Source organism: Schistocerca gregaria, chromosome 6, assembly GCF_023897955.1.
Source record: "Schistocerca gregaria isolate iqSchGreg1 chromosome 6, iqSchGreg1.2, whole genome shotgun sequence".
Lineage (NCBI taxonomy): Eukaryota > Metazoa > Arthropoda > Insecta > Orthoptera > Acrididae > Schistocerca > Schistocerca gregaria.
Window position 1 is genome coordinate 500,315,272 of NC_064925.1, and position 72,089 is coordinate 500,387,360.

Consider the following 72,089-nt stretch of genomic DNA (forward strand, 5'->3'; position numbering starts at 1 on the left):
CTGGAAATTGAAATAAGAACACCGTGAATTCATTGTCCCAGGAAGGGGAAATTTTATTGACACATTCCTGGGGTCAGATACATCACATGATCACATTGACAGAACCACAGGCACATAGACACAGGCAACAGAGCATGCACAATGTCGGCACTAGTACAGCGTATATCCACCTTTCGCAGCAATGCAGGCTGCTATTCTCCCATAGAGACGATCGTAGAGATTCTGGATGTAGTCCTGTGGAACGGCTTGCCATGCCATTTCCACCTGGCGCCTCAGTTGGACCAGCGTTCGTGCTGGACGTGCAGACCGCGTGAGACGACGCTTCATCCAGTCCCAAACATGCTCAATGGGGGACAGATCCGGAGATCTTGCTGGCCAGGGTAGTTGACTTACATCTTCTAGAGCACGTTGGGTGGCACGGGATACATGCGGACGTGCATTGTCCTGTTGGAACAGCAAGTTCCCTTGCCGGTCAAGGAATGGTAGAACGATGGGTTCGATGACGGTTTGGATGTACCGTGCACTATTCAGTGTCCCCTCGACGATCACCAGAGGTGTACGGCCAGTGTAGGAGATCGCTCCCCACATCATGATGCCGGGTGTTGGCCCTGTGTGCCTCGGTCGTATGCAGTACTGATTGTGGCGCTCACCTGCACGGCGCCAAACACGCATACGACCATCATTGGCACCAAGGCAGAAGCGACTCTCATCGCTGAAGACGACACGTCTCCATTCGTCCCTCCATTCACGCCTGTCGCGACACCACTGGAGGCGGGCTGCACGATGTTGGGGCGTGAGCGGAAGACGGCCTAACGGTGTGCGGGACCGTAGCCCAGCTTCATGGAGACGGTTGCGAATGGTCCTCGCCGATACCCCAGGAGCAACAGTGTCCCTAATTTGCTGGGAAGTGGCGGTGCGGTCCCTACGGCACTGCGTAGGATCCTACGGTCTAGGCGTGCATCCGTGCGTCGCTGCGGTCCGGTCCCAGGTCGACTGGCACGTGCACCTTCCTCCGACCACTGGCGACAACATCGATGTACTGTGGAGACCTCACGCCCCACGTGTTGAGCAATTCGGCGGTACGTCCACCCGGCCTCCCGCATGCCCACTATATGCCCTCGCTCAAAGTCCGTCAACTGCACATACGGTTCACGTCCACGCTGTCGCGGCATGCTACCAGTGTTAAAGACTGCGATGGAGCTCCGTACGCCACGGGAAACTGGCTGACACTGACGGCGGCGGTGCACAAATGCTGCGCAGCTAGCGCCATTCGACGGCCAACACCGCGGTTCCTGGTGTGTCCGCTGCGCCGTGCGTGTGATCATTGCTTGTACAGCCCTCTTGCAGTGTCCGGAGCAAGTATGGTGGGTCTGACACACCGGTGTCAATGTGTTCTTTTTTCCATTTCCAGGAGTGTAGCTCCAATTGTGAGATGATTTTAAAAGCCAAACTTAACTTGCAATATAATTTTGCTAAAAAAACTCATTGTTTCCAGAATGAGATTTTCACTCTGCAGCGGAATGTGCGCCGATATGAAACTTTCTGGCAGATTAAAACTGGGTGCAGGACCGAGACTCAAGCTCGGGACCGTTGCCTATCTCGGGCAAGTGCTCTACCAACATTTTTTTCTTTATTAAAACAATCGTATAATCACTTAAGCACAAAAACAAAATAATGAAGTGCTGGAACTGTTTCAACACGAATTGTATCCTACAATAGACTGAAGAACACATTTCAAAATAGTGCCATTTGTAAGCTTACAAAACAGAACAAAAATATTAAACTGACAATAGCATCTTCAGTCCAGACAGAGACATAGAACCAAAACGCAAACATGTTAAAGAGAATCACTATATATATGTTTCATTGACTGTCTTAACTAGAATTGCAGTTCTGTCAACTGAGTCACAACCGTCCAAACTCTTCACAGAAAGTCATTTGGAGCATACAAACGGATAACAAAGACATGCAGAGCCAACATAAATTAAAGAAAACGTCAAAAGAAGTTAATAACACCACTGAGAAGTCTGGAGGAGTTCTAGGAACAGGTGTAACCCCTTTTTCGTTGTGTATTTTCTTCGCTACATAGTCTTGCATGTGATCTGTGTCCTTACCGGCGTCGAGAATTACCCTATGCCTTGTTTTTCAAAAATTAAGTCTAACATGTTACCAAACATCGTCCTGAAATTTGGGTAACGTTTCATCTTCCAACGTGCCGTTCTCATATAAGCCTCGAAACTGATGAGATTATCTTCACTGTTGTGAATAATGATATATGTCACAAACTGTCCTAACAGCCGCATCACGGTGTTGTTCTTGGTAGAGGGAAAATGTTTTGCGTCCGGCCAGAGCAGGATGTCGGTGCAGTGGCTGGCTGGGCTGCTGCGGGTAATCAGGCCCAGCCTCTGCTGCACCCATTTACAGTTAGTGAGGTGACCGCCACAAGTGAAGCTATGGCGTAAGGTGTCGACCAGGCCACAGCGGACGCATTTGTCACTGTCACATTAGCCGATTCTATGCAACCTTTCATTAGTGGGAATAACATCGTTTACCACTTTATACCATGTGGACGCCACCTTAGCAGTGTGGACGGTTAAACTTCCGTTGTCCCAAACTGCCTTCCAATGAAAACTCGGGTATTTAAGTTCAATGGGATTCAGGACTATTGGAGATGTCCATCTTTTTAATAACAGGTGCGTCGTCGGTAAATCCTGCGGGAAGTAATGTCCAACAATACAGCTTACTTCAAGAAAAAACTGCTTGACATATCGTAGTTTGTAATTCATTTTACCTACATCAGTGGGTGGGTGCATATCGGTGGGTTGTGGGCTCGGAAGAGCCAACTGGTTACGCTGAGAGGTTCCTTGCCCAAAAAGTTTAATATATACAGTACACTTTCGATTAATGTCAGGCATGTTGAGCCCATCGGCCTGTCTGGGAGACGTCAACGTGGTGTATTTCACTTTGAACAGATGCCCTTGCCAGATAAAATTTATTAGAGTTTCGTCACGTGTTTGGCCTGCATCTTGGGGAATGGAAATATTTGGGCCGTATAGTACGTTTTACTGAATATATAAGTGCTGAGGAGTTGTATGCGTTGGAGAATGTCAATGGAGATGGCACCTTGCATTTTATTGGTGAACTGTTTCCATTTTTTTGCATTCATTTTTAGCGGGCATTTGTCGATAATCATCCCCAGAGTGGTGTGAGCTTCGACACGCTTCGCCCAAGGAACAATAACTGCGTCGAATCCTCGAATGTTGAGAAAGGTGCATTTATCGGCGCTGATTTTAACACCGGAAGCACGATAGTACTCGTCTACCGGGCCAACTGAGCTACCCAAGAACGACTCACGCACCTTCCTCACAGCTTTACTTCCGCCAGTACCTCGTATCCTACCTTCCAAACTTCACAGACGCTTTTCTGCGAACCATGCAGGAGTAGCCATCCTGAAAGAATGGATATTGCGGAGACATGGCGTAGTCACAGCCTAGAGGAAGTTTCCAGAATGAGATTTTCACTCTGCAGCGGAGTGTGCGCTGATAAGATTCTTCCTGGCAGATTAAACTGTGTGCTGGACCGAGACTCGATCTCGAGACCTTTCCCTTTCACGGGCAAGTGCTCTACCAACTGAGCTACCCAAGCACGACTCACGCCCCGTCCTCACAGCTTTAATTCCGCCAGTGCCTCGTCTCCTATTGTAGTAGACGAGGTACTGGTGGTAGTAAAGCTGTGAGGATGAGGCATGAGTCATGCTTGGGTAGCTCAGTTGGTAGAGCACTTGCCCACGAAAGGCAAAGGTCCCGAGTTCGAGTCTCGTTCCTGCACACAGTTTTCATCTGTCAGTAAGTTTGAAGCTCAGTTTTAGTAATTCACCATAATCTGTACCGCCTACCTGTCCAGGTTATACATTTTTTTAACAAGTTGGATTTTCTTAAATGTTCTCGTTTATCATCAAAAAGAATTTCGTGTGCATTTCAAGTATTATGATCAGCATTGCACTTCGCTGAGCCTGTCCATAGCATATTTTTGTTTTTCATGAGAGACCAGACTATATCGCGTTACTCCGTCGTTGTTCTAAAGGTAAGACAATTTAATCTATTTGTTACATGCACAGGGACCAAAGTTATCAGTTTCTAACAGGGCCAGAGGATTCAGCACCTAAGGGGCTGAAGGTATTTTGCAGTGATTCTATTGCACAATCAATTCGTTTAAAGTTTTGCTAACAAAAACACAGAGTAAGCACACCGCTTGTACTTACAACACGCAACACGACAATTCGAGTTCAGTACTCATTCCACAGGTCAGACATTCAACGTAATCGTGAAGTTTAAAGGTTTACTTTGTTAGAGAGTGTTACAATTGTTACGTCTTAGCCGGCCGGAGTGCAGACATTCAACGTAATCGTGAAGTTTAAAGGTTTACTTTGTTAGAGAGTGTTACAATTGTTACGTCTTAGCCGGCCGGAGTGGCCGTGCGGTTCTAGGCGCTACAGTCTGGAGCCGAGCGACCGCTACGGTCGCAGGTTCGAATCCTGCCTCGGGCATAGATGTGTGTGATGTCCTTAGGTTAGCTAGGTTTAATTAGTTCTAAGTTCTAGGCGACTGATGACCTCAGAAGTTAAGTCGCATAGTGCTCAGAGCCATTTGTTACGTCTTATCCGAACCTTACTCTGCACCATCTTGTAACCTGCTGTTAGATCACAATTCTACGTCGGACCAGGACTCTAAAGTGATCACCGGTTCGAGTCTCAGTCAGGTACATAGTTTTAATCGACTAGGAAGTTTGAAATTAGCGAACACTCCGCTGCACAGTGAAAATTCACTGTCCGACCTGTCACCCTCCTTCTGTTCACAAAAATTCCTGCATAATGCAGGCAGCATAAAACTGTGCACTGTTTGGGTGGAGTACACAGCCTTTCGTGGACCTTTTCTCCTCATGTCCTCCCTCAAACGGTGTAAAATATCGCGACGGAAGTCTTAATCACAAACACAACCTTGTTCAGCAGTGACGACCTTTGAAAGAAATTTTGGATCATTTTGTACCAGCTGTGTTTAGAGTCCACGCGATGTTGCTTGTTGAAGTAATCGTGACACCAATTTTGACGCAAACTTTCTTTTGTTCAGTTCTTCTGACGACATATTCACGCATACCATAAGTTATCACCACGGTAATGTTTATAAGACTCACCACATCTGTATTAAGACACATTTATTTGGACGCCCTGTTTCGTCGAATGGATATCGTCAGGTGCTACTGCCAACGGTCTTTGTAACAAATTTTCACACAGTTGGCAGTGTCATCTGGCGATGTTTGTTGACGAAACCCGTCGTGACATAATAAAAGCTCCTTAATATAGGTGTGGTGACGTACTATTGCTGCTAGATGTGGGCTGATTACAATAAGAAGTATGTCTTGTGCAGGGCGAGGAGTAAAGTCGTGGACACTGGTAACTGACAGATCAATGCAAGAGTGAATTATGCTGGTGCGTGTTGAAAAGTAATGCCACCCAATTTTTTATTCCGTTGTCAATATCACCCGAGCTATCACACGTTATGCATATTACTTGTCCGATTTCTCCGTCTCGCTAATGCGAATTGCAACCATTTGCCGCTAGAGGGCTCCGAACTGTAGAGTGTAACATGGCGGCTTGCAACGTAACTCCGTATGTGCGTGGGAAACTGCATGCTTTAATCGAGTTTCTGTGCCTACAAGTGCAATCCATAGAAGAGCAACATTGTGCCAGGTGATGAAATCTGTATTCACCAGTTTGAAACTGAAAAAAGCGCAACAATGGTGTTCCACCACAATCACCGACGCCTTCAGCAGAGAAGGGTATGCTTACAGTGTTCTGAGACGTTCAGGGTGTGGTGCATTTGGATTTCACGCCTAAAGGCACCAGCATAAACTCTGCAAGCGAGACCCTCAGAAAACTGAAAGCACAAATTCTTTCCGTTGTGCAAAGTAAGCACTAACTGCTCTTGTATATGTTTGTGAAATATGATCAGATTTTTTGGGGGGAAAACTTTACGTAGAAAGGGGTGTACCGATTCTATTTTCAGAGGTTGGCACTTTGATGTTGATGAGCATTCGTGACTCCATCTGACGACGTAGCACCCTTCTGTACAAAACCCGAAGTATTAAGACCCAACACAATGAAATCGAACATAATATGACCAGTCTCAAGCAGTCTCGTAACTTCTACACAACCCTTTACCTTCGAACCTGTAGAGCAAACTCAGAACAGCAAAAGGATTCTGCTGACTGCAGTTCTTAGAAGATTATTCTGATTGCAGTTGTGCCTCGCCTTGGCTAACATTCCTGCAGAAGGCAGAAAGTGGACGAGATTTCATATTTGAAGCGCAGAGTGCATAGTGCCACCTAAACAACAATATTTGTAATTATTTACACTTAAACCACAATCATTATTACAAGAAATACTACAATAATCAGCATGTGCTCCACGTGGCATGTGGGCGCACCACACAAGAAAGAATTGAATAAAGAAGAACTGTAGATATCTTAGAGAATCTTGAAATCACGTAAATAAATTAGAGCGTGATGTGTTCAACACGCCTACTTTTTGGACGTATTAATTTAAAAAATTGATCCCGTGGCATGTTGATCGAAAGCTAAGTACTTCACTGAATAACGAGCGTTACATTTGAACAAAAGTATACGCGCAGTAAGGAGCTGAGAATGGAAGCAAATATTGCCCCAAACTACCAAGTGCAAGCCGAAACCTCATCTACATCTACATACATACTCCGCAATCCTCCATAGGGTGCGTGGCGGAGGGTACCTCGTACCACAACTAGCATCTTCTCTCCCTGTTCCACTCCCAAACAGAACGAGGAAAAAATGACTGCCTATATGCCTCTGTACGAGTCCTAAACTCTCTTATCTTGTCTTTGTGGTCTTTCCGCGAAATGTAAGGTGGCAGCAGTAAAATTGTTCTGCAGTCAGCCTCAAATGTTGGTTCTCTAAATTTCCTCAGTAGCGATTCCCTAAAAGAACGCCTCCTTTTCTGTAGAGACTCCCACCCGAGTTCCCGAAGCATTTCCGTAACACTCGTATGATGATCAAACCCACCAGTAACAAATCTAGCAGCCTGCCTCTGAATAGCTTCTATGTCCTCCCTCAATCCGACCTGATAGGGATCCCAAACGCTCGAGCAGTACTCCAGAATAGGTCGTATTAGTGTTTTATAAGCGGTCTAAAAAACCGAAGACGACTATCCGCCTTCCCCACAACTGCCATTACATGATTGACCCACTTCATAACGCTCTGCTATGTGACGCTCAAATATTTAATCGACGTGACTGTGCAAGCTCTACACTACTAATGGAGTATTCAAACATTACAGGATTCTTTTTCCTATTCATCTCCATTAATTTTCATTTATCTATATATCACAGTGCTTTACCATAAAAAAGCATTACATAAGTCGTCCATAGCAGTAGAGTGGAAGCACTAACCACAGCTCCTCGCGGAAAACTAACCGGAAACGCAGGGAGGAACAGACTAGACGGTTTTATGTCGTCGAAACGAGGAACAACACCGAGGCTACGCGGTGATATTGGCTTTGCTTTTCGCTCACACGTCTCGTTGCCAATGTACTTCTTGTCAGACTTGCTTCTCAACTAGTCAGAGGCTGCTACACCGTCAGTAATCGATGATTGGTGCAGAAAATCTTTACAATATGCTTGCAATTCAGAATACGTGGAAGAAAGAATAATTTAGAATGTTGATATTGTGACCCACGCCTTTCAGTAGTTAATTTCCATATTCTTTAAAATCGTCGTTTGGCTCACCGATTAACTTCAATTACTGCCTCCGTCTTCAGGAGAGAATTGCATTCTGGAACTCAGTTCTGATGCACAACATGTTGAAACCAAAGCAATAATTAAAACAATAAGGTAATACATGAAAAAGAATTTTAATAAATAGAAAATCATCCAAGAAAAAACCATCACTGATATAGAGGTCTCTCTAACCAATGACCCCGAAACAAGCACTGTTTTTTGCATTACGAATATTTCTCGATGAGGCCACTTCCCAATACAATAAAAGAGAATGAGAATAGCGAATAAAAATTTCATCTTTTGCTTTAACTCTTCAAGTGAAACTGGTAAATATACAGGTTGATTCCGTGATGGTGTTACAAAATCTCAGACATGGTGGAGAAGGGCAAAAGTGACAGGGAACGCGGTCAGAAAACTACCGTATTGAAAGCCGTAACCGAAAACCGTTCTGACGGTGGAATACATGTACTGGTACTGTTGTTGTTACGAATGTAGAGTGGGCATCTTTTGGAGGTGTTAGTATGACCATAACAAGACAAAAAAGTTACGCTGAACATGGGTTCTAAAATATGTAGCTTAAGAGCTATTGACACTTATTCAATAGAAGAGCTGTGTTTCACAGAAGCGAAGATGAACAAATGTTCAGAGTTCTTGATAGGTCGACGTTTTCTTCTTGTTTGTGTCCATACTACCCAACTCTAAAAGCTGCCTACCCTAAGATCGCAGCAACAACAGTACCGGTCCGTGTTTCCATTGTTGTTGTTGTTGTTGTTGTTGTTGTGGTCTTCAGTCCTGAGACTGGTTTGATGCAGCTCTCCATGCTACTCTCTTCTGTGCAAGCTTCTTCATCTCCCAGTACCTACTGCAGCCTACATCCTTCTGAATCTTCTTGATGTATTCATCTCTTGGTCTCCCTTTTCGATTTTTACCTTCCGCGATCCCCTCCAGTACTAAATTGGTGATCCCTCGATGTCACAGAACATGTCCTACCACTCGATCCCTTCTTCTAGTCAAGTTGTGCCACGAGCTCCTCTTCTCCCCAATTCTATTCAATACCTCCTCATTAGTTATGTGATGTACCCATCTAATCTTCAGCATTCTTCTGAAGCACCACATTTCGAAAGCTTCTATTCTCTTCTTAACTATTTATCGTCCACGTTTCACTTCCATTCATGGCTACACTCCATACAAGTACGTTCAGAAACAATTTCCTGACATTTAAATCTATACTCGATGTTAACAAGTTTTTCTTCTTCAGAGGCGGCAGAACGATTTTCGCCCAAAACTAGCGACCCGGTCGTTTCCTGATCACAGTCCCATAGCCTTTTGTGTGTTCCAATGGCTCTCAGCACTATGGGACTTAAAATCTGAGGTCATTAGTCCCCTAGAACTTAGAACTACTTAAACCTAACGAACCTAAGGACATCACACACATCCATGCCATGCCGTAGCGAGCGCGGTTCCAGACTGAAGCGCGTAGAACTGCTCGGCCACACCGGCTGTCCTTTTTTGTCTTCCTGAAAGTCTGTGACATCATCACGGAATCACCTTGCATATACCGCTGGTAAACAAAATGAACTATCATGCATTACTGATTTTCTCTTTATTCACTGGTACGAATATTCTGCATTCCAAACCTTATGGTAGAACTAAAAATAAAAAATAAAGAGAGCAGCTTTGCTCATTTTTAACCCCGAAGAGTAGTCTACATACTGATATGTTTTCCTCTGTTATGCTACCAAAAATTTTTTTTTGCCGTTTACAAGGATTAAACGATATCGTAAGACAATGTTTAAATGAAGACAAACTAATTGAGCACTTACTGTTAAAGTGGAAGTATTGTCCAAAACATTGTTCATATCTCAGGCAAATAGGTAAAGAAGAAACTGCGAATGAGATCCTTCAGTGAAACACATGACTATGACAAAAATAAAGTTTATATTGAAATGGAATGATTTACTGTTTTTATATCTAAATTAACATCAGCTCGCCTGCTGAGGCTTTGTTTTTAACCTTACCGATCCAACATTCATTTCCTCCCCCAGCTGGCGGAGTCCCGACGAGGGTGATTGCCCGCTTTTCTTCTGTTTCCAGAGACAGTTGATTACTTCTTCTCCGGCCCGTCCGTCGTTCTGCATTACCTGAATCGACCCTCCAGCGGTCAATGCCCTGTGGACTGTGCAGGGTAATGATGGCGGCCGAAAGCAGGCTTCTCCTCTCTGGCTCTGGAACTTCCTTGTGATTATTTGTTCTGACGGGAAGTTGGCCTCAGAAATGGGATTTTCCTTCACCTCCTTTTCCTTCATCTCCTACAGTCTCAAACAAAGGTTTGAATTTCTGCATTTCGTTAGCAAAGAAGCCTACCCTACAGTGCTGCGCAAAACTTACGCACGAAACTACACTCATGTTCAGAAAAACAGAGCACCTTGTAACGCCGGAAATACATATCCTCCTATTTCAATCTACTGTACTATAAAGTGTTTCCTTATTTTGTTACCTGAAATATGACATTTTTTATATATTTTTATTGTTTTACGATATATATATATATATATATATATATATATATATATATATATATATATATATATATAATATTTGGTTTGTGTTGTAAATATTATTTCTATTTTTGCGCTGGGTCTTGCCTAGGCAGAACTATGCTATCGAACGACTATATCGATAGGTCGTGTGGAGAACCAAAGCGTTTAGGATCTTTGGGAGTGTTAACTGTGCCGCGTGGAGTCTGGCTGGGGTAGGGCGGTGGAGCAGGTGTGTTGTTTGACGCTCCCGCGAGTTGCCGCGCTTTCGGGGTTTGGCGGCGTGTAATTACGCTCGACTTGCTATGATAGTTTCTGAGACGGTGTCGCGGAAGGGAAGCAAGAGCTGGCGCACATCAAGAGCCCGTTTCGCCTGGTGATCGTGTCGAGAAGAAGGTGCGCCAACATCCAACTTCTGGAACAGCGACGGCCAACAATGAGTAACTGTCGCCACCTCCCCGATCGACGACTGCAAACCTTCAATCAACCAACAAGGAAGACTAGAAGCAAATAAAGTTTTAGAACTGTATGGCAGACCTCAGCTTTTCAAACTGTTGCGTAACAAAAACACAGCAACGTAGCATGAACCTTTGTTGCTCATTGTCCCAATTGCTTTACGAAGCAGGGTCCCTTCCTTTTCTGTAATGAACCCGAGTGTCGTCGAAATTCATACGCCAGCATTAAGGAGTAATATCATTCCATTTCACTGTTTTAATTTCAAATTTTAGTTTAAGTATGCATAGCTGGCTACAATATTTAGACTACAGAAGCAGAAATTAAGAGTACAAGTTTTGTTACCATATATTAGCTTAACTGTGACTGCTGCTCAGCTTGGTACGTACTAAATTTTACTATTATTAATTCTTCAGAATCATTTAATTCAAGTTCAAAGTTAAATCTCTTATTTCTGAATTGCGTAGATTCAAGTATCTTTTTATATGATTGTTGAGGTAGCCCAAGACTAAACTCCTTATTTTATTGAATTTCGTAGTGCTTCAGAAACAAAGTTCACTATTAATTTCAGTCACTAAATTAACTTTCAATTTTCCGGTTTTATTAATTCTCTTACTAAATTAAGTCAGAGTGCAGAGAAATTTATTACTTCTGACAAACATTCAGTTTTCGCACAGCACGTGTCAACCTTCAGTTGCCACGCTTTTAGTGCTAATTATATGTGCATTAACCTTTCATTTTCGGTTATTATAGTAGTAGTCCATAGGACTGGCGACCGTAATTTTCCCCAAATCTCAAATATCTAATTAACGCCAATTAATTGTTAACGTAATGACCGCACATTTACTTTCTTTATTAATTTTCACCAATTTCATTTGCATTTTTCCTTTCATGTAGATGCAACCCTTTCCTCCCTCTTTACCGACAAATTAACTTCGGTGACGATTGCTTTCCAAATTTCCATTAGGTGCACGGGGTTTAATTTTTCACTGTCATTAACGTCGATAAGTGAGGGGAAGGTTACAACCTTGAACGAAATAGACACGACGTTCATATTCACAGGCCACGTACATGAGTATGTTCTACAGGAATGATTAGCATTTGAACCATGTCTGCCCGGGGGTTCTAGGTCAACATCGACATCGCTGCGTAACACTACCTACCGATAAAATGTGCTGTGACTCTCATTGTCCTTATAAACCGGTGGTAATGGGTCAGTGCTATTTGAACAGACGTGCAAAACGCCTCGCAGACGTATGTGCGAACTGTATCGTCACTCAGTGCCTTTGGAACAGGACGCATTATTGGGATCAGAGAATGTGATGCTTGCGGGTAACTGCTGCTCGCATGGGAAGAAGTGTTTCGCCCCCCCCCCCTTCCCCCCCTCCCCCCGCCACAGAACATTGACACCTCATCTCAATGGCATTGCAGGACAGGTCTGATCGGCTCTGGCTCAACATTGGAATGGAATAGTATAACACATCGCAAGGGTTATGTGCGCGTCGTCCACTTCACCGACTGCCTTTTATACCACTAGCCAGTCGTTCATACGCCACTCTTCCCTAACCTAACCTAGCTTGCTATTCTTGTCCTGGGAAAAGCCGCGTATAACGCTAACTGGCCGTGGAACAAGCTAATGTTACCCTCTGTGAGGATTTTAAATTTTGGCTGCGCTTGTGTCCAAAGAGTAAAGATATCCAACTCTAATTTTGAATATGGTGAAATTAACAGAAAAACTAAACAGACTTTAACCTTGGGAGCTAATGAAAGTGGTAAAATTCATATATAAATGAAAAAAAAAATACCGGTCGAAAGCCCAATTGCGAATATATGTTTAAGAAAACTGAATACTGGATGTTGATGGATGTGTGTGATGTTCTTAGGTTAGTTAGGTTTAAGTAGTTCTAAGTTCTAGGGGACTGATGACCGCAGATGTTAAGCCCCATAGTGCTCAGAGCCACTTTTTTGTTGGATGTTGAAATTACTTTCATTAATATTTTTCCTTTCAATAGCACACATGATACAAAGTGGCACAGGGCACTCAGAGCTGTGTGTAGCAGCAATTACCAATAATGCACAACCCAGTAGTCATACAAAGCAAATTTGCACCAAGATCATCGTAAAAACAAATACACTCAAGGTCATTACTTGAACCAATACTGAAATGTTACTGCATGAAATGCAGAGCTAAATTTGAACATTAGTGGCTTCTATCTTAAATGACACGTAAAAACACAAATAAAGATAAACAAAATTATATATATATATATATATATATATATATATATATATATATATATATATATATATATATAAGATTTCCTTAGCAGCAGTACTAGTTCCATTAGTTTTCTAATATGTGAAGAATATGATGGGGACGTATAAAGTAGTATAATGTCACTAGCGAAACTCTATGATTATTTCAGTAAAAAAAACTAATTCAAACAAAGCTAATCCTTCCCTTCACTTGGAGTAGTTCCTAATTCACTTTCCAAGGCAAACAAATTCAACAATGAGCTTAAGTAACTTCAAAATGGAATCATTCATGATAGTAATCAAGTCCACATTGTGTTTAAAATGAGCTTAACTTATTTGGCTTTTTTAATTACCTGTGAAGAAGGTATTTTAGACAGTAACATTTACACAATCTGGCACTGTATTCTTGCAAAACTATACTTTGCAATAAACTGAGAATACTTTAGCAAAATCCTACGTGACTTCACTTTCGTGGTTTTAGTTTCAACTTTAACTACTCTTTTCACATTTGACGAACAAAAAAAATAGCACTTTGAAACTCTTGGAAGTAATAATTGTTCATTTAAAACATGATACTTAGCTTTAGTAGCACTTAGGAGAGGACCCTGCATAGGATCGTGTTCATGATAGAAGATATGGTTGCGAACACAGATTTATAGCATTTGGATTATTACTGAACTCACACAAATTAACTGGTCCATGCCCATGTACATATCTGGATGTATGAAGTTACTGAAGCAGTGGCGAAGATTTGGTGGCAAGCTATGTGGCGGTTAACGGTACTCACGGCTCTTGAGGTTCGAATGTTCTATGAAAGTTCTTTTTGCTTAGGATTGTCAATATATTATAGCCATTATTTTTTGCCGAGAATACCAAACAACAGCCAGATCCACACCCAAGGCAAAAACCCGTTGAGAAACAGCTTCCAATTCCTCTTTGGCACCGTCGAACTGTATCGTGCTACAGCTGACTACTTACTGTGTACCGTTCTCACCAAGGAACCGCCCAGGTCGACCGCCAAAACCTCCTTTTACATTGCCCCATGCCAGTTCAGTTGCGGAAGGACTTCACTACATCTTTTACATGAACCAGCTTCCAATCAACATTGTCTTTCTTATAAACATACACATATCATAAAAATTCATTATATTAACAAATGATTTTGCTCTTTTCTAACGTACGTTACAAAAATATAAATTTCCTGTCACAGATCAATGACCTTAACTAACAAAGAATACACACTCCACAACTGCAGATACACAGTTACACAGCATAAACCTACTCCTAATCGATGTAAGTGTTACACTTTGACAGATGTATAGAAACATGCTAGGCGGAAATGCAGATACGTGAATTGTAGATACTCAGGTACATAGCATAAACCTACTTCTAATCGATATAAGTGTTACACTTTGACGAATGTACAGAAACATGCTAGGAGGAAACGGTATTGGAAGAACGTCACTGGGGACAGGAATGACATTAAATAGTGTTTTTGGACGAATCCAGGTTCTGTTTGTATGGAAATGATGGCCACATTTTGGTTCGCCACATACAGGGGTAGCGTCATCACAGTGACTGCATTCGCAGAAGACATACAACGCCCACTCAAGGCGTTGTGGTGTGGGCTTGTATTGGGTACAACCACAAATCACAGATGGTGCGTGGGTGCGTGTCCAGCATACTGTGACCAGTGTGACCTACGTGAATGTCATCCTGCGACCTGTAGCCGTACCCTTTCTGCACAACACCTCAGACGCCATTTTTCAGTAAGACAATGCACGACCACATGTTACTGCACGAACACATGCCTCCTTGGTGTGCCAGGAGGTCAGCCTTTTACCTCGGCCCGCCAGATCACCAGGCATGTCGCCAATCGAAAATGTGTGGAGTATGGCGAAACGATGGGTGCAGTGCTGCGACCCAATGCTAACCAACACAGATGAACTTTGGAACCAAGTGAATGCAGCATGGGACGCCATTCGCGCCTTATACGAGTCGGTGCCCTCACACAAGTTATCATGGCCCATGGCTGATCCTCTGCCTACTTGGCAATAGGACAAATGCTGAACCGAGGTGACTGAAATGCTGATTATTTCTACAGAATACATTAATGTACATGTCCTTTGAATATGGACGTCCTCTCTGCTGTCGTTCAAGCTGTTCTGTTTTTTCTGAACATCGGTGTAATTTTCCTATGGTGTGTCACTGCCAAGTAACATAATTCAACGAAACTTGGACCATATATGTAAAGAACTACTACAATGTAGTATAGAAGGTAACTGAAAGAAATACGCAATAACATTTTTATTCAAAGACGATAAACACACTGGAAGCCACAGCAGTTTATGGTGGTCTCCTGGACTTTACAGATGGCGGTAAAAGGTTCGTAATATGTGTGTGATCACATCGGACGGCAACGCCATCTCTGCAACGTCCTCCCATAATGGCTACAACTTGGATGAGGAGTTTTTGTAGGACTGCGTTCCATTTCTCCACTGGCACGGGTGTCAGCTGCTGAAATGTTGTTGCGATACGTCTTTGCAACGCATCCAGTACGTGGTCGATGGAGATAAAGTCGGCGGGACGGCCAGGCCAGTCCATTCGCCGACTGTCTTCTTGTTCCCAGAACTCCTCGACCTGCAGTTTTGACGCGGTCGTTCATTGTCAAGGCTGAATGCTCCTCTGACAAGGTGCATATGAGGAAGGAGTACAGTGTCGCATCAACACTCTCCATCTCCTCCCGAACAGGTCATGAATGCCCAAAGGTACAGACCGGCCGCCGTGGCATCCTCAATCCACAGGCGTCACTGGGTGGGGATATGGAGAGGCATGTGGTTAGCACACCGCTCTCGCGGCCGTATGCCAGTTTACGACCGGAGCCGCTACTTCTCTATCAAGTAGCTCCTCAGTTTGCAAGAACTGCCAAGTGCGAGACTTATCGCACAATAAGCTTAATAGCTCATGCATTGCTGACAAGAATAAAATACAGAACAATGGTAAAGAAAATTGAGAATGTATTAGATGACGATCAGTTTGGCTTTAGGAAAGGTAACGGCACCAGAGAGGCAAATCTAACGTTGCGGTTAATAATGGAAGCAAGGGTAAATGGAAAAGAGAATTTGTCGACCTGTAAAATGCATTCGACAATGTAAAATGGTGCAAGATGTTCGATATATTGAGAAAAATAGGGGTAAGCAGTAGGGGGAACGGGTAATAGACAATATATACGGTAGCCGAGAGGGAATAATAAGAATTGATAATCAAGAAGGAAGTGCTCGAGTTAAAAAGGATGTAAGACAGGGATGTAGTCTTTCGCCCCTACTGTTCAATCTGTACAGCGAAGAAGCAATGATGGAAATAAAGGAAAGGTTCAGGAGTGGAATTAAAATTCAAGATGAATGGATATCAATGACAAGATTCACTAATAACATTGATATCCTGAGTGAAAATGAAGACGAATTACATGAACCGCTGAATGGAATGAACAGTCTAATGAGTACAGAATATGGATTGAGGGTTAGTCGAAGGAAGACGAAAGTAACGAGAAGTAGCAGAAATGAGAAGAACGAGAAACTTAACACCAGGATTGATGGTGACAAAGTAGATGAAGTTAAGGAAGTCTCCTACCTAGGTAGCAAAATAACCAATGACGGACGGAGCAAGGAGGACATCAAAAGCTGACTAGCACTGGCATAAATGGGATTCCTGGTCAAGAGAAGTCTATTAGTATCAAACAGTGGCCTTAATTAGAGGAAGAAATTTCTGAGAATGTATGTTTGGAGCAGAGAATATAATGGTAGTGAGACAAAGACTTTGGGAAAACCGGAGTAGAGGAGAATCAAAACGGTGGTACAGATGAATGTTGAAAATTAGGTGGATTGATAAGGTAAGGTATGAGGAGGTTCTGTGCAGAATCAGAGAGGAAATGAGTATATGGGAAACACTGACTAGGAGAAGAGGACAAGGGACAGGATGATAGGACATCGCTTAAGACATCGGAGAATGACATCCATGGTACTAGAGAGAGCTGTAGACTTCGTAAACTGTAGAGGAAGACAGAGATTGGTATACATCCAGCAAATAACTGAGGAAGTCGATTGTAAGTGGTACTCTCAGATGAAGCGGTTGACACAGGAGAGGAACACGTGGCGGGTCGCATCAAATCAGTCAGAAGACTGCTGAACCATAAAAAAAACTAACAAGAAAACTGAATATTACCATCAGTTCAGCCCGAACATCAACGATAGCAGCAAAAGTATTCTACTGTAGTTCACTGAAAAGGCGGAAATATGTACTTAACACTTGATTCGTAGGATGCCAATACAGTAGGAATGTGGCAACACGATAAGAAATAAACAATCGGATTCATTAATAGTTTTGATACAATATTGTATTCAACATTGGTAACAGTTTGATGGGTGACATTTGAAGTCCTATCTTGTAAATAAATGAAACTACACGTTTTGTCAGTAATGAGTGTTATCGCGACGTATGGGGCAAGATCGATAGTTCTACGTACGGAAGCATGGAATGAAATCTACAGTATTGGTTAAGAGACAGAAATACAAATTCGGTAGATTGCAAAAGAAGGGAGTAACTTTTCTATCTTCAGATATGAGCAATACTGTCATTAATAAGGCTCATAGGGTTTTATCTAAGAATGAAATTGATGTCCTTGCCAAATCAGGAAACTACGCCGCTGCACCTTCTAGAACACTACCGGAAGACATTGTCACTAATGACGAAACTCGCATCGGTTCATTAACTAAATCAACTGGTGAAGAAAGACTCTTAGAACCACACAGGACATTGCTTAGGAGACCACACCTAGCAGTAATTAAACGAAATGTGGGATGAAACCTCTCCGAGATTTAAATTCTGATAAATACATTCTAATTCTTCCAGCAGATGAAGGGAATGCTATAGTGGTTACCAATAAAGAAGATTACCGCAGTAAAATTCACGTTTATTAGAACTAGGTGGATACCGAAAACTTAAGGCAGACCGTACAACTCCTCACGATAACGAATAAACAAATAAAAGCCTCTTCGTTTTCTCCCATTGGCAAGAAAGGTAACATGAGAAGGATTGGCACCAAGATTGTATGATTTACCAAAGCAGGGAATTTCATTGGATTGACTGTCTGACATGCGGGATTGCCAACGACTTAGACAGTTTCTTACAGCCATTTATAAGGAAAACTGACATATTAAAGATTCTGGTCATGTCATCGACAAATTACACTCCTGGAAATTGAAATAAGAACACCGTGAATTCATTGTCCCAGGAATGGGAAACTTTATTGACACATTCCTGGGGTCAGATACATCACATGATCACACTGACAGAACCACAGCCACATAGACACAGGCAACAGAGCATGCACAATGTCGGCACAAGTACAGTGTATATCAACCTTTCGCAGCAATGCAGGCTGCTATTCTCCCATGGAGACGATCGTAGAGATGCTAGATGTAGTCCTGTGGAACGGCTTGCCATGCCATTTCCACCTGGCGCCTCAGTTGGACCAGCGTTCGTGCTGGACGTGCAGACCGCGTGAGACGACGCTTCATCCAGTCCCAAACATGCTCGATGGGGACCAGATCCAGAGATATTGCTGGCCAGGGTAGTTCACTTACACCTTCTAGAGCACATTGGGTGGCACGGGATACATGCGGACGTGCATTGTCCTGTTGGAACAGCAAGTTCCCTTTCCGGTCTAGGAATGGTAGAACGATGGGTTCGATGACGGTTTGGATGTACCGTGCACTATTCAGTGTCCCCTTGACCATCACCAGAGGTGTACGGCCAGTGTAGGAGATCGCTCCCCACTCCATGATGCCGGGTGTTGGCCCTGTGTGCCTTGGTCGTATGCAGTCCTGATTGTGGCGCTCACCTGCACGGCGCCAAACACGTATACGACCATCATTGGCACCAAGGCAGAAGCGACTCTCATCGCTGAAGACGACACGTCTCCATTCGTCCCTCCATTCACGCCTGTCGCGACACCACTGGAGGCGGGCTGCACGATGTTGGGGCGTGAGCGGAAGACGGCCTAACGGTCTGCGGGACCGTAGCCCAGCATCATGGAGACGGTTGCGAATGGTCCTCGCCGATACCCCAGGAGCAACAGAGTTCCTAATTTGCTGGGAAGTGGCGGTGCGGTCCCCTACGGCACTGCGTAGGATCCTACGGTCTTGGCGTGCATCTGTGCGTCGCTGCGGTCCGGTCCCGGTCGACGGGCACGTGCACCTTCCACCGACCACTGGCGACAACATCGATGTACTGTGGAGACCTCACGCCCCACGTGTTGAGCTATTCGGCGGTACGTCCACCCGACCTCCAGCATGCCCACAATACGCCCTCGCTCAAAGTCCGTCAACTGCACATATGGTTCACGTCCACGCTGTCGCGTCATGCTACCAGTGTTAAAGACTGCGATGGAGCTCCGTATGCCACGGCAAACTGGCTGACACTGACGGCGGCGGTGCACAAATGCTGTGCAGCTAGCGCCATTCGACAGCCTACACCGCGGTTCCTGGTGTGTCCGCTGTGCCGTGCGTGTGATCATTGCTTATACAGCCCTCTCGCAGTGTTCGGAGCAAGTATGGTGGGTCTGACACACCGGCGTCAATGTGTTCTTTTTTCCATTTCTAGGAGTGTAAAATCCTTCAGGCCCAGTCCAAGTGATATTATGGTCAGTTTCGATTTTTTACCATTGCTTTATATAGTTTCTCTTACTGAGATGATGACATAGTTGGAAAGAATTTTCGCAGAGGGTACGGTAGATCGCTTTAAACATTACCGAGGGACAAGAAATTCTATGATCAAATCGATGATGGGGCTACGGGGAACGCACTCAACGGAATTGTAGAGTGTGCTACTAGCCCTCGATGTGGATTTTGCTTCTTCACGGAAACCAATGTACACGGCTATTATTGGAAAAAAATTTCGTACTACGTTAGGCTCAAAAGAGCAAATTACATTTTTCAAATTATGGAATTACTTTCCTGCCATTTATGACAGCTTAGCTTGATAATGGTCATTTGACCGAAACTAGTAGCGAATTGTGCAAAATAAAGGAGAGCTGAAGGCTCACCATAAATTTTAATAGTTGTAGAGAATTTTTACACTGAAAAATTTAAAGAAGCAGCCCTTCAGACGACTGAGAAGAAACCCTCGTGTTGGCTTCGTTGTATGGATGATTCTTCCATTATATGGTCCCATGATGAAAAAGAGTTCTCTGAATCTCTCAGTTTTCTAAATAATACCAATTCTATAATAAAATTCACTATGGAAAAAGAGAAAGTCGGCCACATTTTATTTTTGTGATGTACATATAATTAGAAAACCTGACGGAATTTCAGAGCATAAGGTCTTCACAAAGCCCACTCACAAGGGTAGTTTCCTTCACAAAAATTCCAATCAGCGAACAAGCAGAAAAGAGACGTAACATTTGTAGACCTGGCTAAAGGAATATGTGAACCACAGTACTCAGAAGATGAGCTCGATAATTGAAGAACGGCGTTCAGAAGAGAAGGCTACTATGACAGAGAAATAAATAGCGCTCTACATTCTAAATTATCTAGAGTATCTAATGAAAAAGAACCAGTCAAAGGGAAAGCATTCCACCCATTGATCATGCGATCTGTGATAGTTTGTAAAACGTACCACAGATCGCATGAGCAAAGTATTCAGAAAACATGATGTTGGTAAGGTAATTAAACCAGCAAATAATGTGCACGAATATTTGACCACTACAATGGCCTAGGTCCGCCGCTTGCAACAGCTGGAGTTTATTAAATTCCATGCACTTGAGGCTAAGTGTACATGGGAACCACAAAAAGAAGTCTCAAGGAACACAAGAGCAATTGCGCCTAGGAAAGATGAATAAATAATAGCAGATCATGCACTAGGGGTGGGGAATCATCAGATTCGGTTCTCTGGTACTGTGGTTTTAGCAAGACCTAATAACGCTGCTGCAGATACAATGTTGCCATGAAAATGACAGGGTGAGCTCCTGACGAAATATCGGCGATTGTCGAATACATCACCCGGCCGCATTCACGTTATTTGAAGACTGTATACGACGAGAGAAACTATGGTCTCATAAGAAGAACTGAAACTAAACAACTTGTGGGCCTCAGTGTTAAGTAAAACAAACAGCGTGAAATCCTTCCCTCTAGAATCTCCACAGCATACGTCGGCCCTCTTAGGCTGATGTCTGATGACACCACCAGCTGACCATTGATGGAATTCATATAAACAGTTCAGCTTGCTAAACTTGTTTGTAACAGCTTTCTGAGTCGTTGAAACCTCTGATGGGGCCTCCAACAGTGGTAGACGCAACGTTAGGCATAGAATTATGTCTTGGACCACGGTCATATACTCACAAACCAAGTATCAGCAATATCGGTAACTAAATTTGCTGCGTCTAGGAAGTCTATGACATGGTCACTACGAATGAATGTATTTATGCATACACTCGTATTTAACTTTTTTATTGCTCCGCAATCAACAACTGTTAAGCAGGAACTAGAGGAACTGTGCTCTGTAGTTTATTGCAGGAAATGTCACCAGGAACGGTTGAACTGCAGGAACACAGCGAGTGTCAATGGGATGTCGACTTTTGTGCCTGTTGGCGGAAGGATCTGCACCCGTGCCAGGAGTAGGCGGAAGCTAAGTACTTCATTGCGCTCTCTCTGGGAGCTGGCGGAATGCCAGTGAATGAATTCGACACGCTGATGTACGCGTCGGCAGAAGCAGAAGGTAGTTTCGATTAGCGAGAGCCATCTGGAGGCAGAGAAGATGCCAGGCAAGTGGCAAGTGGCTGTACTTTTATCGTTCTGGTCTCCATGGCATTTTGTTACGATGTTGTATGGTCTGCCTAAGTTACATAAGCAAGGGATCCTCTACGCCCTATTGTTAGTAATTTGGGTGCGCACACAAATTGGCGAAGTATTTAACATATGTTCTCAGTCCATATTCTGGCAAGTCTGAATACCATATCTCCAATTCGGTGGATTTTATTCGGCGATTGAAATCTTTGAGGCTGGCTCCTTCAGATTTATTAGTGAGTTTTGATGTGCATCACTGTTTACAAGAGTCCCTCTGGAAGAGTCCCTTTGTTTTATTAGTGAAAAACTTGATGAAGAGTTGATGAAGCATTGTCGGCATGTGCAGCCATCCACGTATTTTTCATTAACGGCAACGTTTTTGAACAGAATGACGGAGCGGCTATGGGCAGTCCTTTATAAGCCATAGTCGCCTATGGAGGACTTCGAGGATTTGGCACTGAGGACTTCGGCTTTGCAACCAACGTGCTTCTGGAGGTATGTGTATGATACCTTTTTCGTCTGGCCACATGGACGTGATGATTTCAATAGATTTTTGGACTACTTCAGTTGTCTTCATCCCGGCATTAAATTTACCATGCAAGTTGAAAGTGATGGGATGCTCCCATTCTTGGACGTTACGGTTTACAAAAATGCAGATGGTACTCTGGGACATAGTGTTCACCGAAAGTCGACGCACACGAATCGATACTCCATGCTGTCATCCACTATACTAATGCAGTTTCGTCCTGGTACGCAGAGCATGTGCCATTTCCGAGGCGGACAGTTTAACCCAAGAACTTGCGCATTTGATGGCAGTTTTTAAGAAAATGGATACTCTGAGAAGCAGACCAGTCAGGCTCTGGAGTTTGGACAATGACCGGAGGTCCACGAAGAGGAGAATAGATCGGGGGTATTTATTCCTTATGCTAGTGGCATATCGTTTAACATTGGAAGAATTTTAAGGAGTTTTAACGTAAAGAGTGTGTTCCGTCCACCTTCCAAGATTGGGGCACCACTCGGGTCTATGATATGAAAGATGATTTGGGAGTTAGGAAACCTGGTATATACCAAATTCCGTGTCAATGTGGGAAGGCTTACACCGGTCGTTCGATTCGCATAGTTCATGACAGGTGCATTGAACATCGCCTTCATACGAGACTACAACAGCCGGAAATATCGACGGTAGTAGAACATTGCTTAAACGAGCAACATGGTAGGAAATTTGACGAAACTGTGATAGTTGCCAACACTTCCGGTTTTTGGGACAGAGTATATTAAGAGACAATTGAAATTAGGTTGGCGGATAATTTGATTAGTAGAGACAGTGGGTTTCCTCTTAGCAGGACGTGGAACCCTGTACTATCCCGCACCAAAACAGAACGTTCTTCGTTGTGGCCAGTCCGAGTGTTCGAAAGTCGTCCTTAAGTGCGATATATCGTTGCCGCCGGTGTTCTACTAAGGATGGCGCCACCTGCCCGGTCCTGGAGGGTAGCGATCTTGATGGCCGGTTAATGCGCCGTCTACGATTCAGGGGCGTATATAGAACGTCAATTTGCGGCCTTGACGTCAGTTCTCAGCGGGACTCAGCAGCAGAAGGAGCATTCTCCTGAAGACGGCGAATACTTGGATCGCCGAAATATTGAATCGAGTTGATTTTATTGTAGTGTCCGGCAGCAGACCTCAAGAGACTTTCAAGCACACCTCGGAATTTACAGTGTTTAGCAAAAGAGTACGTCATTGCCTGGAGGTGACGATGTGAAGCACCATGTCAGCGTCCTTGAATAAGGGCTGTCACAGTCAGTAACCGAAACGGTTACATTAATGTAACAACCGCCTGTGTTCGAAATCAACGTGCAATTACAACTCTCGGACGGCAGTTGGCAGCACTAGCAGAGAATGGCATGTAAAGCGTGTAGGTGGAGGATGGGGGAAGAGGAACGCGCGGAAAAGCAGTGCAGTCTTTGTCGTAATGGAGCGATTTACCTGACGTCCAAAAAGGCATGATCATTGGCCTTCGGGCCAAGGTTGGAAGCATTTTCGGAACGGCTACGTTTATAAACTATTTGCGCCTCGCCGTGGCTGAAGTATGGCGTGCTTGGCCAAATGGCAGTACCTAAAATCGGCCCCGAAGGAACTGTGGTACACCGCGGTCAATAGTTGGCGGGGGTGGACGACGGCTGTGGAGAGGTGTACGGGTGAACAGCCATGCGGCTTTTGAGCAACTGACCACCCAAGGTCAACCAAGGACCTACCAAAAGGTCTCTTCAGTGACAGATTCGGGAGTGCTGTTGCATATGAGCCTCCATAGCAGGTGCCTGGTTCATGCACCAATGCTGACTGCTGTTCATCATCAACGAAGGCTGGAATTTTCACTCCAGTGTCGCAACTGCACGTCCACTGAATGGCGACAGGTGGCTTCTTCAGATAAATCGCATTTTATGCTCCATCAGACCGTGAAACGTCTGAAAGCAATCGTCGGAAGCATCTAGGAAGTCGGAAATTCCCTGGGTGTTCTCGTGATTCTGGAAGCCACAATGGATGAACACAAGTGTGCATCTATCCTCGAGGACCTTGTCCGTCACTACATGTAGTTTGGATTTCCTCTGCACGGTGGCGTCTATCGTCAGGACAAGGCAACGTGTCAAACAACTCGCAGTGTACGTGCGTGGTTTGAAGAGCACCAGCATGAGTTTGTCGTACTCCCCTGGCCACCAAACTCTCCGGATTAAAATCTAGAATTTGTCGGACCATCTCGATCTGAGCCGACCGCTGTGGCCGAGCAGTTCTAGGCACTTCAGTCTGGAATCTCAGAAGTTAAGTCCCATAATGATCAGAGCCATTTGATCCATTTGAACCATGGTTCAAATGGTATCAATTAGCTCTGAGAACTATGGGACATAACATCTGAGGTCATCAGTTCCCTAGAACTAAGATCTACTTAAACCTAACTAACCTAAAGACATCACATGCGTCCGTGCCCGAGGAAGGATTCGAACCTGCGACTGTGGCGGACACGCGGTTCCAGACTGTAGTGCCTGGAACCGCTCGGCTACCCTGGCCGACTCCATTTGAACCATCTCTATCTGTCTGTTTGTATCATGGATCCTCGAGCAAGAAACCTAGCACATCTGGCCACGGCACTACAATCGGCGTGGTTCCACATCACCGTCTGTATCTTCTGCAATCTCATTGACTCTTTTGTTGAACGTCTTGCATCGGCCCACGATGCAAGAGCTGGTCATTCAAGCGTTTGGCAGGTGTTCATGTTAATGTGTAATTAACAGTTGCCTTGGAGCAGTGTTTACTCGTTCCACATAATTACTATCGGACATAACAACCATTCTTCGTAATATTTCGATGTAGTACTATAGATTTTAGCATCGTATTCGAGAGGTGTGACCAGTAAGATGGTTGACTATCGATTGTTGCCCTGTTCTTAATTCAGAAGCACCCCACGCACCGTTCACATTTTCCATGTGGGTGGTGTTGTCCTCTCAGCACAAAAGGACTTTGTCTTTTCCTGTACTATCGGTACAGTTATATCGACCCTATACATGAACCAGCAATCGTATAGTATTTGCAGAGAATACATTACCAAGTATAGAAAAGGTTTACTGCTAAGATGCATCGGCTCCTCATAAAACTTCCATAAACGACTAATTGGAAAGACTGATCTGTGAGGGAGGGAGACCGTCAATCGCCTTTTATTGCACACAAAGTTTTGTTCATGTAAACAATTTATTCAAATAAAATTATAATGAAAAATTTTGCCAAATTAGTGGTCACCAGGCACACCTTAGCCCTTGAGACAGTAATTCTGATACAGACACAATCAGCAAAAGCTGCAAACTAGGATTAAATAAGAATTCCCTTAACTGCTTGTCGTTATACTGATTACTGGTTGCACATCAGACCGCAGCAGACGACTTACGCTAATGCAATATTTTTGGAATTGTCTGCCTGCTTAGCTGGGTGGTAACGTGTTCGCCTTCCGTGCAAGCGGGCTCCGGTTCGATTCCCGGCCGTGTTGGAGATTTCCTCCGCTCGCGGACTGGTTGTTTTGCTTTCCTAATAATCACGTCATTCTCATCACCGGTCCACCGGTCGACTGAAATAAGACTTGCACTTGGCGCCCGAAATTCGCCGGATGGCGCCTCCCGGCAAATGATGCCATATGTCTCTCATTTCCATTTCAGTCGTGGATTATTGTAGTATGATTAACAGTAAAATGATAGGGATCCATCGCTACAGATCAAGCTGCAGAAGCCACTTTACGTTAATGATTATTTCGTGGCATTGTGCAGGTAACGCGATTTGAATAAAATGTTTTCATTGTTAAGTATCTCGAGGATTAGACGGAAGGCAAACCGAACAGTGACATATTTGACTTACTGACAGTAAATGAGCTCACGTAGCTCCCGTGACCCACCGCACTGCGTGCATGGAGACGAGGCGCTCGCCGGAGCTTAAGTCAAGTCTTGGTGGTGACTTAGTATACCTATGTACTGCATTTTTAAAATGTGACTACGACTGTTCAGGCTGTTTTAGTTGTATTTATAGACCATGCCCTCGTAGAGATATTATAAGAATTAGGTTTATCTTCTGAAGAAGGCTCAATTACTTGGGCTGAAACCTAGGTAAAGGTTGGCTTCATTTCATATTAGATTAACACGGTTGCTGACTGGGCTGCAATGTTGAAAGTACGTAAATGAAACTCTTGGGAAATGCATTCGTAACTGAAGAAATAGAATAACCAATTTATTGATGCAAGTCTTTCATCCGGAAACACAATGTAGCTATCGCCTGAAAAGGACAGGAAATAATTACATATACAGAAGTTCCTTTTAAGTTTGTGGATCTTGGACCAGTAAATGATACTTATATTATATCTGAGCTCCAGGCGCCAACCAGGTACAAACACGAACGACGAATACAACAGACGGGGTGGACGGTGGCTAGTTGGCCCTCTCCACCACCAGTTGTCAGCCCGATCGATAGCGCGAGGTAAACAAGTCTCAGACTGGCTGTCTCACATATACTCCCTCAAGCAATACTAACTTCAAAAGAGGACTATGTCATTGGGTGTTCCTGGAGCATAAATGGAGCGCTAGTCTACTGAATAAGAAAGACACGCAATGGTCCGAAAGCATAGGTCAAACCCACAACCCAGGCTTGAGATACAACAAATCTTAAAAAAATTGTGATTCAGTAAGTCGCGCGTCCCAATACGATAACGAACGCGATACAACTCCTTAAAAAATAATCCTATCCTAATAAATCCAAGACAGAGCACGTAGAACAATATTAGATGAAACAACGTCAGATTTACCAAAATACGTTAAGCAAATTGTCACTGCCTCCAAGCAGTAACCAAATCACACTCAAACCGCAGGTAATTTAATCAAGCAATTCAAATCCCACTAGCGTAAGATCACCTCGAGGAAAGGCATAAAATGGTAATTGGCCTTAACATTATTACACGTCCTTGTTGGATCCAAACATTCAAGACTCCCCAAAGAGATATGGCCGGATGACAATACATTGGTGCTTCGGTCTTTTTAAAGATACACAGTGCTTTCTGAAACAGACTAAACACTAAGATTAAGAAATAATACACAGTAAGCCCCAAGGTATTATGGTAAACCAGAATATCGATGCAGTCAGACGCCAGCACGAATTACTACAGTCATCATGGCACAACAAGTTGCGCAGCGGCGAACCACAAGATAAATTGTGCACAGAGTTTCGTGATTGATAATCAGAAATCTTGAAAGTTATCTAAATAAATAAAAATATGACTGAAAGTTATCTTAACAAATTATGTAATATTGACTGAAGTACTCTGTTTCTGATTGAAAGCCTGAGCTGTCACCATAAATGAACTGTCGTAATAAAACTTCTACTATCGTGAAGTGAAAGACAAGCTGCTCTGCGAAAGTAATTAATTGTCCTAATGAAAAGGGAAGTCTTTCATACTGTGGAAGTCAGCAATATGACTCCAAGAATTTTGAACAGTATAAACTGCCTGAGTAATTAAGTTGGACGTGAAACCTAGAGTAATTGGTTTTGCAATATTTGAACACTAAAACTGTCTCTGAATAATATAAGTTGCCCCTGACTGAATAAATAAAAATAACATAATATTTTTTTTCCTTACCTCTACTCTGCACAAATATGGAAAACGCGCTGCAGTACTGCTGTGTTTTGCGTGCCGCTATGCTACAGCTGCAAATTACTGTATCTACACAGAGACACTCGAGAGGTGCAGTGAGGTCTCTGTTAATTGCACATAGTACAGTTTTCGAACATACTTGGTTGAATGATCCATTAGAAAGAATTATAAGAGAAATGTTGGTAATAAAATCAAATATGCGCAAAAATGACAACAATATTTTTTTGTGCATTGAGAAAAAAAGCTCAAAGCAGATTTTAAATTTAATGAACTTCTCAACACCCAAACAATGCACTTTCCTATCTCTCAAATCCAACAACTTTCAGTACAACAACTAAGTTTAGTTCGACGGGGCAGCGATAGTGAAAGAAAAATAACATAATTATTGTATTTACTTGACATTCCATTATATTTCTTCCTTTACAAATCAGTTCCGTAATCATGTTGATTGAACAAAATGATAAATGGGGACATTAAATTTGAATCATAATATTGTTATAGTTTCCTCACTAACACTGCTTAAAATTACTAGCTTAGTTCTACCACAGTTGAACTTCATCTCTCCTTCCAGCAAAGCTAAACATGTCTATTCCACTGCGTCCTCGCGTAGCTCGAAGATACTCACTTAACTCTTTCGATACAGCTTACAACATAGCTGCTCGATCACAATCGACTCAGATACAAAAAAAAATCATATACCAAAATTATACATGACACCTATCAATCTGTCTCAGGTTCTTCACACTTGCAACACGGAGAGCAGAAAATACGTCTCCAATGAACGACGTAAATACAATGATATCGCTTTATTATGTCAGTTGAGGTCCGTGTGCAACAGCATCGGACAGGTAGGTTATGAGTCAGGACTGCCCAACAACACATATTCGGCCATCGACGACCAAACTTCTTCAAAAATGGTTCAAATGGCTCTGAGCGCTATGGGACTTAACTTCTGAGGTCATCAGTCCCCTAGAACTTTAAACTACTTAAACCTAACTAACCTAAGAACATAAAACACACATCCATGCCCGAGGCAGGTGCGAACCTGCGAATGTAGCGGTCGCTCTTAAAGACTGTAGCGCCTCGAACCGCTCGGCCACAACGGCCGGCCCAAACTTCTTCGCTACGCAGTTCATCGCAAAACGCGCCAATTACTCAGTATTCGCCGTCCAGGTAGCCTCTCGTATCCACTGTTACCCCCTGGCCTTCACTCTGCACGTTCGCCCGGTCCATCACTTCTCTCCGTGCGGGCCACCTCGCGACCGTAACAAGAGCGCCGAAGGGATACGATCTCTGGAGGAAAATCCACAGAACGAAAGTCGGCACGGCTCATTTATATGTTGCGGAAAATCATAAATAAATATACACGAATTTATTGTAAACTATGAATCACTTTATGTGTCTGTGCACACATTGATTACGCGTCTTAATCACCATGCACCCTATCCCACTAATGAGGACGTTGGGTGAAAAATGTAACAAATCTTCATTTGTAATATCTCGCTCCACAACTGCACGGTATTTCGCTGCCAGTTCGCTACAAATACACTACTGGCCATTAAAATTGCTACACCAAGAAGAAATGCAGATGATAAACGGCTTTCATTGGATAGATATACTAGAACTGACTTGTGATTGCGATAACACGCAATTTGGGTGCAGAGATCCTGAGAAATCAGTAGCCAGAACAAACACCTCTGGCCGTAATAACAGCCTTGATACGCCTGGGCTTTGAGTCAAACAAAGCTTGAATAGCGTGTATAGGTACAGCTGCCCATGCAGCTTCAACATGATACCACAGTTCATCTGGAGTATTGTGACGACCAGTTGCTCGGCCACCATTAACCAGACGTTTTCAGTTGGTGAGAGATCTGGAGAATGTGCTGGCCAGGGCATCAGTCTAATATTTTCTGTATCCAGAAAGGCCCGTGCAGGACCTGCAACATGCGGTCGTCCATTGTCCTACTGAAATGTAGGGTGATACTCCACTATGGCGATGACGAATACACGTTTCCAATGTGCGTTCACCACGATGTCGCCAAACACGGATGCGACCATCGTGATGCTGTAGAACGAACCTGGATTCATCCGAAAAAATGACGTGTTGCCGTTCGTGCACCCAGGTTCGTCGTTGAGTACACCATCGTAGGGGCTCCTGTCGGTGATGCAGCGTCAAGGGTAACCGCAGCCATGGTCTCCGAGCTGATACTCCATGCTGCTGCAAACGTCGTCGAACTGTTCGTGCAGATGGTTGTGGTCTTGCAAACGTCCCCATCTGTTAACTCAGGGATCGAGACGTGGCTGCACGATCCGTTACAGCCATGCGGATAAGATGCCTGTCATCTCGACTGCTAGTGATACGAGGCCGTTGGGATCCAGCACAGCGTCTCGTATTTCGTACCTGAACCCACCGATTCCATATTCTGCTAACTGTCATTGGATCTCGACCAACGCGAGCAGCAATGTCGCGATACGATAAACCGCAATCGCGATATGCTACAATCCGACCTTTTTCAAAGTCGGAAACGTGATGGTACGCATTTCTCCTCCTTACACGAGGCATCACAACAACGTTTCACCAGGCAACGCAGGTCAACTGCTGTTTCATCATCATCATTTAAGACTGATTATGCCTTTAAGCGTTCAGTCTGGAGCATTGCCACCTTATAAAATTACTCCACGATCCCCAATTCAGTGCTAACATTGGTGCCTCTTCTGATGTTAAACCTATTACTTCAAAATCATTCTTAACCGAATCCAGGTACCTTCTCCTTGGTCTGCCCCGACTCCTCCTACCCTCTACTGCTGAACCCATGAGTCTCTTGGGTAACCTTGCTTTTCCCATGCGTGTAACATGACCCCACCATCTAAGCCTGTTCGCCCTGACTGCTACATCTATAGAGTTCATTCCCACTTTTTCTTTGATTTCCTCATTGTGGACACCCTCCTGCCATTGTTCCCATCTACTAATACCTGCAGTCATCCTAGCTACTTTCATATCTGTAACCTCAACCTTGTTGACAAGGTAACCTGAATCCACCCAGCTTTCGCTCCCATACAACAAAGTTGGTCGAAAGATTGAACGGTGCACAGATAACTTAGTCTTGCTACTGGCTTCCTCCTTGCAGAAGAGAGTAGATCGTAGCTGAGCGCTCACTGCATTAGCTTTGCTACACCTCGGTTCCAGTTCTTTCACTATGTTTCCATCCTGTGAGAATATGCATCCTAAGTACTTGAAACCGCCTACCTGTTCTAACTTTGTTCCTCCTATTTGGCACTCAATCCGTTTATATTTCTTTCCCACTGTCATTACTTTCGTTTTGGAGATGCTAATCTTTATACCATAGTTCTTACATTTCTGATCTAGCTTTGAAATATTACTTTGCAAACTTTCAATCGAATCTGCCATCACAACTAAGTCATCTGCATATGCAAGACTGCTTATTTTGTATTCACATATCTTAATCTCACCCAGCCAGTCTATTGTTTTCAACATATGATCCATAAATAATGTTAACAACAGTGGCGACAGGTTGTAGCCTTGTCTTACCCCTGAAACTACTCTGAACCATGAACGAAATTTACCATCAACTCTAACTGCTGCCTGACTATCCATGTAAAGACCTTTAATTGCTTGCAAATGTTTGCCTCCTATTCCGTAATCTCGTAGAACAGACAATAACTTGCTCCTAGGAACCCGGTCATATGCCTTTCCTAGCCATTTAAGACCTGACATTCCACTGTATTTGATGAGTTCCGACTTGATTTCATCCACCCTAGCTGCTTTATTGCGCTGCAATCTATTGAACATTTTCTCCACTTCCTCAAATGTGATCCTATTTCCGTCATTATTCCTATCCCATTGTACATCGAAATCTGAAACATTACTGATCGCATTTTCACCTACATTGAGCAACTCTTCAAAATATTCCCTCCATCTGCCCAAGGCATCCACAGGATTCACCAGCAGTTTTCCTGACCTGTCCAAAATACTTGTCATTTCCTTCTTACCTCCCTTTCGAAGACTGCTAATTACACTCCAGAATGGTTTTCCAGCAGCTTGACCCATAGTCTCCAACCTGTTTCCAAAGTCTTCCCAAGATTTATTCTTGGATGCTGCAATTATCTGTTTGGCTTTGTTTCTTTCTTCAACATAACTTTCTCTGTCTACCTGAGTTCTAGTATGTAGCCATTTTTGATACGCCTTCTTTTTCCTTTTACAGGCTGCCTTGACTATGTCATTCCACCAAGCCGTTTGCATGTTCCTGCTTTTACACACTACTGTTCCAAGACATTCTTTAGCCACTTCTAGTATTGTGTCCGTGTACCTTGTCTATTCCTTTTCCAATGACTGTAATTGACTACATTCAACTAACTGGTACCTTTCTGAGATTGCTGTTATGTACTTGTGCCTGATTTCCTTATCCTGAAGTTTCTCCACTCTTATCCTCCTATATATGGACCTGACCTCCTGCACTTTCGGTATCACTGCTGTTTGTGTATGAGAAATCGGTTGGAAACTTTTCTCATGCCAGCACGTTGTAGGTGTCGTCACCGGCGCCGACTTTGTGTGAATGCTCTGAAAGGCATATCATTTGCATATCAAAGCATCATCTAGCTGTCGGTTAAATTTCGCGTATGTAGCACGTCATCTTCGTGGTGTAGCAATTTTAATTGCCAGTAGTGTAGTATTTGTTACGGAGCGGAAAAACTGCCTGCTTCTTCTTACTGCCATGATTCCTGAACGTCCACTGCTTTGTCACCCGCCAGCGGATTGTTCGCCACTGACGGCAACTCTCTCACTATCGAGTTCCGCAGTTCTGATGCTACTCTATCCGAGTCGCCTGGCCCTGATATCTCTCTGTGAAAGCTGCTTAATCCTGCAGCGCCGTAAACGGAAGACGTGTGCGTGTGTCTGTGCAAATATGGACATGGGACGGTTGGTTGGGAAGCTCAATGGCCGATTTAAAGACTGTGCGCAGCAGGAATACGGAAAGAACAGGAGCGGCAGAAACAGAGAAGAGTTGACGGAGAGAAGAAAGACAGGGATGTCACGTTAAACGGGGACTCTGCCCGACTGATTGCCTGCAGCCGACCGTGTTATTGGCTTTCGGCTGGAGTTAGCAGCGACAGGCATGCCGAGGGGGCTGGCTCGCGGGAAAGAAGACGACTACGGGTGAGAGAGCGACTGGTAGATGGAAGGGCAGGGATAGAGAGAGAGAGAGAGAGAGAGACGGGCAGTAATTCATGGAGCGCGGCGAGGCACGGAAGCCGGCGGCCGATACGTGTGTATGAATTTTAAAAAGGCAGCCGAGTGCCGGCGCACACTTCCATATGCATGCGGGCCTCTCTGGGACGGCCGTCGCGGCCAGCTCCGTCCTTCTGCCGTGTGTGCGACGTGACGTCGGCGTGACGCGACGCGACGCGGCGCATTCTGCCGGCAGACGTGGTCCGCAAACGCCGGCCAATAACCGCAGCTGGCCGCTGCCAGTCAAGTGATTACCGCTCCGTTATACGGTACCGCAGGAGCGCCCGCCGACCGCTGTTCGATATGCTCGCCACGGACTGGCCAGATTTATACCACTGCCTGACCGGAAAACGAGGTTTCCCAGCTAGCTTTCTCATTTTCCCCTTAAGCCGTCCTCTGACGGGACGTGAAAACGCTAACGCAGGTGGACAAGGGGGGCTTGTGACGTCACAGCTTGGAATTCGAAGCTCAAAAGAGACACAGTACGTGGCGCGTACGTCACAGCAAGTGCCACTGCATGTCTTACGAGTGCCAGCACCCAATGGTTGGCGAGTAACTGTCTCAAACGAATTTATAGATCTTGACTGCATGTTTAAATGCTTGTCAATCTGGATACCAGACAACAAAATTAAGACGTTAAGTGAGTATACACTACTGGCCATTAATGTTGCTGCACCAAGAAGAAATGCAGATGGTAAACGGGTATTCATAGGACAAATATATGATACTAGAACATGTGATTACATTTTCGCGCAATTTGGGTGCATAGATCCTGAAAAATCAGTACCCAGAACAACCACCTCTGGCCGTAATAACGGCTTTGATACGCCTGAGCATTGAGTCAGAGCTCCGATGGCGTGTGCAGGTACAGGTGCCCATACAGTTTCAACACGATACCACAGTTCATCAAGAGTAGTGACTGGCGAATTGTGACGAGCCAGTTGTTCGGCCGCCATTGACCAGACGTTTTCAATTGGTGAGAGATCTGGAGAGTGTACTATCCAGGGCAGCAGTCGAACATTTTCTGTATCCAGAAAGGCCCGTACAGAGCCTGCAACATACCGTCGGCACATTATCCTGTTGAAATGTAGGGTTTCGCAGGGATCGAATGATGGGTAGGGCCACGGGTCGTAACACATCTGAAATGTAACGTCCACTGTTCACAGTGGTGCCAATGCGAACAAGCGGTGACCGAGACGTGTAACCAATGGCGCACACTGGGTGATACGCCAGTATGGCGATGACGAATACACGTTTCCAATGTGCGTTCACCACGATGTCTACAGACACGGGTGCGACCATCATCATGCTGTAAACAGAATCTGGATTCATCCGAAAAAATGACGTTTTGTCATTCGTGGACCCAGGTTCGTCATTGAGTACACCATCGCAGGCGCTCCTGTCTGTGATGCAGCGTCAAGGGTAACCGCAACCATGGTTTCCAAGCTGATAGTACATGGCGCTGCAAACGTTGTCCAACTGTTCGTGCAGATGGTTGTTGTCTTGTAAACGTCCCCATCTGTTGACTCAGGGATCGGGACGTGGCTGCACGATCCGTTACAGCCATGCGGATAAGATGCCTGTCATCTCGACTGCTAGTGATACGAGGCCGTTGGGATCCAGCATGGAGTTCCGTATTACCCTCCTGAATCCACAGATTCCATATTATGCTAACAGTCATTGGATCTCGACCAACGCGAGCAGCAATGTCGCGATACGATAAACCGCAATCGCGTCTGCTTCACGTCTGCTGTGCAGCGAGCTACCTCAATTTAAGTATTAACTGTATTTTTCTTACTTGTCACTTCTTCTTTCCGTGTGTTTTTGCTTTTAGGAAGCTTTAATTGTCAACAGCTAGTAATAGTGGCCCATAGATTTCGTGTTTGTTTTGAATACAGTCAGAGAGAGTCCCTTTAGTCAGCCATAGTGTCAGTAGTGCTAGTGTTTGTTTTGAATACAGTCCAGAGACAGGTAGTGTTATTTTCATTGATTTCTACAAGAAGTGGCTAGCAACCACAGTTTAGTCAACAATCAGCCGCCTTTAGTGAATAAGCAGTCTAGTTAAAAGTTGGTTAACTCTCTACAGTAAATTGATTTCTTAGTGCGGATTGGATGTGTGACTACTGTGTACGGACGCATGAGGAGCTGGCCACTTTTCGCGAACAGCTGAGCGTGTTGATGGCCGCGGTCAGCCGTTTCAGGCTGCTGCCTCGGAGTGTAGCGGCAGTGGGGAGTCTGGTGCGTCGCATGGTACACCCCAGGGTTTACATGCTTCACCCACTGTCCCTGCTATCGAGACATCTTCGCGGGTACCGGGCGCGGTTGGGCCACCCTCTCCCCAAGGGGAGTGGCGGGTTCAGCGGCGTTCACGGCGCACGAGGCGGAGGGTCAATGTGAAGGCTGGCCGTGTGGCATCGCCCGCTCAGCCTGTGAGTGGACATGTGGCCGCTCCTTCAGCAAAGTCCGAGCAGGTTAACGGGGGGAGGGGTTTATTGGTTATTTGGAGCTCCAACGTTAGGCGGGTGATGGAGCCCCTTAGGGAAATAGAGGAAAGGTCGAGGAAGAAGGCTTGCCGGGGGGGTCTCATCCGAGATGGGGAGGAGGCCCTGCCGGCGGCGATAGAGAGCACTGCGTGCACCCAACTGCAAATTTTTGCTCATGTCGGCACCAATGACTCCTGCCGTCTGGGTTCAGAGGTCATCCTCAGTTCGTACAGGCGGTTGGCGGAATTGGTGAAGGCGGAAAGCCTCGCTCGCGGGGTGGAATCTGAGCTAACTATTTGTAGTATCGTTCCCAGAACCGATCGCGGTCCTCTGGTTTGGAGCCGAGTAGAAGGCTTAAACCAGAGGCTCAGACGATTCTGAGGAGATGTGGGGTGCAAATTTCTCGATCTCTGCTATCTGGTGGAGAAAAGTACGGTCCCCCCCTGGACTACACGCCGGAAGCGGCTACAAGGGTAGCGGAGTACGTGTGGAGTGCACATGTGGGTTTTTTAGGTTGAGAATTCCCTCCCTAGGCCAGACAAGACGCCTCCTGAGACGCGGCGAGGTAGGAGTAAGCAAAATGCAACAGGGAATAACAATATTAATGTGCTAATAGTAAACTGCAGGAGTGTCTATAGAAAGGTCCCAGAGCTGCTCCCATTAAGAAACGGTCACAACTCCCATATACACTCCTGGAAATTGAAATAAGAACACCGTGAATTCATTGTCCCAGGAAGGGGAAACTTTATTGACACATTCCTGGGGTCAGATATGTCACATGATCACACTGACAGAACCACAGGCACATAGACACAGGCAACAGAGCATGCACAATGTCGCCACTAGTACAGTGCATATCCACCTTTCGCAGCAATGCAGGCTGCTATTCTCCCATGGAGACGATCATAGAGATGCTGGATGTAGTCCTGTGGAACGGCTTGCCATGCCATTTCCACCTGGCGCCTCAGTTGGACCAGCGTTCGTGCTGGACGTCAGACCGCGTGAGACGACGCTTCATCCAGTCCCAAACATGCTCAATGGGGGACAGATCCGGAGATCTTGCTGGCCAGGGTAGTTGACTTACACCTTCTAGAGCACGTTGGGTGGCACGGGATGCATACAGACGTGCATTGTCCTGTTGGAACAGCAAGTTCCCTTGCCGGTCTAGGAATGGTAGAACGATGGGTTCGATGACGGTTTGGATGTACCGTGCACTATTCAGTGTTCCCTCGACGATCACCAGAGGTGTACGGCCAGTGTAGGAGATCGCTCCCCACACCATGATGCCGGGTGTTGGCCCTGTGTGCCTCGGTCGTATGCAGTCCTGATTGTGGCGCTCACCTGCACGGCGCCAAACACGCATACGACCATCATTGGCACCAAGGCAGAAGCGACTCTCATCGCTGAAGACGACACGTCTCCATTCGTCCCTCCATTCACGCCTATCGCGACACCACTGGAGGCGGGCTGCACGATGTTGGGGCGTGAGCGGAAGACGGCCTAACGGTGTGCGGGACCGTAGCCCAGCTTCATGGAGACTGTTGCGAATGGTCCTCGCCGATACCCCAGGAGCAACAGTGTCCCTAATTTGCTGGGAAGTGGCGGTGCGGTCCCCTACGGCACTGCGTAGGATCCTACGGTCTTTGCGTGCATCCGTGCGTCGCTGCGGTCCGGTCCCAGGTCGACGGGCACGTGCACCTTCCGCCGACCACTGGCGACAACATCGATGTACTGTGGAGACCTCACGCCCCACGTGTTGAGCAATTCGGCGGTACGTCCACCCGGCCTCCCGCATGCCCACTATACGCCCTCGCTCAAAGTCCGTCAACTGCACATACGGTTCCGGTCCACACTGTCGCGGCATGCTACCAGTGTTAAAGACTGCGATGGAGCTCCGTATGCCACGGCAAACTGGGTGACACTGACGGCGGCGGTGCACAAATGCTGCGCAGCTAGCGCCATTCGACGGCCAACACCGCGGTTCCTGGTGTGTCCGCTGTGCCGTGCGTGTGATCATTGCTTGTACAGCCCTCTCGCAGTGTCCGGAGCAAGTATGGTGGGTCTGACACACCGGTGTCAATGTGTTCTTTTTTCCATTTCCAGGAGTGTAGTACTAGGGACAGAAAGTTGGCTGAAACCAGACGCAAACAGTAATGAAATCCTAAACTCAGAGTGGAATGTATACCGCAGAGACAGGCTGGACAGTGAAGGGGCAGGCGTGTTTATAGCGATAAGAAGTGCAATAGTATCGAAGGAAATTCACGGAGATCCGAATTGTGAAATAATTTGGGTGAAGGTCACGGTTAAAGCAGGCTCAGGCATGGTAATTGGATGTCCCTATAGGCCCCCTGGCTCATCAGCTGTTGTGGCTGAGCTCCTGAAGGATAATTTGGAAAATATTTCGAGTTGATTTCCCCACCATGTTATAGTTCTGGGGAATTACACGTTCATAAAGTATGGCAGGGACAAGGAATCCAGTGAAATTTTTTTAAGTGCTTTATCTGAAAACTGCCTTGAGCAGTTAAACAGAGAACAGACTCGTGGCGATAACTTTTTAGACCTTCTGGTGACAAAGAGACCCGAACTATTTGAAACAGTTAAAGAACAGGGAAACAGCGATCATAAAGCGGTTACTGCATCGATGATTTCAGCCGTAAGTAGAAATATTAAAAAAGGTAGGAAGTTTTTTCTGTTTAGCAAAAGTGACAATAAGCAGATAACAGAGTATCTGACGGCTCAACACAAAAGTTTTGTATCGAGTACAGACAGTGTTGAGGATCAGTGGACAAAGTTGAAAACCATCGTACAATATGCGTTAGATGAGTATGTGCCAAGCAAGATCGTAAGACATGGAAAAGAGCCACCTGGTACAACAACCGAGTTAGGAAACTGCTGCGGAAGCAAAGAGAACGTCACAGCAAACATAAACATAGCCGAAGCCTTGCAGACAAACAAAAACTACGCGAAGCGAAATGTAGTGTGAGGAGGGCTATGCGAGAGGCGTTCAATGAATTCGAAATAAAGTTCTATGTACTGACTTGGCAGAAAATCGTAAGAAATTTTGGTCTGATGTCAAAGCGGTAAGTGGATCAACACAAAATGTCCAGACACTCTGTGACCAAAATGGTACTGAAACAGAGGATGACGGACTAAAGGCCGAAATACTAAATGTCTTTTTCCAAAGCTGTTTCACAGAGGAAGACTGCATTGTAGTACCTTCTCTAGATTGTCGCACAGAAGACAAAATGGTAGATATCGAAATAGACAACAAACGGATAGAGAAACAATTAAAATCGCTCAAAAGAGGAAGGCCGCTGGACCTTAACGGGATACCAGTTCGATTTTAGACAGAGTACACGAAGGTATTTGCCCCCCTTCTTGCAGCGGTGTACCGTAGGTCTCTACAAGAGCATAGCGTTGCAAAGGATTGGAAAAGGGCACAGGTCATCCCCGTTTTCAAGAAGGGACGTCGAACAGATGTGTCCAGAACTATAGACCTTCATCTCTAACGTCTATCAGTTGTAGAATTTTGGAACGCGTAGTATGTTCGAGTATAACTACTTTTCTGGAGACTAGAAATATATTCTGTAGGAATCAGCATGGGTTTCGAAAAAGACGATCGTGTGAAACCCAGCTCTCGCTATTCGTCCACGAGACTCAGAGGGCCACAGACACGGGTTCCCAGGTAGATGCCGTGTTTCTTGACTTCCGCAAGGCATTCGGTACAGTTCCACACAGTCGTTTAATGAACAAAGTAAGAGCATATGGACTATCAGACGAATTATGTGATTGGATTGAGGAGTTCCTAGATAACAGAATGGAGAGAAGTCTTCCGAAGTAAGAGTGATTTCAGGTGTGCCGCAGGGGAGTGTCATAGGACCATTGCTATTCACAATATACATAAATGATCTTGTGGATGACATCGGAAGTTCACTGAGGCTTTTTGCGGATGATGCTGTGGTGAATCGAGAGGTTGTAACAATGGAAAATTGTACTGAAATGCAGGAGGATCTGCAGCGAATTGACGCATGGTGCACGGAATGGCAATTGAATCTCAATGTAGACAATTTTAATGTGCTGCGAATACATAGAAAGATAGTTCCCTTATCATTTAGCTACAAAATATCAGGTCAGCAACTGAAAGCAGTTAATTGCATAAATTATCTGGGAGTACGCATTAGGAGTGATTTAAAATGGAATGATCAAATAAAGTTGATCGTCGGTAAAGCAGATGCCAGACTGAGATTCATTGGAAGAATCCTAAGGAAATGCAATCCGAAAACAAAGGAAGTAGGTTACGGTACGCTTGTTCGCCCACTGCTTGAATACTGCTCAGCCGTGTGGGATCCGTACCAGATAGGATTGATAGAAGAGATAGAGAAGATCCAATGGAGAGCAGCGCGCTTCATTACAGGATCATTTAGTAATAGCGAAAGCGTTACGGAGATGATACATAAACTCTGCAGGAGAGACGCTCAGTAGGTCGGTACGGGCTTTTGTTAAAGTTTCGAGAACATACCTTCTCCGAAGTGTCAAGCACTATATTGCACCGTCCTACGTATATCTCGCGAAGAGACCATGAGGATAAAATCAGAGAGATTAGAGCCCACGCAGAAGCATACCGACAATCCTTCTTTCCACGGACAATACGAGACTGGAATAGAAGGGAGAATCGATAGAGGTACTCAGGTACCCTCTACCACACACCGTCAGTTGGCTTGCGGGGTATGGATGTAGATGTAGATGTAGTGTTGATAGGCTACAATCCGACGTTTATCAAAGTCGGAAACGTGATGGTACGCATTTCTCCTCCTTACACGAGGCATCACAACAACGTTTCACCAGACAACGCCGGTCAGTTGCTGTATGTGTATGAGAAATCGGTTGGAAACTTTCCTCATGTCAACACGTTGTAGGTGTCGCCACCGGCGCCGTCCTTGTGTGAATGCTCTGAAAAGCTAAACATTTGCATAGCACAGCATCTTCTTCCTGTCGGTTAAATTTCGGGTCTGTAGCACGCCATCTTCGTGGTGTAGCAATTTTAATGGCCAGTAGTGTATTTTCAATTACATACTGATTTCCTGTGGACCCTGCACGGAGCTAAACGTTGACAGATAAGCCGACAAGTTTGACGTCACAAGTTCGTTGGAGGTCCCGTATATCTAATTGGCTCTGGTGGAATTCCACGTTCCAGTACACTGCCGAGCGCGAAATAAGGAATGTGGAGAGGAACGTGGCCAATGATTACTTGATTATTCACTTTGCAACAGATAAACTAACTAATTGGCAGCACAACACAACGTTAACCATGATATTACACTTAAGTGGCTCCTACAGTTAGCCATGCTATTACATTTTAGCGAGTCGTACACTGCATTAGTGCCTGTGGTCAAATACAAAGTACTGGTAGCCTGAAGTATTCCAGTTTCTGACAGTTCAGAAGTAAGGAATCCAGCAACTAAGAGGTCAAACTATTGCGATACATTTTACTTTGGTTCGTTTTAACGTGGGGTGCAGGATGTGGGTGAAGGTAATGTCCGTAGCGATACGAATGGAGCAAAGGAAGCATGTTTTGTAACAAATATATAAACTCAAAACTGATAGCTGCCTCTCTTTTCTGAGAAGGAGCTATAGGTAGCACTCGTGATGCACTGAAAACTGCTTCATCGTTGGATAAAAAAGGTTGTTAAAAATAAGTAGTACCAATTGTCTCATTGACTCATTACTTTGTGGTTCAATAAATCACGAACAAAAACTAAATATCCTTCATCTTTTGTTTTAAAGTTTTATTAGGCACTGTTGTTATTCTGGGAAGGTGACGGAGGGGGGCGGGTCGGTCTGGCAGGGGGGGGGGGGGGGGGTTGGAGGGCGGAGGGCACTTGTGGGTGATGATTTCAGAAAGGTTAGGTAGCACTGGGGTGAATACGGGCCCGATACCCACACTCAGCTACTCGATTCGCAAACATTCTGAAGATGTTCTCACACTTCCACGTGGATAACACTGCACGCAGGCAGTTATGCGGTACACGCTTCACTCCCCGGGGTGGTTGCGGGCTGGCGTCAGGAAGGGAATGTGGCCACCCCTTAAATTAACCATACGAAACACAATAGTTAGGAGGTAATCACCGCAGGTACCACTTGTCAAGAGCCTCTGGGCTCACTGACGTAGCACTTTGGTCAACAGAATAGTACTAAAGCCGTTCTCGCACTGGGTTAGGCAGCTAACGTAGACGTGAACGCGGAGAGGACATCCAACCTCTCCATATTATTTATAAAAGATTTTTATTACTATAATTATTTCTTGAGACTGTACTACTGATTACATAAGTAACTGTCTGTGACTAACAAATTACTGACATATATCACCCAAAGAAAATACACTTTGCACTTTGTACCATGCATTTATGACAGATACATGAATTTAAGGAGATGGGACCTCGATAAACTAAAAGAACCAGAGGTTGTACAGAGTTTCAAGGAGAGCATAAGGGAGCAATTGACAGGAATGGGGTAAAGAAATACAAAAGAAGAAGAATGGGTAGCTTTGAGGGATGAAGTAGTGAAGGCAGCACAGGATCAAGTAGGTAAAAAGACAAGGGCTAGTAGATATCATTGGGCAACAGAAAAAATATTGAATTTAATTCATGAAAGGAGAAAATATAAAAGTGCAGTAGATGAAGCAGGCAAAAAAGAATAGAAACGTCTCAAAAATGAGATCGACAGGAAGTGCAAAATGGCTAAGCAGGGATGGCTAGAGGACAAATGTAAGGATGTAGAGGCTTATCTCACTAGGGGTAAGATAGATACTGCCTACAGGAAAATTAAAGAGACCTTTGGAGAAAAGAGAACCACTTGTATGAATATCAAGAGCTCAAATGCAAACCCAGTTCTAAGCAAAGAAGGGAAAGCAGAAAGGTGCAAGGAGTATATAGAGGGTCTATACAATGACGATGTACTTGAAGACAATATTATGGAAATGTAAGAGGATGTAGATGAAGATGAAATGGGAGATACGATACTGCGTGAAGAGTTTGACAGAGCACTGAAAGACCTGAGTCGAAACAAGGCCCCCGTAGTAGACAACATTCCATTGGAACTACTGACGGCCTTGGGAGAGACAGTCCTGACAAAACTCTACCATCTGGTGAGCAAGATGTATGACACAGGCGAAATATCCTCAGACTTCAAGAAGAATATAATAATTCCAATCCCAAAGAAAGCAGGTGTTGACAGATGTGAAAATTACCGAACTATCAGTTTAATAAGTCACAGCTGCAAAATACTAACGCGAATTCTTTACAGACGAATGGAAAAACTAGTAGAAGCCGACCTCGGGGAAGATCAGTTTGGATTCCGTAGAAATGTTGGAACACGTGAGGCAATACTGACCCTACAACTTATCTTAGAAGCTAGATTAAGGAAGGGCAAACCTACGTTTCTAGCATTTGCAGACTTAGAGAAAGCTTTTCACAATGTTGACTGGGGTACTCTCTTTCCAATTCTGAAGATGGCAGGGGTAAAATACAGGGAGCGAAAGCCTATTTACAATTTGTACAGAAACCAGATGGCAGTTATAAGAGTCGAGGGATATGAGTAGGAAGCAGTGATTGGGAAGGGAGTGAGACAGGGCTGTAGTCTCTCCCCGATGTTATTCAATCTGTATATTGAGCAAGCAGTGAAGGAAACAAAAGAAAAATTCGGAGTAGGTATTAAAGTCCATGGAGAAGAAATAAAAACTTTGAAGTTCGCCGATGACATCGTAATTCTGTCAGAGACAGTAAAGGGATTGGAAGAGCAGTTCAACGGAATGGATAGTGTCTTGAAAGGAGGATGTAAGAAGAACATCAACAAAAGCAAAACGAGGAAAATCGGATGTAGTCGAATTAAGTCGGGTGATGCTGAGGGAAATAGATTAGGAAGAGAGACACTTAAAGTAGTAAAGGAGTTTTGCTATTTGGGGAGCAAAATAACTGATGATGGTCGAAGTAGAGAGGATATAAAATGTAGATTGGCAATGGCAACGAAAGCGTTTCTGAAGAAGAGAAATTTGTTAACATCGAGTATAGATTTAAGTGTAAGGACATCACTTCAGAAAGTATTTGTATGGAGTGCAGCCATGTATGGAAGTGAATCATGGACGATAAATAGTTTAGACAAGAAGAGAATAGAAGCTTTCGAAATGTAGTGCTACAGAAGAATGCTGAAGATTAGATGGGTAGATCACATAACTAATGAGGAAGTATTGTATCGGATTGGGGAGGAGAGAAGTTTGTGGCACAACTTGACCAGAAGAAGGGATCGGTTGGTAGGACATGTTCTGAGGCATGAAGGGATCACCAATTTCGTATTGGAGGGCAGCGTGGAGGGTAAAAATCGTAGAGAGAGACCAAGAGATGACTACACTAAGCAGATTCAGAAGGATGTAGGTTGCAGTAGGTACTGGGAGATGAAGAAGCTTGCACAGGATAAAGTAGCACGGAGAGCTGCATAAAACCAGTCTCAGGACTGAAGACCACAACAACAACAACATGTACATTACATATGGATCTCATGAAAATGCTTTCTCCATGTTGTACGTAGTTGTCACAATGAAATAACAATTGCTTCATCATTCATTTCACAACATATAAACGAACTAGTTGCCTCTACAACATGACGGTAAGTATTTGATGGTTATTGCATTCCTGTAGGGCCTACACTGCATTATTATTATTATTATTATTATTATTATTGTCATTATTAATTTGTTATTATTTGTGAGAGTGTTCAGACGCAAAGTATTAGCATCCTTAAGTATTCAAATATTTGTCATAAGGAGTCCAGCTATAAAGTGATTTACTTTGTTTATTTTAAATGGGGTGTGCTTTAGTGTGTGATTTAACAAAGTCCTACAAAACCTAAATATCATTTATCTTTCGTTATTTTAAAAGTGAAAGTGTTGAAATAAAGTTCTTTTCAATTCTGCTGTAGTGTAGTTAGGAGCTAATGTTGATGATGTTGAGTGAACTGAAGGCTTACTGGTTAGTATCTGATAAGTGAAGTCTCAGTAAGGTTGCGAACAACTGATGTAGACAGTGACACATCAATTGAATGCTGTCTGCTTAAAAGATGTGTCCTATATTCTTAATGGAGATAGTACTGGTCGAAATTAGAAGGAAATTTCCTGTAACTACACTGTGCAATTTGATTTTTGAATTTATCGTAATTTTCGCTGGTCTTGAAGTAATGTAACTTTTGATTTCATATATGAACTAGTTTTTTCTTATCACTTACAGTATTTTCACAAACCAAGTAAACTCTTTTTTCATTTAAACCTAAATTCAACAGAGAGATATTTTATTGCAGTTAAGGCTGTGGCTCTGAGTACTATGGGACTTAACTGCTGAGGTCATCAGTCCCCTAGAACTTAGAATTACTTAAACCTAACTAACCTAAGGACATCACACACATCCATGCCCGAGGCAGGATTTGAACCTGCGACCGTAGCGGTCGCGTGGTTCCGGACTGTAGTGTCTAGAGCCGCTCGGCCACTCCGGCCGGCTGCAGTTAAGGGAAATTTTATTTTAAAAGATGGAGTAAACACTTTAAAACGTCCCCTTAGAAAAAATTGAACATGATTGTGCTTAAACTGACACACAATATTTTTAGCGCAACGCAATCTGACTTTCAAAAATCCCTACAAAAGAATGGCCCTTACTAACATTAACCTATACCTTTCACAAATCCCTTACGTCACAAAAATCTTCGTTACTCGAACTACTGCAATACAGCGAGCGCCACTACTGCCAACTAAATAAAATATTCAAACTACGGAAGACACTAACTACTGATAGGCATAGTTAGCAAATGAAGGATTTTAATAGAGAACAAACACTGTATATACCTTAATAGTCATAATATATATAGCAGTTCATGACATCCAGTCTTACAAATTTCAAAACTCCGCCATCTCTCTCCCCACGTCCACCACTGCTGGCGGCTTACCTCCAACTGCGCAACGCTACGCGCTGTTAGCATCCAGCTGCCGCTGCCCAACACTACAATGGCCGACAACAATGCAAACCAGCCACAGACTGCACACGCCACAGCCAGTGATTTTCACACAGAGCGCTACGTGGCGGCGGCGTTACCAATAAAGAAACCTAAACAGCCTACTTGTAACTTGTCACTACCATGTGGCTTTTAGATAGGAAACATTAGATCATTGTCGACATGCTACAGTGTTGTTATGTCTTATTTGTGCTGTGCAAAGTAGTTTTGCAGCTTCTTAGAAATGAGTTCCCAAATTTGTTTGAATATTACGAGAAAGTTAAAGAAGGGATCCTTGTCAGGCAGCAGATCAGGAATTAATGAAAGACAATTTGTTTGAAAATACAGTGAATCCTTAGGGGCTTGAGCTTCCTAAAAAAGAAGCAGTGACCAGATTTTTGGACAACAACATAGATGCAAATTATAAAACCATGGTTAAAACAATGTTACGGAGTTTCATGAAATTAGGACGTAACTTGTCGGTGAAGCATAATTTTCTACATTTCCATACTGATTTTTACTCTGTCAACCTTGGCGATGTCAGTGAAGAAAACAAGAACAGTTCCATATGTACAACAAGGACATAGAAAAGACATTCCCAGAAAGGAGGACGGCAAACACGATTTCTGACTGCTGTTTTGTGCAAAAAGAGAAGCCATTGGTGAAGGGTGACAATCGAGGAAGGTAAGTTTAGCCTTATCTCAGAAAGAACTTGATGCAGTGAAACCAGTGGAAGTAAATTAGTCATATGAGTTGTGTTTTTGTAGATAAATTAAGAAAATAAAAAAATTGAAGCAATTGAAGGAAACAAACCCTGCTGGAAAGGAATGATTTCAGCAACATCGTCATATGTGATTTGTACAAAATCTGACATTATACAGAAAAACAAAAATAGATATGAAATCAGGACGAACAATACCTTAAGCAACACCTTAAAATGTCTCATGGGCTATACATCGGTCGTAAAGGTCTTGTAGCATCATCTTCCTGTTCACCGGACTTGAATCCGTTGGATTTTTTCGTTATGGGGAAATTTAAAGACATTGGTGTGTGCCCAACTAGTGGACGATGTGCAGACGTCACAGGTCTGCGTGACCAATGTACGTGACGCAGTCCGAATGGATGGAGGTACATTTCCAACAGTGCATGGTTAACAACGAGGAAAGGCTGAAGGATGTGTCAGAATACGTCATAAATACATGCATCATCCGTTATAGTGTATACTTTATTCTGGAAATATCATAGGTATTTTTCTTCTAGTTTTTCCGGTACTAACTCCTATAGGAATTTGTGACACTTTTTTATCAATCCCCTGTATCTAAGTGTAAACATAGTGCAACAGGTAGCACATTTACGTTTCGTTAGCACATACAGTGGAAAATTAGTTTGCCCAATTTGACGTCATAGTGTGTTACTTAATTTTAAATTTAATAGCAAAGCACAACTAGAGTTTGAAATGTATCTGAGCTATAGCCATATGGATAAAAGATGTGAGTGATATGGATACAGTTGAATGCAAAATATCGACGTCTTCGATATATTTAATTAGTCAGTTATATGTTTATTGATGGCGGAATGGTTAATGGGAAAGTAATTTGCAAACAGAAACTGCAGAAAGGTAGCCAGTGTGGAACAATGCAGTTTACTGGTTCTGTGTGCCACAAAATTTTGCTGGGTCGCCATCCAAATTAATTAACATTAGGAAAATTTAATATAAGAAGTGAATTAATAACTGAATTGATAGGCGTTATTAGTAAACAATAGAGAAATGAGTGTACACATGATAAAAAAAAGACAATCAGACCAAGATCTAGAAATATAAGGCCTTCCTGTTGTGCTTCAGAAACGCCAGGCTGGATGTATTACAACAATCAGAAGAGGAGAGAGGTTTGTCTGGGAAACAGTAATTACAGTTTAATACAGTTTACTGAAATAAAACAACATATTAAAAATTCACAAAGTAATTGTAAACTATGATTTGTCGTTGCCTCTTATTTAACTCTTTAACTCACTTGTGCTATTATTATACTGTGTGCTGAGGTAAATTGCGGAACTAAATAAGAGGAAATTTTAGGGGGGATTGGGAAACGTTCAGACAAACATACGCGATTCACACAGATAAGAATAGAGATAAAAAGAATTTCTCCCATCACACTAAGCCAAAGGCTAAGAGGATCATCGCTATCGCTATGACTGCATTAATGTGAGTACGAATACAATGGAACACTTTCCGACAAAGAAAATTTGTGTGCATCATCTTCCACGTGGAGTGAAACATCCTCAAATGCGGTGAACATTCAACAACAAAGCAAATCTGCTAAGACTCGTGAAAATATCAAAAACACAAAAGTAAATCATTTAGACACAAATACCAATTAAATATCACGTGGAATTAATAATGGAATTTCTACACCATTGTACTGAAGTTACCCAGAGTGAAATTACCACCATGTAATATTAGCAAAGCTACACAGTGTTCAGGATGAAACTAAATGAAAAGTGAAAGAAATAAAACACGTACACATGAGAGAAATTCGACATATATCCCAATTAAACGAGTCAGATAACTGAATTTTAAACCTGTACTGGAATAACGGACGTCGTACACCACATTTTCTGGTTACAAAACGCAAGGATCGGAAAAAGCTACTAAACACAAAAAATATATTTGTGACTAAATTCTGAAACATATAAGAATTCGAGTACCGAACTTGAAACTGAACTAGCAAATCAAACGAATATTTCAGTTAGAATAGCTACACAGCATCACTCATTAACACACAACCAGCGCCAAGTCGCCAATAAGCTACCCTCTTCAAGTACCAGAGGTTCATTAGCGGGCAACGGGAGGACGCTCTCATTGTAACGAAATTCCCCCTGGCAGCAGGTGGAGGTCACAGGGATCCTTTCCGCCACCAGCTTAACTGATGTCGAATGAATACCGAATGGGTACAAATCACTTTGTCTTGACTGAGAAAGTTACGTTGGCCACACTGTTACTACCAGCAGTCAACCAGATACTGTAGCGTTATCATATAAAGGACAAATTCAACATACACACTCAATTATTCATGAAGAGGAGGAAGAAAGACTTTGGACACACAAAATGTAGGTAATATGTATATAATTGGGTGCTTATTGGAATTATCGAAAATTTGATGTATCTCTATACGACTAAATGGTAACAAACACGAAGTACAAAACCTAATCAAATAACTGAGTGCGAACAACACGAAATAAAAGTTAAATAATATGAAACGAGTCTAACACGGATGTTTCAGAGATATATTCCTCAAGTTTTTAAGTCTCAAACGGAAAACTTATTTAACTAAGGAGGATTTTGAAGCTTTCCACCTCGGCTGATTTATCACAAGAATTCAATTCATTATACCTTGTACGACTGGTCAGTTTCGGGTGTTGTCAACACATTTTGTTGCGCTCCCCGATTGAGAATATTGGGAGTATTATGGGCAGATCGCTCCACCCATCTCAATAACCTGACGAGCTGATGTGCCACTTGGACAACAGGCCGTCGGTAACATCCAGCAACGATTTAAATCGATGCCAAGCCGAACAACTGCTTGCATAAGGGGTAGAGGTGGACCAACGCGTTACTGGCTTTCTCAATTTGTGAAATCTATTTCTTTGGAATAAATCATCCATTTCTTTAAAATTGTAAGCATTTCTTTGTCTGTACAAGTAAATCATTTCTAACGATTTTCGCCCCATTGGGATAGTTCCTTCGTGGTGTGTCTTTCTTGTGTCTTAGTGTATTTATATATTTTAGGTATATTTGCTGTGGCCTGTTAATCTTAAATGCTTTACAGTGCATATACAAAGTGTTTAAACACAGAAACCATATTTTCAGATATGTATTCCACTTAAGGACGGGAGATTACGGTTTAAGGTCTCGTCGACATTAAAGACAGTCCACTAGCTCGAAATGTTTCAGGGATGGGGAAGGAAATCTGCAGTGCTGTTTCAAAGGTACCATCCCGGTATTTGACTGGAGAGACTATGGGAAATCAGGAAATAGCTAAATCTGGATGGTCGCGTATCTAAACCGTCGCCCTCCGGAATGCGGAATGCGAGACCAGTGTGGCGCGTACGTAGACAATAAAAGACATTTTCATTACAACGTGTGTCCAGTAATGCTTTGCTTCCGATTTATGGCCTCCAAAACAATGATGTACGCCGGATAGTTTAGACTTCCCGTGTGTAGTTTCCATGTCAGAAGGCTCGCGGACAGTTCATTCCAATGCGAAGGCTACTATGAGTGAACTGTTTGACGTTCGACATTTGCTGAAATCAGGAGCTGGCAGAAGTTCACTTCAGGTGCGGTAAGTCAGGGCTGGTGAATGTTCCCCTACAACTGTTCCGAGACGACAGTTGTATTCTCATAACTTGCAACGCGTACGTGTCCTGTCACCGGCCCAATACCCTGCACATGATTGTGAGTAAATACATAATACTCCAGGAATTTGGGATGGTGTTCTCAGGAGCTTGAGCCATCGTATTCAAGCAAGAGATGGTCTTTTCGAATATCTTCAGCCCTTGGTACACAAATACGGGTCCGAAAAACAAAAATCCCCAAGATAGGCGATCTTTTACAGAAACTCGAACTTTAGCGCGAACTTCAATGCGAAATTGTTATAATACACACATAAAAAACAAGGTTCGCATCATCTCGGTTCCAAGAGAACCGAAAAATTTACAGAAAATTGGAATAGAGATCAACATAAATATTTCTGACCTTTTTATTGCTCATGAAAACCACACACTGCATGTTGTACCACCATACAGCGGAAGCTTCAGAGATCGTGATCCAGATTGCTGTACACACCTATACTCCTAATACCCAGTAGCACGTCCTTTTACATTGATGCATGCCTGTATTTGCCTTGGCATACTATCCACAAGACGCTCTTGGTCCAGATTGTCCACTCCTCAACGGCGATTCGGTGTAGATCCCTCAGAGTGGTTGGTGTGCCACGTGGACCATAAACAGTCCTTTTCAATCTAAGCCAGGCATGTTCGATAGGGTTCATGTTTGGAGAACATGCTGGCCACTCTAGTGGAGCGATGACTGAAGGAAGTCATTCACAAGATGTGCACGATGGAGGTGCGAATTGTCGTCCATGAAGACGAATGCCTCTCTACTATGCTGCCTACATGGTTGCACTATCCTTCGGAGGATGGCATTCACGTGTCGTACAACCGTTACGACGTCTTCCATGACCACCAGTGGCGTTCGTCGACCCCGTATAACGCCACCCCAAAACATCAGGGAACCTCCAACTTGCTGCACTCACTGAACAGTGTGTCTAAGGGTTTCAGCCTGACTGGGTTGCCTCCAAAAACGTCTCCGACGATTTTCTGGTTGAAGGCGCATGTGACACTCGTCGGTGAAGAGAACTTGACTCCAATCCTGAGCGGTCCATTCGGCATGTTGTTGGGCCCATCTGTACTGCGCTGCATGGTGTCGTGGTTACAAACATACACCTCGCCATGGACGTCAGGAGTGAAGTTGCGCATCATGCAGCCTATTGTGTACAGTTTGAGTCGTCACGCTACGTCCTGTGGCTGCACGAAAAGCAGTATTCAACATGGTGGCGTTTCTGTCAGATTAGATTAGATTAGATTAGTTTTTCGTTCCATAGATCCGTGCTGAGGAGATCGTCATGGATGTGGAACATGTCAATTTTTTAAGCTGAAATAACAATACTAATAGTATGAATCTATACAATACATCATTTGTTTCTATTAAAAAATTCATCAATGGAGTAGAAGGAGTTGGCCACTAGTAAGTCTTTCAGGCTCCTTTTAAACTGATCTTTATTTGTAACTAAATTTTTTGTTTGCTGGCAAATTATTGAAGGTGAGTGTTCCTGAGTAGTGGACCCCTTTTTGAACTAAAGTAAGTGCTTTTAAGTCCTTGTGCAGATCGGTTTTGTTCCTAGTATTGTACGTATGAACTGAGCTGTTTGTTGGAAAAAGAGATATATTATTTAGGACAAATTTCATTAAGGAGTAAATATACTGAGATGCAGTAGTTACTATACCGAGTTCTTTGAACAGGTTTCTACAGGACGTCCGTGAATTTACTCCACAAATAATATGTATTACACGCTTTTGGACTCTGAAAACTTGTGTTTGACTTGTAGAGTTACCCCAAAATATTATACCATATGAGATCATGGAATGAAAGTAGGCAAAGTATGCAAGCTTTTTCATTTTTATGTCGCCTATGTCTGCTAACACTCGAATTGCAAATACAGATTTGTTAAGGCGTTTCTGCAGTTCTGTGGTGTACTCCTCCCAACTGAATTTATTATCAAGTTGTAATCCCAGGAATTTAAGACTGTCGACCTCTTCTATTTGCTCTTCTTCATACTTTATGCATATGCTGGGTGGAAACCACTTACAGGTTCTGAATTGCATATAGTGAGTCTTTTCGAAGATTAATGTCAGCGAGTTGCCTTTAAACCATTTATTAATATCTATGAAAATATAATTAGCAGATCTTTCTAGAACTACACTCGACATACTATTTATTGCAATACATGTGTCATCTGCAAACAAAACGAACTCTGCTTCTGGCAGTATAACTGATGAGAGATCATTAATGTACACCAGAAAATGCAATGGCCCTAAGATGGATTCTTGTGGGACACCACATGTAATTTCTTCCCATTCTGATGATGACTGACGACTTAATTCACTAGTCCCTTGCACTGACACCCTTTGTTTCCTCCTATTGAGATATGACTTGAACAATTTTGCAGCACTGCCTCTGACACCATAGAATTCTAATTTATTTAAAAAGATGTTGTAGTTCACACAATCGAATGCCTTTGACAAATCACAGAAATTTCCTGCTGCTTGTAACAAGTTATTTAATGAATTAAGTACATTTTCACTGTAGGTGTAAATAGCCTTCTCGATATCAGCGTTCCTCCGAGCCATAATCTGTAAGTAGCGGTCATCCACTGCAGTAGTAGCCCTTGGGCGGTCTGAGCGAGGCTTCATCTACAGTTCCTGTCTCTGTGTATCTCCTCCATGTCCGAACAACATCGCTTTGGTTCACTCCGAGATGCCAGGACACTTCCCTTGTTGAGAGCCTACCCTGGCAAAAAGTAACAATGCGAACGCGATCGAACCGCGGTATTGACCAGTCTAGGCATGGTTGAACCACAGATAACACGAACCGTGTACCTCCTTCCTGATGGAATGAAAGGACCTGATCGTCTGTCGGATCTCCTCCGTCTAATAGGCGCTGCTCGTGCATGGTTGTTTACATCTTTGAGCCACGCATCCTCTGCCACACACCCTCGGTACGATGTACCTTCTGCAACAGAACATAGGTAGAAGCACCCTCTACCACGCAACATTGGTACGAAACACCCTCTGCCTCGCATCACTGCTACGCGCCCGACAGCACCGCTAGGCTGCGAGAGCTACCATGTTTCCAAGGAGTTGTGCCATTCACCGCTAGATGACAACTGCACGGTTTTCACAGTGGCGGGACACTTCAGCTGATCACAGTTCTGCAAACTTGCACGAAATATTTGTGTCTTCTTTATACAAACCTGTTACTCGAGACTGTATCAAGATCCCTACCGTAGTTCCTATGATTAGCCCAAACATACAGAAAGAACCACAGTAAGATTTATAAAAGTAAAGAAGAGGACACACAGATGGAAGTAGAAGATAAAAATAGAAGGCGAAGACAAATGCATAACGTAAGTGGATAGAAAACGCTGTCACACACCCAGACGATGTTACTGAAATGCACCAGCGTCTACGATGTATGCATGGCACAGTTCGTCACTACTAATTGTTCGAGAATGGTTATCAGTGACGGAACATTGCTCCTTGCAGGGATTTTCAGAAATGTGATTTTCAGAAATGTAGTTAACTTTCCTAACAAACATACTTATTGGCAGAAAGCCTCTCTGAGTGATTTATTGCCAAGAAAGAGGTGTGCTTAAGATGGAGCTGTAGAATGTGCTTAGGGAGAGTAAAATATGCGTTCTCACCGCATTACTACGTGAAGTCATTGGTGCTAGAAAATAACATTCACGAGGGGGGAAAGAAATTAATAACAGACAGAAAGGCGGGAAAATCTGCAGATTGATAACCGTATGTTTCAAGAAATAAATGACTTCAAATATCTAGAGATGGTAGTGAACAACAGAAATGATGAGATACAAGAAATAGAAGCAAGGATCAAAAAAATAGCTCTGAGGACTATGCGACTTAACTTCTGAGGTCATCAGTCGCCTATAAATTAGAACTAATTAAACCTAACTAACCCAAGGACATCACACACATACACACCCGAGGCAGGATTCGAACCTGCGACCGTAGCGGTCGCTCGGTTCCAGACTGTAGCGCCCAGAACCGCACGGCCTCTCCGGCCGGCAGAAGCAAGGATCAAAGCGTCATCCAGAGCGTCGTATTCACAGAGAAAATTACTATAATTCAAATTTGTTTCAGCAAGTACCAAAATACGAATGTAACGCCTTCAAGGTCAAGATGATTTCTTTGACAAGTGGGATGCGGGGTGACAGGTAGTTCATCACTGTAGGAGTATTTGATATCAAATTCAGACGAAGTGAAACACAGATCCACAGTAAAGGACGCCCAAAAAACCGCATCAGTATACAGTGTCACAGTGTACCTTCTCCCCTCCCCCCTCGACCTCTGGCAGTCATGTATCCTAGCACAAAAACGATCTTTAAGGTCTGAATGTCACAACACGACAGACTGTCCCAAGGATCTTACTACTTTAGTTGCCCTTCAGCAGTGGTTCTTGCGGCCTTCGAGAACGAGTAAGCACCCGCTTCATCCTCTCCTGTACGTGTTCAACTGGCGTGAGATCTGATGACCTTGTTGGCCAGGGCAGTCGTACATCTTGAAGTCTACACTATATCCCAGGAGCCGTATGTGGGCGTTGCTCTCTCATAACATGGGTTGGGATAATTTTAAGGAAAAACATATGAAAGGTGTACCCACACATTTCGTCATTTATTGTTTCATGGTAGAATTTGAAAAACCAAGTTAAAGGAATAACATCGCTCACAATAATTTAAAGAAGTTGAACACGATCAAGTCATTAATAACAAAAATTAACAGTCTATACCATTAAGAAGAGGGCTTGGAACCAGGAATATGTACTCCCCAGACGCAAATGAGAAGTCACACCAACTAGGTATGGCAGCAAGCGGGTTTAACAAACTGAGGCCGGCCGATGTGGCCGGGCGGTTCTAGGCGCTACCGCTACTGTCGTAGGTTCGAATCCTGCCTCGGGCATGGATGTTTGTGATGTCCTTAGGTTAGTTAGGTTTAATGAGTTCTAAGTTCTAGGTGACTGATGACCTCAGATGTTAAGTCTCATAGTGCTCAGAGACATTTGAACCATTTTTGAACTGAGAAAGGACAACAATTCACACCACTGATTGTGCTGCTGGAATGTCCTAGACAATGTGTAGGGCTTAATAAAATCCCTTCAGCAATAAAATACACAATTCCACAAAATAATAGCAAAGCTGGGAAGTCATACAATTTAAATGTGACTCCCAGGTAGTAAACACCAGCAGAAACTTTGAGAATGACCCTTAAATAAATATACAGTCTCCCAAAATACAAAATAATCTGGGAAGACATAAAATTTAAATGTGATTCCCAACTGGTACACATCGGTAGAAACATTGACAATGACCCTTAAATAAATATACAATCGCACAAAATACAAGGTTAGCTTGTAAATACGGCAGGCTGCTATCACAATCAATAAACACCAAGTAAGAGCAAGTTTTACGATAAATGCAGTTAGATAATGAGTGTGAATAAAAGGAACAGTTGTAAAACGCACGGTAGTACGAATTGGCGTGGGGGCCTTTAAACTAGCTTCTTGTTTCGGACTGTTGCTTTTCTTGACCGTGCGCCCTGTCCACACCACGTATCTGGTAATCCCGCGGCGGTCGTACTGTTCTGTTCCACACTGCTATTGGCTTGCCTGAAATTATCTATCGAAATATGCAAGCGTTTTTAGGGGAGCCACTCAACATTAAAACATAACACTGTCCAATGTCTGGTATGAACATCTACACTCCTGGAAATGGAAAAAAAGAACACATTGACACCGGTGTCAGACCCACCATACTTGCTCCGGACACTGCGAGAGGGCTGTACAAACAATGATCACACGCACGGCACAGCGGACACACCAGGAACCGCGGTGTTGGCCGTCGAATGGCGCTAGCTCCGCAGCATTTGTGCACCGCCGCCGTCAGTGTCAGCCAGTTTGCCGTGGCATACGGAGCTCTATCGCAGTCTTTAACACCGGTAGCGTGCCGCGACAGCGTGGACGTGAACCATATGTGCAGCTGACGGACTTTGAGCGAGGGCGTATAGTGGGCATGCGGAAGGGCCGGGTGGACGTACCGCCGAATTGCTCAACACGTGGACCGTGAGGTCTCCACAGTACATCGATGTTGTCGCCAGTGGTCGGCGGAAGGTGCACGTGCCCGTCGACCTGGGACCGGACCGCAGCGACGCACGGATGCACGCAAAGACCGTAGGATCCTACGCAGTGCCGTAGGGGACCGCACCGCCACTTCCCAGCAAATTAGGGACACTGTTGCTGCTGGGGTATCGGCGAGGACCATTCGCAACCGTCTCCATGAAGCTGGGCTACGGTCCCGCACACCGTTAGGCCGTCTTCCGCTCACGCCCCAACATCGTGCAGCCCGCCTCCAGTGGTGTCGCGACAGGCGTGAATGGAGGGACGAATGGAGACATGTCGTCTTCAGCGATGAGAGTCGCTTCTGCTTGGTGCCAATGATGGTCGTATGCGTGTTTGGCGCCGTGCAGGTGAGCGCCACAATCAGGACTGCATACGACCGAGGCACAGAGGGCAAACACCCGGCATCATGGTGTGGGGAGCGATCTCCTACACTGGCCGTACACCTCTGGTGATCGTCGAGGGGACAATGAATAGTGCACGGTACATCGAAACCGTCATCGAACCCATCGTTCTACCATTCCTAGACCGGCAAGGGAACTTGCTGTTCCAACAGGACAATGCACGTCCGCATGTATCCCGTGCCACCCAACATGCTCTAGAACATGTAAGTCAACTACCCTGGCCAGCAAGATCTCCGGATCTGTCCCCCATTGAGCATGTTTGGGACTGGATGAAGCGTCGTCTCACGCGGTCTGCACGTCGAGCACGAACGCTGGTCAAACTGAGGCGCCAGGTGGAAATGGCATGGCAAGCCGTTTCACAGGACTACATCCAGCATCTCTACGATCGTCTACATGGGAGAATAGCAGCCTGCATTGCTGCGAAAGGTAGATATACACTGTACTAGTGCCGACATTGTGCATGCTCTGTTGCCTGTGTCTATGTGCCTGTGGTTCTGTCAGTGTGATCATGTGATGTATCTGACCCCAGGAATGTGTCAATAAAGTTTCCCCTTCCTGGGACAATGAATTCACGGTGTTCTTATTTCAATTTGCAGGAGTGTATATTCTGAGACGATATGGAAACCACAGGTTGCACTGTTTACACTCTAAATCGTAAATGTTTATTACAGTTAACAATCTTGATGATTAACAGTGCAAAATATAATTCAGACGAGCGTACGCGTAACCGATACGACGCGGGTGATTGTTGATGATGCGGAAGCCGAATGATCGATCGAAAGTCACTAGTGATGATGTAACACTGTTCGTAAAGTTAATTTTTCAGTTCTCAGTTCTCACTTGTACGAGCGTGCGCGTAACCGTCGCGGCGCCGCTGATTGATGATGATGTGGAAACGAGGTGATCGAACGTACGTCCTCACGCTCGCTATAAGACACTGGCACTTGACTGCACTCTTTTATGGTAACTAATTTCTAGTGATTCACATCAGTTCATTCTGGGAGTTCGAATACGGCGCGGATGATTGATGCTGTGCGACATGCAACGAGAGGATACACAAATACGTTTTCGGCGGCGCTGCTCATTTTTAATTACGTCTTGACGCACTTTCCTCTGAATTACTTCCATATTTAATCACTTTACTGTAATAGCACTTGTAACAACACTTGCAACATGAATACTAACAATGCTTCTACATACAGAGCTACGCACTACACAACGCTGCTCCACTCACTACAGAAGCGGTTGCCGCAAAAATACTCCACATCTAAGCCAGCGATATGACAATACGCTTACAGAGTTCAACAGTTAATATTTATAAGTAAAAGGCCTTAGAACGTAACGCGCTCCAGATGTAGAAATAAGGGTGCAGCGTTTAAAACAACAGTTTAACAACAGGTATCATGAGGAAGAACATGGGACTTGCAGAACACGCTACAAACCTTACGTGCTTACTGAATTCATAAACTGGATAGATTAATTGGAGAGGCTCCAAACGATCAACTTTACTTGAGCCAACACGATGCGGCTGGTAGAGGCACCACACTGCGGGCCAACTTAGGCGCATGCGGCGACGGGTCGCCGTATCATAAGGAAAATACTTCTCTGCTCCGGGCCCACGAAATAGGATCGCGTCGTCCGCTCGCAAAACTACCCTCGCAACAGTTATCAGGGGGGAAAACAAGGCTACAGACGAGAATGTCTGAGACGTAGGTAATATAAACTTATACCGGAAGTGACTACACGTACAAGCTACAAGCTTAACACTCCTTAAAAGTAAACAGTGTGAAATGCCAGTGTATGCTAATGCAGTGGGTAGGGCATATTGATCTACAAAGGGTCTCTTGCCTTCGACACAAATTATCTTATAATTCCAATTTCATCACCTGAATTTATAATATAGAATGCTCGTACACTTGCACGGAATATGGCCTGGAACAATAAATTACGTCAGTGACACTAACCAATGACCATACACACAATCACTCAGAGGCGCATTAATACACCCCTGGAAATTGAAATAAGAACACCGTGAATTCATTGTCCCAGGAAGGGGAAACTTTATTGACACATTCCTGCGGTCAGATACATCACATGATCACACTGACAGAACCACAGGCACATAGACACAGGCAACAGAGCATGCACAATGTCGGCACTAGTACAGTGTATATCCACATTTCGCAGCAATGCACGCTGCTATTCTCCCATGGAGACGATCGTAGAGATGCTGGATGTAGTCCTGTGGAACGGCTTGCCATGCCATTTCCACCTGGCGCCTCAGTTGGACCAGCGTTCGTGCTGGACGTGCAGACCGCGTGAGACGACACTTCATCCAGTCCCAAACATGCTCAATGGGGGACAGATCCGGAGATCTTGCTGGCCAGGGTAGATGACTTACACCTTCTAGAGCACGATGGTTGGCACGGGATACATGCGGACGTGCATTGTCCTGTTGGAACAGCAAGTTCCCTTGCCGGTCTAGGCATGGTAGAACGATGGGTTCGATGACGGTTTGGATGTACCGTGCACTATTCAGTGTCCCCTCGACGATCACCAGAGCTGTACGGCCAGTGTAGGAGATCGCTCCCCACACCATGATGCCGGGTGTTGGCCCTGTGTGCCTCGGTCGTATGCAGTCCTGATTGTGGCGCTCACCTGCACGGCGCCAAACACGCATACGACCATTATTGGCACCAAGGCAGAAGCGACTCTCATCGCTGAAGACGACACGTCTCCATTCGTCCCTCCATTCACGTCTGTCGCGACACCTCTGGAGGCGGGCTGCACGATGTTGGGGCGTGAGCGGAAGACGGCCTAACGGTGTGCGGGGCCGTAGCCCAGCTTCATGGAGACGGTTGCGAATGGTCCTCGCCGATACCCCAGGAGCAACAGTGTCCCTAATTTGCTGGGAAGTGGCGGTGCGGTACCCTACGGCACTGCGTAGGATCCTACGGTCTTGGCGTGCATCCGTGCGTCGCTGCGGTCCGGTCCGAGGTCGACGGACACGTGCACCTTCCGCCGACCACTGGCGACAACATCGATGTACTGTGGAGACCTCACGGTCCACGTGTTGAGCAATTCGGCGGTACGTCCACCCGGCCTCCCGCATGCCCACTATACGCCCTCGCTCAAAGTCCGTCAGCTGCACATACGGTTCACGTCCACGCTGTCGCGGCATGCTACCAGTGTTAAAGACTGCGTTGGAGCTCCGTATGCCATGGCAAACTGGCTGACACTGACGGCGGCGGTGCACAAATGCTGCGCAGCTAGCGCCATTCGACGGCCAACACCGCGGTTCCTGGTGTGTCCGCTGTGCCGTGCGTGTGATCATTGTTTGTACAGCCCTCTCGCAGTATCCGGAGCAAGTGTGGTGCGTCTGACACACCGGTGTCAGTGTGTTCTTTTTTCCATTTCCAGGAGTGTATAAGAAGTCTAATTCTGTGTTAATAGAGACGTCGACAGTATAAAATAACACTTAAATCCACTCAGGATTGAAGGAGCCGTGACTTCCAGGAGTCGAAGCCTAGGTGTTATTGCCCCTAATCCCTACAGCGGTCTTCGAGGTACCGTAAAATTTTCAGGTTGTAAAGAAGGCTGGGAACTTTCCGGCCAGGTTGCACGTGACGACCACTGCTCTACCAGCAATTCGCCGCTACAAATCCTTAATACAGACGGCAAGGCTTGCCTCCGACCGATTTGACCACTCGGGTTTCTCGTGGCCCGTCCCTGACAGCAAGAGTCCCCGAAAACCAACAATCTGGTAGTCACGTGCTCTCCAGATAATTGTTAGTACCGTGTTCCGCCACACCGACAACACTCGCTTCGACCAAAGACCCTCGCTCCCGAAGTATGATTAGATTGATACGGGCAATCCACGTAGTTCGCCCGCCAAAATTAGAGCCGCCATGGCTCAGGAATGGATTGTCCTGCTGAAAAAACGCATCACTTTTCTGTCGAAGAGATAGCAATAGCACGGACAGAACATCCTGTGCAACGGAGACGACACTTGATACTCTATCCTAGAGAAACGCTAAATGTGTCTGTGAGTTGTAACTGATGCCCCCCCCCCCCCCACACCAAGAAGCCTGGTGTGGGACCTGTGTGTCGTGGGCGACCGTACTTCAGAACAGGCTGCTCACCAGGTAAACTGATCGAGGTGGCGCAGTGGTTAGCACCCTGGACTCGCATGTGGGAGGACGAGGGTTCAATCCCGCGCCCGGCCATGCTGATTTAGGTTTTGCGTGATTTTCCTAAATCGCTCCAGGCAAATGCCGGGTTGGTTCCTTTGAAAGGGCACGGCCGACTTCTTTCCCTGTCCTTCCCTAATCCGATGACACCGATGACCTCACTATTTGGTCTCTTCCGCCAAACAATCAACTCACCAGGTAAACGTCGTACACGTGTACATCCATCACTAGCGTACAGACGGAACCTAACCTCACCACTGAAGGTGACAGGTGGCCGTTCCACTATCCAGCCGACACTTCGACGACACCAGAGTAGCTCGGCAGTGTCGTGGTGTCAGTGGTCACCTGGCCAGACCCATACGTGATCTTAACCCTGCTGCAATAGACGATTCCCAGTGCTCCCTGAGGACACAGCGATATTGATGTGAGCCTGTTCAGTGCGGACGTCCAGAACCTGGTATTAGACAGCAGGAATGTACTAGTGTCGTTCGATAAGTCATGCAACACATTTTTTTCTCTCAGCCAATTTTGGCTGGAAAAATGTGGGATTTGCTGTGACGCCGGGCGGAGTGGCCGCTTGGTTCTAGGTGCTACAGTCTGGAACCGCGCTGTTGCTACGGTCGCAGATTCGAATCCTGCCTCGGGCATGGATGTGTGTGATGTCCTTAGGTTAGTTAGGTTTAAGTAGTTCTAACTTCTAGGGGACTGATGACCTCAGCAGTTAAGACCCATAGTAGTCAGAGCCATTTGATGTGGCACGCCATGGATTATTCATTTCCTACAGTTTCATGAAGATCCGACAGGTGGCAGCGCTGTACTTAGTCTTCAAAATAACGACTCTAACGGAGGTGCGTTTTAACACGAGAGCTATCACTGAGTTTCCCTTGGTGGAAAACAGGAGTCTCTCAAATATTCATAGACGCTTGCAGAAAGTCTATGGGTATCTGTCAGTGAACAAAATCTCCATGAGTCGTTTTATTTGTATAGGACCGAATTGAGAAGCAAATCTCCAAGGCCGTGGAACATGTCAGTACCTGAAATTACAACATAAAAGTAATAAAAGATAAAAATAAAATGTTTGTGAACGCGAAAAAGGTCAGGCCATAAGTTTAAGTGACCGCAATCAACAATACAGCAAGAATCAGCTTAATTTTCCAAGGAACTCCTCGACAGAATAGAAGGAGTGGCCCATGAGGAAACTCTTCAGTTTCGATTTTAAAGCGCGTGGATTACTGCTAAGGTATTTGAATTCGAGTGGTAGCATTTTGACTATGGATGCAACAGTATACCGCACACCTTTCTGCACAAGATTTAAGGAGGTCAGATCCAAATGCAGGTTTCATTTCTGCCGAGTATTAACTGGGTGAAAGCTGCTAATTCTTGGGAGTAAGCTGATACTGTTAACAAGAAATGACAGTAAGGAATATATATATTGAGAGGCCAATGTCAAAATACCCAGACTGGTGAACAGGGGACGACAAGGGGTTCACGAACTTACACCAGTTATCGCCTGAACCGCCGCTTTCTGAGCCAGAAATATCCTTTTAGAATCGTGACAGTTACCACAAAATGTAATACATACGACATAAGCGAACGAAAATAAGCAAAATAGAGTAATTTTCGTGTCGAACGATCACTCACTTCAGATAACGTTCGAATAGTAAAAATGGCAGCATTAAGTATTTGAACAAGATCCTGAACGTGGGCTTTCCACGACAGTTTACTATCTATCTGAACACTTAGAAATTTGAAATGTTGAGTTTCACTAATCCTATGCCCATTCTGTGAAATTAAAACGTCAGGTTTTGTTGAACTGTGAGTTAGAAACTGTAAAAATGGAGTCTTACTCTGATTTAGGATTAGTTTACTTTCTATAAGCCATGAACTTAGGTCATGAACTGCACTGTTTGAAACAGAACCAATATTGCAGACACCATCCTTTACTACTAAGCTAGTGTCATCAGCAAACAGAAATATTTTAGTTACCCATAATACTAGAGGGCATATCATTTATATAAGTAACGAACAGGAGTGTTCCCAACACTGATCCCAGGGGTATCTCCCATTTGACCATACCAGACTCAGACCTCACATCACAGCCATTCTTGACATTGTGAATAATGACCTTTTGCTGTCTGTTGCTAAAGTAAGAGGTGAACCACTTGTGACCTACTCCCCATATTCCGTAATGGTCCAACTTCTGGAGCAATATTTTGAGATCAAAACAATCAAACGCCTTAGTTAAATCGAGAAATATGCCTAGTGTTCGAAACCTTCTGTTTATCCCATCCAGTACCTTACAGAAAAAAGAGAATACACCATTTTCAGTTGTTAAACGACTTCTAAAGCCGAACTGTACATTTGATAACAAATCGTGTGATATGAAATGATCAATTATCCTTACATATACAGCCTTTTCAATAACTTTAGCAAACACTGATAGCATAGAAATAGGTCTAAAATTGTCTACATTATTCCTTTCTCCCTTATTATAAAGTAGCTTTACTAGTGAGTACTTTAATCATTCAGGAAACTGAACTTTCTTAAAGGAAAAATTACAAATATTGGTAAATACAACACTAACATGTGCAACACAGTACTTTAATATTCTGCTAGGCACTTCATCACAACCACGAGAGTCCTTAGTCTTCAGTGATTTAATTATTCAATCAATCTCCCCCCTTATCTGTATCACAGAGGAGTATTTCAGATAACAATCTCGGAAAGGCATTTACCAAGAAAGTTATATGATTCCCTGTAGAAACTAAATTTTTGTTTAATTCACCAGCAATGCTCAGAAAATGATTATTAAATACCGTACGTATATCTGATTTATCAGTAACAGAAATATTTTTACTACAAACTGATTTTATGTCGTCTACTATGTGCTGCTGACCAGACACTTCCTTCACAACTGACCATATGGTTAAAATGTTATTCTGTGAGTGAGCTATTCTATTTGCATACCACATACTTCTTGCCTTCCTAACAACAATTTTAAGCACATTACAATACTGTTTGTCATTGGCTACTGAGCTTGATTTTGACTACTTCTAACATTTTGATACAATTCCCACTTTCTTCTAGATGATACTCTTACCCCACTAGTCAGCCACCTGGACTGCCTGTTACTGTTGGTATCCCCTTTAGAACGTTCTAATGGAAAACAACTCTCAAAGAGCATGGGAAATGTGTTAAGGAAAGCATAGCCACTCCCCCACCCTGCAAGTAACTCCTTGAAAAACAGCCAGCTAATCTGTATCCAGATAAAGGAAGTCTCTGAACTGTCAAATTATTTAAGTGCTGCTCCGACATACCAACAATTTCAGAGTCAACATCTATAACCACTTCACTACCTTTATCTATAATACTTCTGCCGGCCGCGGTGGTCTCGCGGTTCTAGGCGAGCAGTCCGGAACCGTGCGACTGCTACGGTCGCAGGTTCGAATCCTGCCTCGGGCATGGATGTGTGTGATGTCCTTAGGTTAGTTAGGGTTAAGTAGTTCTAAGTTCTAGGGGACTAATGACCACAGCAGTTGAGTCCCATAGTGCTCAGAGCCATTTTTTTTCTAATACTTCTTATATTTTGATGAAATGAGCTAATTCCTTCTCTACTTGAAAACATGGCATCCGCTGAAGGTGAACCCTTAGAGGGATTTCCTTTAAGCTGGTACACCTATCAGCTGACTTCAATCTAAAAAAGATGCAGCTGTCACACCAACTACTACAGGAATTTTTTAATGAGTGATCCCACCACTCCCCACTACACTGTCATCTATAAGCTTTGCCAGCCTCCCCTTCCCATATATATTGAGGTGCAGGCCATGCCTAGTGAAACCTGATCTACTGATAGACCCAACTGGAACCACTGAAATGTGATCCATGCCCTCTGCCTTCAGCGTCCTCCCGAGTCCCATGTTAATGCATCTAACAGCCACATTAAGGTAAGGCCGATCATGACGCTGAAACAGTTGCACGAAATCCATATTAGTTCCACCTGTTTGAGTAGCTACTTTTACTAGGTCACCTCCTACATCGTATACCCAGTCCCTATGAAGACTACTCCCTGCTCCACCCGCTATCACTACCTGATCCTCCTTCGTAAAATTCCTACATAACCCCCCTATGCTGTCAGTCATCTGAGCCAATCCTGCACTAGGCTTCACAATGCTGGTGATCTTGTACTCATTCCCCAACACTTCCTGCAACTGCTGGCCCACACCTCTATTGTATTACCTACCTAGAAGCAGAAACATCTTCTTTCTGCTAGGCTTGACGCAGGCCTCCTAAGTGCTGACAACTGCTGCATGTTCCCTACATCTACAGTTACAAGAGGCTCCTCTTCACTCAACTCTGACAGTTGGTCATATCTATTGCATATACTCAAAGTATAACTGTCCGAGTACCTCTTCCTCCTAGCTGCCACCTTGCCAACTGCCAGTTCCCATTCCCCACCACCCTTCACCCTCTTCAACCTATCTAGTTCCTCCTTTGCGCGTTGTAACTTCATCTGAAGGGCGCAGATCTTGCGCACTTGCTCCTGTATCAACTTAGTTATACTACAGATTCTGCATTCCCATGAGAGGATCTCGCTAAAATTCCCGCTGGCGTCCCTACTGCATTCCCCACCATGAAAATACTTTGAACAAATTCCGTAACCCATTACTCACTAACCTACGACAGAGCCCACACTCCTCACTCGTGGTAAAATTATAGTTACTGAAAAAAACTATACGTACACGTTACCTAAGTTTACACCAGTAAAACTATTTATAGCAACAATAGCGGTCTCGAAATTCTCTGTCTAGTAAGAAAGCAACTACTTGGATTAATACCACTACACCACAGCTAATACGAATACCCACAAAATTTGACAAAATTGTTAGCTAAAACCAAAAGTTCAAGCGGCCACTGGAACACTCAAAGAAGTTAGAACACTGAATTAAAGTTTTACAGAAATATTTCACTAGAAACAATAAGAAACCTGAGCTGAAAACTAAAGCACGAAATTTACCAAACGACTTCAACGCACAGAGAACTCTAAAAAACACAGCGAGCAAACGTTTCACCACAAACAGTTCGAAACACCGCTGAAAACTATTAAATTTAATAACTGTATAACAGTGCACAAGTAACTTTGTCTGTACTCAGCTTCGCTACAGCTGCACCTTCACGCCACAGTCATCAGCGCAACAAAGTCGCATAAACCTGTCCAGTTTCCCACGTGCCGGCCGGCCGCACACAGCTGCGATTCCTCCAGTGTTGGAACGTGCGGACACTCTCATTCGAATTGCTCGAAGTAGCTTCTCCCTTTGCATGACAACGCAAGGCCCCACACAAGTCTGCGCACCCGAGATGAGCTCACACTGGACTATTTGAAACGCCCTGCTTAAGTCCGCAGGACAGAACGGGTTGTTGGAATTGTGGAAAGGGGACAAAGGGGGTGGGGGCTGTCAGTTACACTCAAACACATGTAACTTTATTTAGTTGTCCAACCAATACAGCAAAAACTTTTGAACTTAATTATCGGCTGCATAGGCCACACTATCTTCTGCCCTAAGGGCACAACCACTTAAATTTAAAAACGGCTGAAAGCCATTAACTTAAAATTCGCACTCAATACAGAATATTTAGAAGGCAGAAGGCCCCACGTAAGTAGGTTCTATAACTTGGCCGAAGGCCCAACAAATTTAACACCTGAGAGGAAAACAAGTTTAATTTAAAGAAGGCTGAAGGCCCATGATTTAAGACTTCAGGTGAAATTAATTAAAAAGAAACACAAGGCAGAAGGCCTTATCTTCAATTAGGCTGAAGGCCCCACACAGCCTGATACTTGAAAGACAAGAACTTTAATTTAGAAACGGCTGAAGGTCGGTTATTTAAAACAGCTAAAATAATTTTTAGTACGCAGAAGGCCCAAAGGTTTATTTTTAAACAGTTTTTACACAGGCTGAAGGCCCAAACAATCTAGGATTTAACAAGTAAGGAACTTAAATTTTAAAGCAGCTGAAGGCCCATTATTTAAAACCCAACCTAAAGCATACAAATTCAAACCATTGGCTATAAACCGTTAAAATACACAATCAAACACCAATAAGAAAAGCCAGTACAGCCAGCGACGCTCAGAAGTTTCCGGGAGTCCGTTTGCACTTGAAATATTAACGTCCGCTTAGGGGAGACTGGTAGTCGGCCCAACTATATCCGATCCACCGGCAACCCTTCCAAGAGACAGTCAACGGACCCATCGACGAGACGACTTGCTTTCCACCCGACCAGTGCACAAGGAACTCCAAAGCCAAAACGTAAAAGGCGTAGCTGCCCGCAACCAAGTATGCGTTCCAACTCGTTGCATGACAGACGTCAAACGGGAGGTAATAGCAGTTAGCGAAGATAATACGGCAGCGCTATATCGATAAGCGCTGCTGCTGACGCTTGCCGCTCACGGGCAGGCAAAGCAGGAGCTCAGTGACAACAGAAACTGAAAGTAACATAACGAGGTGGCAGCACTGTAAAAAAAAAAAATAAAATAAAATAAGAGATGGCGCAAACACGAGCTACGCACGGCTCACTGTTCTTCCTCGCCGGCCGACGTGGTCGAGCGGTTCTAGGCGCCAGAGTCCGGAACCGCCCTGCTGCAACGCTCGCAGGTTCGAATGCTGCCTCGGCCATGGATGTGTGTGTTCTCCTTAGGTTAATTAGGTTTAAGTAGTTCTAAGTCTAGGGGACTCAGGACCTCAGCTGTTAAGTTCCATAGTGCTTAGAGTCATTTGGAGCATTTTGTTCTTCCTCATCCACCCTAAAGACCCGACCTCGTGCCTACCATCTGTTTGGGCCAATGAAGTGTGCACTTGTTGTGCTGACAGAAGAGCCAACACCGTGTTACGAGAGGAGGCCGAAATGCACGCGTTTTAGCTCACGCAGGCTGGCGTGAGGAGGGAAGAACTATACTGACGTGAGGTCTGGAACTTGACAAGGAATTAGAATTCAGAAAGCGGACGTAATTAATTTGATACTTACCTTTAATCCATTAATGATGAACGTCGCTCTTGACGATACTTGATTCACAATATTATCTGTTCAGAATACATAGTAACTGAATATGGCGCCTTGCTAGGTCGTAGCAAATGACGTAGGTGAAGGCTATGCTAAACTTTCGTCTCTGCAAATGAGAGCGTCTGTAGTCAGTGAACCATCGCTAGCAAGGTCGGCTGTACAAGTGGGGCGAGTGCTAGGGAGTCTCTCTAGACTACACCTGCCGTATGGCGGGGCTCAGCCTGCAATCACTGATAGTGGCGACACGCGGGTCCGAACGTATACTAACGGACGGCGGCCGATTTAAAGGCTACCACCTAGCAAGTGTGGTGTCTGGCGCTGACACCACAGCACTCCAAGCGAAGAAGTACGTAGATGATGGGGAGGTTAAAGATGCAGCAGGACGTTGACTCCGAAAAAAATGTGTGTGAAATTTTATGGGACTTAACTGCTAAGGTCATCAGTCCCTAAGTTTACCCAGGCTCCCGGGTTCGATTCCCGGCGGGGTCAGGGATTTTCTCTGCCTCGTGATGACTGGGTGTTGTGTGATGTCCTTAGGTTAGTTAGGTTTAAGTAGTTCTAAGTTCTAGGGGACTGATTACCCTAGATGTTAAGTCCCATAGTGCTCAGAGCCATTTGAACCGTTTTTGAACCCTAAGCTTACACACTACTTAACCTAAATTATCCTAAGGACAAACACAAACACCCAAGCCCGAGGGAGGACTCGAACCTCTGTCGGGATCAGCCGCACAGTCCATGACTGCAGCGCCTTAGACCGCTCGGCTAATCCCGTGCGGCGTTGACTCCGACGTCGACCACTGGAGTGGTACCAGGAGGGCGGACAAGCCCGCCTAGTAAAGTGTGGTAAGGCCGTCGCATTGAACGGAAATAACGTTTAGAAATATGGTTTCGTAGCCAAAAGGGTGAGGAATAATACGGCGTATTGGGATCCTGAATGAAACCAACCTGCTTTCAGAAAAAAATATGTGTTACTTAGTGAACGCCCTCTCCAGCCAGCAGCAGATCAGGGGAAGCCAGGCCAGTAGCAATGAGAACTACAAACAAGCCGAAAACCGACTTTGCGATTAGCAAAGCAAACCTGAAAGACATTTCCTCAATTTTGTGCAAGCGAGAGGACCTGAATCATCAACTCAGTTACGTGACCTGAGCAAGGAGAAGAGATGACGTCGTTATAACAGCACAAGCAATTTCACAAGGGAGAGTAGAAGTTTCACAAGAGCGCTTATCAGCCTGCTGATATGACGGAAAGGCAACAAGATGAAGTCGTAAAAGCCATTCTTGGGAAACACACGATTGGTGAAGACATGTACAAGGAAAAGTCATCGCCCACCACGCATAACATCGTCGCCTCAGATACGCAGGCTTCCGATTCTTCCCGTAAATTACGTTACAGTAGACCATACGAGACGGAACATCTGGTGTGCTGTTACTGTTCCGTAGATGACTTCTAGCTTCGAAACAGCTGTCTCTCTGGACTGCTGAACTCGATGGCTGTGAGGTGGCGAACTCGCAACCACAGAGGAGAAGTCTTGGAGACATTTGTCTCCAGCTTACTGAGCGGAATTGATGGTGTTTTAAACACTGTTCACCTGTCACAATATTCTGGAGGCCCGCTAACCGCTGGTGCTCCCCGACTATTAATTGTAAACAATAATCGACATACCCTGCCGTCCTTGGCAGAAGGACAACCCCCTGACCACCTCCACACTGCCGAGAGATTAGCCTAGCACACTCATTCGATGTCCACAAGAGTGCTCTGGTAATATGCAGAAACGCCTGCTGTACGGCCCGCCGGTTGCCAGTGAGATCTGCCTCCCGATCAACCCGTGTTTATGTGAATGGACGCCATCGGTGCGACATCTTCCAAAGATTTCTGAGAAAGTGTCAGCACTTTCCAATGCAATGTGCTACCCTGCCTTTGGCCGGGTCGCCGCCACAGAGAATACAAAATTTTAGACTTTAAAGTAATGAATTCTTGTTCTGATAATGTTCTGTCATTATCGCCCAGATCGCTGACCGGCCTGCGTCACCACGCTCCAGACTCCGTCATCCCGACGACAATAGGAATCCCAACCACGGCCCCTACACTGGTCTGAAGATGTGGGAGTGTTCCACAGACCAAACCACAGCGACAAACCACCGAAACACTGTGCAAAACTTCTGCGGGAATCGGTAGATACATCCATCCAGCTTCGCACAGGACCACAATGGGACCCTGTTCAGATGGCTGAAGCAGTTCAACAGGAGTACGTACTCGGTGGTGGGGCATGATTGTACTCTACAGTGAATGTTGCAAATGCTGTTCACCTCTCCTCCCAACACAGTTGTTACTTGAGAGTCCAAACAGAGTGTGCATAGACAGGCCTCCTGAGAGCCATGTAATCGCCAGTGACCCTGACAAAGGACATACATTATAACCCTTTCAGTATGCAAATATCAAATGCTGGTCCCACTGAAAACAGTCATCGGCCAGTCTGGCCGAGCGGTTGTGGATTCAGCGGTTCTGATTCAGTCTGGAACCTCGCGACCGCGACGGTAGCAGGTTCGAATCCTGCCTCGGGCATGGATGTGTGTGATGTCCTTAGGTTAGTTAGTTTAAGTAGTTCTAAGTTCTAGAGGAATTAATGACCTCAGATGTTAAGTCCCATAGTACTCACAGCCATTTGAACCATTTTTTGAAAACAGTCCTTGAGGGTTTTACATTTTTTCTGGAGGTGTATAAAACTATAACTAGATCAGCATTACTATATGGGACAGAAATATGAGGAATAAATTATTATACAGAAAGAAAAAAGTTTTTGAAAGTAAAATTTTGTTGGACTATATTTGGACCGTATAGTGATACCGTACAAGTAGTTGTCCTGCTTTACACACACTATTGCAGCAGTGCTGGTTTGGATGTGGTAATTTTGTAGAGCACTTCTGCCCTTGTAACATACTGTGCAACTTTCATTGCTTAAAAAATTATGCAGTTATTGCTCGGTATGTCTCAATTTGTGGATACCAATATAATTAAAAATCGCTGTCGTATGTGCAAATTTCAGTACCTGCAGTTATGAGCATAGAGTTTGAAGTTAGAGACCTGTGTATCAGACAAGTTGGTTTCACCAGACTCAATGACTCGTCACTGTACCGTTTAGCAATACCTTCACCATAAGGGGTAGTAACTATCCAGGCTCCGGTGGGTATTTACAGTATGGTCTGAGTGTTGGTTCAAATGGTTCAAATGGCTTTGAGCACTATGGGACTTAACATCTTTGGTCATACTTAAACCTAACTAACCTAAGGACATTATACACATCCATGCCCGAGGCAGGGTTCGAACCTGCGACCGGAGTGGGCGCGCGGTTCCGGACTGAAGCGCCTAAAACCCCTCGTTCACACTGTCTGGCCTCAGTGTTGGTGACACCAAGTCTTCTTTCACATTGTTTCTGAAATTGTTTACCTGTCATCGTATGTTTTTTTTTTACTGTTAACTTTCTAGATTTCATCTCTTACACATTAGCAACGATATTAATTTTTGATCTGTTTCAATGTGCCGTAATGGACAGAAGAGAAATACTAACTTGAATCTACGAAATTTTAACCCGAGAACGATATCTGGCGTGTTACTGTTGGAGCATCCTCGTTTAGTATATTAAATTCTTGGAATTTTATAACTTCATTATTTATAAATTACACAAAGATGTAAGTTAACTGCGAATGGTGCAGTGACAAAACACAAATATGTGTAAACGAGAGAGAGATGCTAAAAACATAAACAAAACTGAATTAATCATTTATTCTTAGTTGTGAAATAAACTCGAGTATTTTCTGAAAAGTTTTGAAAATGTTAATTCACGAAATTCCTCCATTATCATTAAGTATATTCTGTTCAGATTTGTTAAAGAACTGGCAATTTACAGCTTCGAAAAAGAAGTCACCCTATGCTCTTCTGATGGTTGTTCTGAAAACTGTCTAGACGACGAACAGCATCCTCTGCTACAGTGGATTAGTATAGTGCATTGAATGGGAAAACACTGAAGAGTTCTTTGTATCCACTGTGAAGTTTATGGATAATTTTTTTGGCAATGTTACTCTGAAGACGGTAT